The 71,568-nt window shown below is 45.0% G+C and overlaps 5 protein-coding genes across 6 annotated transcripts in view; all 5 read left to right on the forward strand.

The window, feature by feature from the left end:
• The first annotated feature begins 9,804 nt into the window (after positions 1-9,804).
• LOC127343141 (putative pentatricopeptide repeat-containing protein At5g52630) lies at positions 9,805-11,697 on the forward strand. Its single transcript, XM_051369253.2, has one exon. The coding sequence runs from the start codon at positions 9,830-9,832 to the stop codon at positions 11,618-11,620; it is 1,791 nt and encodes a 596-aa protein (XP_051225213.1). The 5' UTR covers positions 9,805-9,829; the 3' UTR covers positions 11,621-11,697.
• A 136-nt stretch (positions 11,698-11,833) lies between these two features.
• LOC127343143 (phospholipase A1-II 1) lies at positions 11,834-15,876 on the forward strand. Of its 2 annotated transcripts, XM_051369255.2 has the most exons (4): positions 11,834-12,549; positions 13,519-13,911; positions 14,023-14,335; positions 14,955-15,876. In XM_051369255.2, exons 2-4 carry the CDS (start codon positions 13,736-13,738, stop codon positions 15,534-15,536), a joined length of 1,071 nt encoding a protein of 356 aa, XP_051225215.1. In that variant the 5' UTR covers positions 11,834-12,549; positions 13,519-13,735; the 3' UTR covers positions 15,537-15,876. The 2 variants fall into 2 exon arrangements, with proteins under 2 accessions (XP_051225215.1, XP_051225214.1); XM_051369254.2 differs by having other exon boundaries at positions 13,519-14,335.
• Positions 15,877-17,072: 1,196 nt separating this feature from the next.
• Positions 17,073-23,690, forward strand: LOC127343144 (phospholipase A1-II 2). The gene is made up of 2 exons (XM_051369256.2): positions 17,073-17,730; positions 22,940-23,690. The coding sequence occupies exons 1-2, from the start codon at positions 17,137-17,139 to the stop codon at positions 23,567-23,569; spliced, it is 1,224 nt and encodes a 407-aa protein (XP_051225216.1). The 5' UTR covers positions 17,073-17,136; the 3' UTR covers positions 23,570-23,690.
• A 2,041-nt stretch (positions 23,691-25,731) lies between these two features.
• Positions 25,732-41,915, forward strand: LOC127343145 (GDSL esterase/lipase At1g28600). The gene is made up of 4 exons (XM_051369258.2): positions 25,732-26,200; positions 36,746-36,952; positions 37,037-37,462; positions 41,445-41,915. Exons 1-4 carry the CDS (start codon positions 25,822-25,824, stop codon positions 41,651-41,653), a joined length of 1,221 nt encoding a protein of 406 aa, XP_051225218.1. The 5' UTR covers positions 25,732-25,821; the 3' UTR covers positions 41,654-41,915.
• A 28,841-nt stretch (positions 41,916-70,756) lies between these two features.
• Positions 70,757-71,568, forward strand: part of LOC127338500 (probable long-chain-alcohol O-fatty-acyltransferase 5) — a 1,152-nt gene continuing 340 nt past the window's right edge. The window contains exon 1 of the mRNA XM_051364587.1: positions 70,757-71,568. This exon is cut by the window's right edge and continues 340 nt beyond it. Coding sequence (XP_051220547.1) covers positions 70,757-71,568 — 812 coding nt within the window.

The raw sequence follows: 71,568 nt of genomic DNA on the forward strand, positions 1-71,568 counted from the left end.
CGCCCGCCGTGTCCATCGTCATGAAAGAGTTTGATAGGTTTGATGTAATCTTCCTTGCATCTCCTTCCGAGAGGCGAGGGATACGCGAGCAATACCTCCCGGGTCCTTGGTTGCTTTTGGAGGCGCTTCCAAGGGAGGTGATGTCCACAACTGGCGCGTGGTTGATGAGGGAGGAAATCCCTGTGTAGAAGCTTTTCGTTCCCCGGCAACGGCGCCAGAAAATAGCTTGATGTCTACGCATGCTTCTTTTCCTGTAGACAGTGTTGGGCCTCCAAGAGAGAGGTTTGTAGAACAGCAACAAGTTTTCCCTTAAGTGGATCACCCAAGGTTTATCGAACTCAGGGAGGAAGAGGTCAAATATATCCCTCTCAAGCAACCCTGCAATCACAATACAAGAAGTCTCTTGTGTCCCCAACACACCTAATACACTTGTCAGATGTATAGGTGCACTAGTTCGGCGAAGAGATAGTGAAATACAGGTGGTATGAATGTATATGAGCAGTAGTAACGGCGCCAGAAAATACTTGACTGTCTACGGCGACAGAAAATAGCTTGCTGGCGTGCAGTAGTAATATTGTAGGAAGTGGAGATGCAGTAAAACAGTAAACAAGCGGTGGTTACAGTAGTTGGAAACAAGGCCTAGGGATCATACTTTCACTAGTGGACACTCTCAACATTGATCACATAATAAAACCACTCTACACTCTCTTGTTGGATGATGAACACCATTAATTGTGTAGGGCTACAAGAGCACCTCAATGCCGGAGTTAACAAGCTCCACAACATTCGATATTCATATTTAAATAACCTTAGAGTGCATGATAGATCAACACAACTATACCAAGTACTAACATAGCATGCACACTGTCAGCATCACACTATGAAAGGAGGAATAGATCACATCAATACCATCATAGTAATAATTAACTTCATAATCTACAAGAGATCACAATCATAAACTATGCCAAGTACTACATGATGCACACACTGTCACCATTACATCATGAAGGAGGAATAGAGTACTTTAATAACATCACTAGAGTAGCACATAGATGAATAGTGATAAAAAACTCATATGAATCTCAATCATGTAAGGCAACTCATGAGATCATTGTATTGAAGTACATGGGAGAGAGATTAACCACATAGCTACCGGTACAACCCTTAGCCTCGAGGGAGAACTACTCCCTCCTCATGGGAGACAGCAGCGGCGATGAAGATGGCGGTGATGTCGATGGAGATGCCTTCCGGGGGCACTTCCCCGTCCCGGCGGCGTGCCGGAACAGAGACTTCTGTCCCCCAGATCTTGGCCTCGCGATGGCGGCGGCTCTGGAACTTTTCTCGTACCGTGGCTTTTTCGTCTCGAAGTTTTAGGTCATCAGGGCTTAAATAGGCGAAGAGGCGGAGTCGGAGGGGTTACGGAGGCGCCACACAACAGGGCGGCGCGCCCCCCTCCTGGGCCGCGCCAGCCACATGTGTGGGCCCCCTGTGGCCCTCCTCTGGTCCCTCTCGGGTGTTCTGGAAGCTTCGTGGAATTATAAGATGCTGGGCGTTGATTTTGTCCAATTTCGAAAATATTTCCTTACTAGGATTTCTGAAACCAAAAACAGCAGAAAACAGGAACTGGCACTTCGGCATCTCGTCAATAGGTTAGTTCCGGAAAATGCATAAATATGACATAAAGTATGAACAAAACATGTAGGTATTGTCATAAAACAAGCATGGAACATAAGAAATTATCGATATGTTGGAGACGTATCAGCATCCCCAAGCTTAGTTCCTACTCGTCCCCGAGTAGGTAAACGATAACAAAGATAATTTCTGAAGTGACATGCTACCAACATAATCTTGATCCAACAATGATGTAAAGCATATGAACTGAGATCAAATCACTCAAAGCAAATGTCTATATTGATATAAGAAATGATAATGCAAGAGTTAAACAAGCTAGAAGTTTTCATGAACTATTGCTTCAAAGACATGAAATCGTACAAAGTTCATTAAAGATGTGTTAAGTATTCAGCGTAGAAGTTCTATCCTTCATTCCAAGCATCAAGTAAATTTTCACAACATAAGTAGGATTCAGTCAAGTAAACATAAACATGAACGTCATGAATCAACTGTTTCGAAGTCTACTCAACCGGTGAGCGCAATCATTTGGTATTAGCACCAGGATGTGATGGCATGAAGAACGTTAATGGGGGTTTGGAAGGCCAAATGGAAGAAAGTCTTACAAAGCTATAAGTGATCATTAGACAAGAGGAAGCCTTATGATCGAAGCTATGCAAGGAGTAGTGATTGCCATGCAACAGATGCACATAGAGCTATATGTGTATGAAAGCTCTCCAATGGAACTAGTGGGGCTGCATCCAACTTGGTTGCTCACGAAGACCTAGAGCACTTTTGAGGAGGCTCATCATTGGAATATACAACCCAAGTTCTATAGTGTAAATTCCCCACATAATTATACTAGTAAAACATGAAAACTCTCTCATATGGAGTGTAGGTGCTAAACATGAGCACAAATGATGACTATGAATAATGCAGGTGCTAAAACATGAGCACAAGTGTGGATAAAAGATAGTAATGCTGCCCCCCTTTTCTTTATTCTCTTTTTTTCTTTTTTTTCCTTTTTCTTTTTCTTTTCTATTTTTTCTTTCTTTTATTTTTCTCTTTTTGATGGCCTCCATGGCTCTTTTCACTTTTAGGGGCAACATCCTAATATGACAACACACTTTTTGGTACAAATAACTCATAATGAATGAAACATGATGTATGAAACTGTATGCCTTTGCCAGTGTAGCAGGATGTGCAATGATCTAGCGTAACATGGGTAAACCACACATCAGCTGTATAGAATCATGCAAAGCAATATATAAATGATAAATGACAGCATGTAATGTAAAATGGAAGTTGCATGGCAATATATCTCGGAACAGCTATGGAAATGTTGTGGTAGGTAGGTATGGTGGCTGTTTTGAGGAGATGTATGGACTTATGTGTAGGAGAACAAGAGAAAGTCCTACCACAGTTTTGGATGTACCGGCGAAGTATGCACAATTCTCAATGTGAGCAAAAGGCAATGCACAGTACCGAAGAGGCTAGCAAATTTGGATGGTGGAAGTGCCAAAAACCGTAGCTTAACATTAGTCAAAAAGAACTCACAAGCTTATTGCAAACAACTAGCAGGTTCATCATTAAGAGCATGATTAAAATTTACTCCAATTAGGGCCGTTCACGGTGGCACAAGTACCCCGCTAGCTCCCTCGACCTTCAGCACAACTTAGTTATTACGATGAACTCTTAGACATGGAAAGCTATCAAGTCCAACTACACCTTCAACTATTTAAATAGAGTTTGTAGTACGGGACAAGCTTAAAGACAACAATCCACTACCAATTTTAACTTATTTATCCAGCAAGCCTTACCATCTAAATACCTCAAAACATCTGCAAAGAATCAAGTTATCAAAGCTCAATGATCTACAAGATTATGCAAGTATTTTATTATACCACTACCACATGCAACATTTTCTGTTTCCAACCTTCGCCATGAACATTAAAAGCTAAGAACACATGTGTTCATATGAACCAGCGGAGCGTGTCTCTCTCCCACACAAGCATTTATTCGGAGAATGAAAATAACAAAAACGAAAATAAAAGCACACAGACGCTTCAAGTAAAGTACATAAGATGTGATGAAATAAAAATATAGTTTCAAGAGAAGAAACCTGATAAATTGTTGATGAAGAAGGGGATGCCTTGAGCATCCCCAAGCTTAGACGCTTGATTCTTCTTGAAATATGCAGGGATGAACCACGGGGGCATCCCCAAGCTTAGAGCTTTCACTCTCCTTAATCATATATCATCCTCTTCTCTTGACCCTTGAAAACTTCCTCCACACCAAACTCAAAACAAACTCATTGGAGGGTTAGTGCATAATCAAAAATTCACATGTTCAGAGGTGACATAATCATTCTTAACACTTCTGGACATTGAACAAAGCTACTGGAAGTTAATGGAATAAAGAAATCCATCAATCATAGCAAAAGAAGCAATGCGAAATAAAAGGCAGAATCTGTCAAAACATAACAGTCTGTAAAGACGAATTTTTTAGAGGCACCAGACTTGCTCAGATGAAAATGCTCAAATTGAATGAAAGTTGCATACATATCTGAGGATCACGCACGTAAATTGGCAGATTTTTCTAAGCAAACTACAGAGAACCCTGCCCAAATTCGTGACAGACAGAAATCTGTTTCTACGCAGTAATCCAAATCTAGTATCAACCTTGCTATAAAAGACTTTACTTGGCACAACAATGCAATAAAATAAAGATAAGGAGAGGTTGCTACAGTAGTAACAACTCCCAAGACTCAAATATAAAACAAAAGTACTGTAGAAAAATAAAAACATGGGTTATCTCCCAGGAAGTGCTTTCTTTATAGCCATTAAGATGGGCTCAGTGATTTTAATGATGCACTCCCTAGAAATAGTAGTTGAAGCAAAAGAGAGCATCAAGAAGAAAATTCAAAACAAATTTAAGTCTAACCCACTTTCTATGAAAAGGAATCTTGTAAATAAACAAGTTTATGAAGCATAATGCAACAAGCATAGAAAGATAAAACAAGTGTAACTTCAAGATTTTAAGCATATAGAGAGGTGTTTTAGTAACATGAAAATTTCTACAACCATATTTTCCTCTCTCATAAAGATTTTCAGTAGCATCATAAACAAACTCAACAATATAACTATCAAATGAAACATTCTTATCATGAGCCTCATGCATGAAATTATTACTACTCCCAACATAAGCATAGTCAATTTTATTAGTAATAGTGGGAGCGAATTCAACAATGTAGCTATCATTATTATTCTCATCAAGTGTAGGAGGCATAGTATAATCATAAAAAAATTTACTCTCCATAGTAGGCGGCACCAAAAGACCACTATCATTATAATCATCATAAATAGGAGGCAAAGTATCATCAAAGAAAATTTCCTCCTCAATTCCCGGGGGACTAAAAATATCATGCTCATCAAGACCAGCTTCCCCAAGCTTAGAATTTTCCATATCATTAGCAACAATGGTGTTCAAAGCGTTCATACTAATATCATTGCTACTAGCATGCAAATAAGATTCCATAGGTTTTTTAATTTTCGCAGCAAACAATCCATGTCTTAACTCAGGAAATAGATTAAAAAGCTCCATGCTGCTTTCCATTATGCCTAACTAGTGAAATAAAAACAAGAAACAAAAAGATGCAATTGCAGGATCTAAAGGCAATAGCTTCGAGCACTTACAACGGCAACAAAAAATAACTTAGTTACCTAGGACCGGAGTGTGAGTGCCTTTTACCTTTCTTCCCCGGCAACGGCGCCAGAAAATAGCTTGTTGTCCACAACTGGCGCGTGGTTGACGAGGGAGGAAATCCCTGTGTAGAAGCTTTTCGTTTCCCGGCAACGGCGCCAGAAAATAGCTTGATGTCTACGCACGCTTCTTTTCCAGTAGACAGTGTTGGGCCTCCAAGAGGAGAGGTTTGTAGAACAGCAACAAGTTTTCCCTTAAGTGGATCACCCAAGGTTTATCGAACTCAGGGAGGAAGAGGTCAAAAATATCCCTCTCAAGCAACCCTGCAATCACGATACAAGAAGTCTCTTGTGTCCCCAACACACCTAATACACTTGTCAGATGTATAGGTGCACTAGTTCGGCGAAGAGATAGTGAAATACAGGTGGTATGAATGTATATGAGCAGTAGTAACGGCGCCAGAAAATACTTGACTGTCTACGGCGACAGAAAATAGCTTGCTGGCGTGCAGTAGTAATATTGTAGGAAGTGGAGATGCAGTAAAACAGTAAACAAGCGGTGATTGCAGTATTTGGAAACAAGGCCTAGGGATCATACTATCACTAGTGGACACTCTCAACATTGATCACATAATAAAACCACTCTACACTCTCTTGTTGGATGATGAACATCATTAATTGTGTAGGGCTACAAGAGCACCTCAATGCCGGAGTTAACAAGCTCCACAACATTCGATATTCATATTTAAATAACCTTAGAGTGCATGATAGATCAACACAACTATACCAAGTACTAACATAGCATGCACACTGTCACCATCACACTATGAAAGGAGGAATAGATCACATCAATACCATCATAGTAATAATTAACTTCATAATCTACAAGAGATAACAATCATAAACTATGCCAAGTACTACATGATGCACACACTGTCACCATTACATCATGAAGGAGGAATAGAGTACTTTAATAATATCACTAGAGTAGCACATAGATGAATAGTGATACAAAACTCATATGAATCTTAATCATGTAAGGCAGCTCATGAGATCATTGTATTGAAGTACATGGGAGAGAGATTAACCACATAGCTATCGGTACAACCCTTAGCCTCGAGGGAGAACTACTCCCTCCTCATGGGAGACAGCAGCGGCGATAAAGATGGCGGTGATGTCGATGGAGATGCCTTCCGGGGGCACTTCCCCGTCCCGGCGGCGTGCCGAAACAGAGACTTCTGTCCCCCAGATCTTGGCCTCGCGATGGCGGCGGCTCTAGAACGTTTCTCGTACCGTGGCTTTTTCGTCTCGAAGTTTTAGGTCATCACGGCTTAAATAGGCGAAGAGGCGGAGTCGGAGGGGTTACGGAGGCGCCACACAACAGGGCGGCGCGCCCCCTCCTGGGCCGCGCCAGCCACATGTGTGGGCCCCCTATGGCCCTCCTCTGGTCCCTCTCGGGTGTTCTGGAAGCTTTGTGGAATTATAAGATGCTGGGCGTTGATTTCGTCCAATTCCGAGAATATTTCCTTACTAGGATTTCTGAAACCAAAAACAGCAAAAACGAGAACCGGCACTTCTGCAAGATCTCGTCAATAGGTTAGTTCCGGAAAATGCATAAATATGACATAAAGTGTGAACAAAACATGTAGGTATTGTCATAAAACAAGCATGGAACATAAGAAATTATCGATACGTTGGAGACGTATCAGGAGGACAACCCCCTTGTCGTTCGCTCGATAGATCAGCTGCATGTCGTCCCCGATCAAGGTCCGGTTGCTCCTTGGCCAACCAAGAACGATTTTCTCGAGGATGATGTGATAAGCGTCGAGGGTGCCGACATATACTCCGACAGGGAGGCTAGTGTTATTTACTATGGCGTGGCGAGCCGCAACCCACTTTTCTTGGCTGACATCGAAAGTGCTATTGGCGTTGCTGCTGCTAGCTTCGGCATCCCGTCGCCTATCACAGTTGACGCACAGAGTTTGCTCACCCTCGGAGATCTCGCCTTCTGCATGAGAGTTGATGATAGCATAGATTTGATGGTGAACCGCTCGTGTTGGAGCTATGGAGGTCTCGTTGTTGATACTTTCTTCATCGGAGGAGTATTTGGCGCTGCAGATGAACGGTGAATCCTTCTAGCCGAGTCCATGCCTGGTGTCGCAGTTGAGGCAGTAATACAATGTTAGATCCAATGATCCGAAATCGTCAGACCCGACGGGTATGGAGGACATGGTGCGGCGTGACGATGATGATGACGGAGATGCCGGAGTCGACACCGATGATGCAACCGATAGATCGACCATGATTGGTGATGAAGTAGTAGATGTAGCTGTCGATAAAGTCGAGATTTTTGTTGCTCCAGGAGCGATCGGGCCTGGTAACCCAAGGACGCCCCCAGATTCGACGCAGAAGTGGACGCTCCTGAACGTCATGTCCATCCCGTCGTGAAAGCCTGAAAAGGGTGAGCGCGTCGCGTCGGTGTGCGGCGTGAACTTGAAGGACCCGAAACGAATCGAGTTCCTCGAGTTTGGCGATGATAGAGCCGATGGTGTTGGTGATGCCGGCGAACATGTGGCCGACGTGAGCGGAATAACCGATGAGGTGCCTTATACCAACAGTCTTCCCACAGACGGTGCCAATTGTCGAGGGAGCTCCTCGGCAATGCCCACCATGAGGGGCTTAGGGATGACGGAAGCCTACGGGCTAGCACGAGACATCAGATACCAAACAAACGGGGAGAGAGATTTTCCCATGTTCGGGGCCCTTGATGAGGTAAAACCCTTACTTCCTGCTTGTATGATATTGATTTGTCGAATATATCGGGTTACAATGGGGTAGCCGATAGGCTTGTTATGAGAGGCAAGGATTCTAGGGTTTGTGCTCTAAGTTGCGGTGGTTCTACGTACTCTTGTTCTGATGTTCGGCAGGCTCTCTCCTGTCCTTTATATATAGTAGGCCAGGCCCCGAGAGTCCTGTCCGAACTCGACTAGGTTACAATGAAATCTAATCTAGTCTTTCCATTAGTGACGCCTTCTTGCCTTGTCCATCAAGAATCCTTGTTCTGGTAGGTCTTCTTCATTAGAGCGGACGCACAGACCCACCTTGGTCATTGGACAATCTTCATGGACCTCTAGTTGGGCTAAGGGAGGTTGACTAATGTCGGGTTCCCGAAGGGTAATGCCCACATCAGCAACCATGGACGCCAATGCAACTGGTAAAGCAACAATGATCGATGATGATGATTCAAGTGACGAAGGCAAGAAGAGAAGCTCCACTCCTCACTCGGTTAACAATGCAAGGAGGAATGTGCTTCGTAGGAAGACCACCAAAGATATGAAGGGAAAGAAAGCCGGAGATGATGACATTGTCATTGCTATGAAAAGGATTGCAAATACAAGGTTGCAAGCAAATGAAGATAGGAAAGTGGCAAGAAACTTGGAGAAAAAAGGCTATGGATGATATGGAGGCTCGGAGAGCCGCTTTGGAGGAGAGGCTAGCCGCCAACGAGGAGAGGAAGTTGGCTTTGGAGGAGAAGAAGCAAGCCAATGAGGAGCATCTACGCCTAGTGGAGGAGGAGAGGAAGCTCTTCTTGATGGATACTTCCAACTTGGATGAAAGGAAAAATGAGTACATCAACCTTGCTCGCGACGAAGTGTTGGCCAAGAAGAGATTGTTGGTGGCCAACATGAACACACCCACGATCGGCATGCTTGGAGGAGGCATATCCATGTTTGGAGGAGGCGTGGGAGGCATGCCCGGTGTGGGAGACATGCCAGGCATAGGAGGCTTTGGAGGCATGGCCGGCATGGGAGGACCAAGAAATGGAGGAGTCTTCGCAGGGACTAAGGGAGCATCGGTGAATGATGTGTATGGAGCCATGGGAGCACCAGCGGGAGGATTCGTCGCCTATATGGATCCTACTATTCCTCATTCAAGTCAAGGTGTCGATAAAGAAGAAGCAAAAGATGGCGATGACTTGAAAAATGTCGAAGTGTGAGATTCTATCTTGCATTTGTGATATGCAAATTGTGTGTTGCACTTTGTATCCATTTGAACCATATGTTGTGTATGGTTGTTGAGCTACGTCATGTTATGTGTGGTTCTTAAACTATGTGATGTGTGTGTGTTGCACTTTGTGTTCATTTGAACTATGATAGATTATTTGTTTCATGATTTATGTGAATATTTGATCTTCTTGAATGCATAGTAGTGTATCAAAATTATTTTCCGCCGGCGCGTGCTGTATTTTGGAGCGTCCAGTGGAGGATCATGTTTTGCACCAACACTCGCGCTGTATTTTAGCGCGTCCGGTGGAGAAAATCAACCACTTATACAACGCCGAAATATGGCGCGTCGGTTGGAGATGCTCTAAGAAATGGTGATGCAAATATAGGACACTTTTCTAAAAATTGTTGTGGTGTGCAGCCGGTAAGACCAAATATTGCAGCATGCATGCACTTTTCTAAGAGGCGGCGACGGTCAAGTCGATGGAAGTGGACCTGGAGACTGTGTAGTGTGCGATGGCCCCGGTGGGCGGCGCGGCTCCTTCGTGCGCGCGGTCGCTGGCGGAGCTCCTGGTCGCCCTCTCCGCCGCCCGCGCACTCCCCAAAGGGCAGCAGCTCCACGGCCACCTCCTCAAGGCCGGCCACCTCCCCGCCGCCGCCTCCTCCCACGCGCTGCTCGCCCACCACCTCCTCACCTTCTACGCCCGCTGCTCGCTCCCCGACTTCTCCCTCCGCGCCTTCCTCGACCTCCCCGCCCCGCCCTCCGCCGCCGCCTGGTCCTCCCTCATTTCCTCCTTTGCCCAGAACGGCCTCCCCGCCGCCGCCTTCCACGCCTTCCGCCGCATGCTCGCCGCCGGCGTCCCACCCACCGACCGCTCCATCCCCTCCGCCGCCAAGGCCGTCGCCGCCGCCGCCGACTCCTCGCGCCCCGCGCTCGCCCCGCACGCGCTCCACGGCCTCGCCTCCAAGACGCCCTTCGCCGCCGACGTCTTCGTCGGCTCCGCCCTCCTCGACATGTACGCCAAGTGCGGCAACCTCCCCGACGCCCGCAGGCTGTTCGACGAAATGCCGGAACGGAACGTCGTCTCCTGGTCCGCGCTCATCGGCGGCTACGCGGACGCCGGGATGCACCATGCGTCCCTGCTCACCTTCCGCTCCGCCCTCACACACGCCGTGCAGGTCAACGACTTCACCGTCTCCTGCATCGTCCGCGTCTGCGCCGCGGCGACCCTCTTCGAGCTCGGGGCGCAGGTGCACGCCCGGTCCACCAAAACAGCGCTCGACGCGTCGCCGTTCGTCGGCAGCTCCCTCGTCTCCCTCTACTCAAAGTGCGGCCTCGTCGACTGCGCTTACCGGGTGTTCAGCGCGGCGGCCGAGAGAAACCTCGGGATCTGGAACGCGGTGCTTATCGCGTCTGCGCAGCACGGGCACACCGCCATGGCGTTCCAGCGGTTCACGGAGATGCAGACCGCCGGGTTCCGCCCCAACTACATCACCTTCCTGTGCCTGCTCACCGCGTGCAGCCACGCTGGTCTCGTGGACCAGGGCAAGCGCTACTTCTCCCTCATGAAGAAAGAACACGGCATCGAGCCGCAGGCCGAGCATTACGCTGCGATGGTTGACCTGCTTGGCCGCGTAGGACGTATACCTGAAGCGCTGGAGCTTATCGAGTCGATGCCCATGGAACCGCCTGACTCTGTTTGGGGCGCGCTCCTCATGGCGTGCCGCATGTTCAAGGACGCCGACACCGCGGCCATCGCTGCGAAGCGGCTCTTTGAGACTGGCTCCCGCAGCTCTGGCGCGCACATGCTCCTCTCAAGCACGTATGCAGCTGCGGGAAGGCACGTCGACGCGGCGCTCGCAAGGAAGGCCATGCGTGATGCAGGCGTACGGAAGGAGACTGGACTTAGCTGGCTTGAGGCTGCAGGGGAGGTGCATACCTTTGTGTCCAACTGCAGGAGACACCCGAGAAGCACCGAAATCTATAGCTTGCTGGAGAAAGTAGGCGCGAAGATGGAGGCCGCCGGTTATGTGGCAGACACCGCTGCGGTGGTTAAGGATGTGGACAGGGATGAGAAGCGTGCCACGCTGGGGTATCACAGCGAAAGGCTAGCGATAGGGTTGGGGCTTTTGATTGTTCCGGAAGGGGTGCCGATCCGAGTTATGAAGAACTTACGAGTGTGTGATGATTGTCACAATGCAGTTAAGTATCTTAGTAAGTGTACTGGAAGAGTTGTGGTTCTCAGAGATAACCGTCGGTTCCACCGGTTTGAAGATGGCTTGTGCTCTTGTGGGGATTTCTGGTGATATATATATCCTGATCCACAACATTCTTTTTTCATACAATGTCCTTCTTGGACATTTGCTTCATATGGATTCATCAACACAGAGTCTTTCACTTGGAGTACATTGTTTTGATAAACGGATCTATACCAATTCGGAAGCTGGTATGATGAGTCATAAAGTTGATTTTGGCCCAATAGTAAGGTGCTGGATTCAGTTTTAATTCTGCCTGGAAACTTTGCAAGAAGCTGGATCACTTTGGATGAAACGATTCTTGAATATGGTATTTGACCACGTAATGCTGTTTTATATTTAGGCCAACATGACACTAGGCTCTCTGCTTTGCAGTTTTCATACAGTGTGCCATGGATCCATTGAAGCCTGAAGGGTAGCATTTTTGCAGAATAGTTGGATAGCAACTCATAAATTCATTTTTTTGGCTCCTGCCAGCATGCAATGGTGCATTTTCTTTCACGTGAGCTGATGAGCATAGGCCTGGCCTCACATGAGGGATGGAACATTAATCTGTGTTTGATGGTTTCATTTTATCCGAGAGAAGTTCAAAATGGGATGCCAATCACATTATGTATAATAGTTGTCTCAGCTGTTGTGGTGAACAATGATATCAAAGCTCAAAAGAAAAGTTATTTGGCAAAAGGGCCTGTGAGGCCGATCTCAAAAGAATACAATGGATTATTGCTCTCTCACAACTCCCTTGCATATTTCGGAACTTCCGTATCCTTTATCTATACAAGAATCTAGTGCTTAATGAAATCAGCATCTGACCATACCTTCCTTGTATCTTCATTATGATTGCCTACTTCAAGCTTTGGGGGATCCGGTGTATTTATCGTGCTTGTCTGGTAATCTACACTTAGCATTGACAATTTCAATCCAATGCACTCATGCATGCCTTGGTAATGAAATCAGCATTAAGGATGCATGTATGCCTGGTAATGCAATCAGCATCTGACCATGCCTTCCTTTGAAGATGCTCTACTTTTTTTAAAACAAGAACAGTAGGGGGGAGGGCTATTGTGTAGGATGTTTTAAAATGCTGTATGTTCTCTGCTAAATAATGTTCTTTGTGAACTCCAGTCATAAAAGAAAAATCTAGTTCAATCAAGTTGAGAAATTCTTAAATTTCTTATTTGCGTATTTCTGAACTGATTCAATGTGAACTTATGCCATTCTTGGACATCGGCACATTGCAATGCCTGCTGGACATTGGTAGTACCTTTTGGAAGTGACAGGCAGATGCTGAGCTGTATTTGTGGCTTTACTTATTATGCTCTTGTCAGGTTGTACAGTTAGCTTGTAAGATAAGAAAAACTTTTGTAATGCAAGATCCTTGAACCATCTAGACCTGTCTTAATCTAAAATGGAGGGAATCCTCAGTGGAATGGAGTGACTGCTAAGCTCACCTTTTTCTTACCTAATTCTTGTGGTCTGGCATCATTTTCACAAAACTTTCTGGGATGACTGCTCTCAATAACAGTAAAATGATTGTTGGATCATGCCTTTCTAAACATAAATTTTAATTGTTGTATGGTAATTGTTTATTAAGTATTGTTGTATATATATATTGATACATCATGGGGGTGCAGATTTTAATATCAAAACTTTGGTTAGTCAACATGATCTGATTGATCCTTCTTGTTTGGCAAATGTCTTGTGTAGTATGATTGCATATACAATCACTGGCACAATAGTCATCATAAAATCATGGGCTAAAAACACTGTCCATTGCTGGTCCAAAACGGTAAACTCCTCTCTTCTCAGCCACACAGAGATATGGTGTGTCACACGTTATTTTGTTCCTAACTTGTTCGGGCTAGTGCTAGTTGGCATTGAATATAATGATTGATTCTCTTTTGGTCCTTATTTGATCCTTGCAAGCTTCTCTATGCTTCGAAATCCAGGATGGATGGTTGCCAAGCCAGGCTAAAGATTTGGTAGGGTGAGAGAGAATGACAGGGGAGCTCTTCTACATACATATTGGACTGAAAGTTTAATGGAGAAGCCAGCAGCCTAGCATTATTCCTATATATATCAAGCGGAATAAGAAGTTGTGGGCTCTTGTGGCTTGCAAGAAACAAAGCAACACAAGCAGAAACACTTCATGCCAAATACTCAAATATGAGTTCTCTAAGAGGGTTTGGAAATATTGCCAGAAAATGGAGAGAACTCAACGGTGTGAATCACTGGAAGGGGCTACTTGATCCTCTTGACGTCGACCTCCGGAAGAATATCATCAACTACGGTGAGCTCTCACAGGCAGCCTACACTGGGCTCAACAGAGAGAGAAGATCAAGGTACGCTGGGTCTTGCCTCTTCAGACGCAAGGACTTCCTCAGCAGGGTAGATGTATCGAACCCTAATCTATATGAGATTACAAAGTTCATATATGCAATGTGTACGGTCAGCTTGCCTGATGGGTTCATGGTGAAGTCATTGTCAAAGGCTGCATGGAGCAAGCAGTCAAATTGGATAGGGTTTGTTGCTGTGGCCACCGATGAGGGTAAGGAAGTGCTTGGGAGGCGGGATGTTGTGGTGGCATGGCGAGGGACAATACGGATGCTAGAATGGATGGATGACCTTGATATTTCCTTGGCGCCTGCTTCAGAAATAGTATGTCCAGGCAGTGTTGACGACCCCCGTGTTCATGGAGGGTGGTTGTCTGTTTACACGAGTACTGACCCAGGGTCTCAGTACAACAAACAGAGTGCACGCTGTCAGGTAATTCTTGTTATTCTTTATTCAAGCATTAGTATATCATGAAAACCAATATTTAAGATTATCCCATCTTCTGAAGCAAACCACTAAATTAGGATGAATAGTTGATAATAATCTTTGTGCACGTGAAACCCCATTATCTAAATTAGTATATAGTTTATAATGATGCATGTGCTTGAAGTTAAGGTTTTCTTTCATTTGAAGTGAAGCAAAAGAACAAAAGGAAACATATGGTTGCCTTGCCTATACTTGCTAGTGAATATTAGCCTGTCGGTTGTGAAAAAGCAACTCTTGCGTCCTGTTTTCACCAGTGTTGTATTTCTGTGTTCCATCTTACTGCACTAAGGAAGCATCTTAATGTTTTCAGATGGGAGATAATTTGCACATGTTCCATCTAAAGTGTAGCCTGCATAAAGACAATCATGGCAGAACACAACGTGCATTTTAAAACAGTTTGGATTGCTGGAGAAAAAGCCATGATATTTGTTTAACAAAATATATGTTTAACTGTGTAGTCCATGCATGCATCCTCGCCTCATTAGTCATGCATATTTAACGCCACTTTTTAGTTATATTCATCACGAGGAATTAGTCCTTGATCAAACTAACAAACTTGTATCAGGTGTTGAACGAGATCAGAAGGTTACAGGAGGTGTACAAGCAAGAGGAGACCAGCATCACCATTACAGGCCACAGCCTTGGGGCTGCTCTTGCCACCATCAGTGCCACTGACATTGTCTCCAATGGCTATAACAACAGCTGCCCGGTCTCGGCCTTCGTGTTTGGTAGCCCCAGAGTGGGCAACTCCGACTTCCAGAAAGCATTTGACACTGCAGAAGACTTAAGGTTGCTCCGTGTTCGGAACTCCCCCGATGTGGTCCCAAACTGGCCAAAGCTAGGATACAGCGATTGCGGCACAGAGCTCATGATCGACACAGGGGAATCACCCTACATCAAGACCCCTGGGAACCCGTTAACATGGCATGACATGGAGTGCTACATGCATGGTGTTGCTGGGACACAGGGGAGCAATGGAGGGTTTGAGTTGGAGGTTGATCGAGACATCGCGTTGGTAAATAAACATGAAGATGCACTGAAGCACGAGTATTCAATTCCATCATCTTGGTGGGTGGTAGAGAACAAAGGTATGGTGAAAGGCAAGGATGGCCGGTGGCATCTGGCCGACCATGAGGATGATGACTGATTTAGCCAGCCAGTTGGTCTTTTTACCTGACGCAATCATCACTGTGACAACCGGGCAACTAGTTGCAACTAGCAAGCTTTGACTTAATACGCTAATAAAGCAAGCTTTGCTTGCTTAAAACAGGGGACATGTTCATCGTGTGCTGATTGTTTAAGCGAAGATATGTATCCTGTTGTGTTCGAATTCATACTTTTCAATGATTTTATTTTGAATCACACTTACCTGATGTAATCAAGACTCAAATTTGTTCAGCTGTGACGTTTTGACACCAATACAATGTTAAGAACACTTTATGCTTGTTGTTTTTCTCTGTTCCAAACTTGTTGAATTATCACCTCAATAGACAAACTTCTTGGTAGATCAAGTGGCCGTAGACATTGCTTGTCGGTCTTGCCTTGACATTATTTCTAATCAACATGCACACATTGCATTTACAAAGTCATTTTGCCCAATATAGAAGTTGCTTCACCTTGGTACAGTTCTGAATAGTATAACTTCTTAGATACAATGCTCAAGTTAGCTGCGTTGATAATGAAGGAAATTACAAGAAAAAACCCACTACATATTTGGCAAAATCCGTAGTCCTAGTGTGTTTGTTTGTATGCAATCCTGGGAAAAGATAGAAAAACCTGCACTGCATTCTATCTTATTGAAAGAAAAACAATGGCCATGCCAGCTCTGTTCCATAGTGCATCTATCGCCAAAGTGACCGCAAGTTAAGATCCACCAAACCTGTAAAAAAAAGTGCCACCAAACCCACTAAGACCAGTTTTTAAAAATAAAAATAATCACTAGGATATGCTGAGATTTGTTTCTTAATGACCCAATAAATTTCCCTCCGAGGTCAAGTTTCCTCTCCCTTCCCTAGTCCCGATCTCTGTCCTAGCATCTTTCTTTCCCTTTGCCGATCTCATACGATCACGCGGCACACACAATCAATGGATAGCCGGTGACCCACGCCTCCACCAGCCGAGATGCCGCCGCCGGTGTGGTCACTTTGACAGGCCACCCGTGTCCTCTCCTCCAATTGTAGGCGCCAAGGAGGGCTCCCTTTTCAAAGGTAATGATGTCTTTGATCCTTCGCTTCAAATTATAGCTCTTTGCTTCCCTTTCCTTCAAGCTTTCATGTTCTAGTAGATCCAGAATAGTTCTGGCTTTTGGAAAAGTCCCTTTTTTAGACAGCATTCGAAAAAGTTGTTATCTTGAAAAGGCAAGGGGGTGTTGTTACTTGTTAGAAGGTTGGAAGAAAAACTATCATAAGGAGTACCTGAAATACCACAAATAACATTTTCATGCCCTCGCTGGAAGTGTAAGCATTGTTTTCTCAGATGTTCACACGGTAAAATTTCACATGCCAATGTTTGAAATCGCAATTATAGTTTGCCAGAAAAAAAGCAGGCCAATACATCCATACCATTAACAAGGTGTATACCGAATCAGGTCCAATTGTCAGTCTCTGCAGAAGATAACAACTCCACTTGTGTGCGAGGTCAACCTAACTTTGTCAGAATGAAAACGAACAGGTTGGCACGACGGAGGCACAACCCAACTGCACAAGGCAAGAGACCGGAGCTTTCACAAAGGCCAGCACGCCCTGGCGATGTTCTCCGGCAACATGTCCGGCCGGTGGAGGGAGCTGCACGGCAGCGACCGCTGGGACGGCCTGCTCGACCCGCTCGATGTCGACCTCCGGCGTCTCCTCATCACCTACGGCGAGATGATCATGGCCACGTACGAGGCCTTCATCGCCGAGCGCCGGTCCCCGAACGCCGGCATGTGCCGCTACCGGCGAGCCGACCTCCTCCAGCGCGTGGAGGTGTCCCGCCCGGAATGGTACCATGTCACCCGGTACATCTACGCCACGGCCAGCGCCGACGTGCACGGCAAGGTGCTGCTCCGGCCCTTTTGCCGGGACGGGCGCGCGAGAGAATGCAACTGGATGGGCTACGTCGCCGTGGCCACGGACGAGGGCGTGGCCGCCCTCGGCCGTCGGGACATTGTCGTGGCTTGGCGAGGCACGCAGCGGGCCCTGGAGTGGGTGGCCGATATGAAGCTCGCGTTCGCCTCGGCGGCCGGGATCCTCGGCCCGGAAGGCGCCGACGGGTCTGACCCGTCGGTGCACCGCGGGTACCTATCGCTGTACACCTCGTCGGATCAATGCTCGGGGCTCAACAGGCAGAGCGCCAGGATGCAGGTACATGTGTTCCTGAAACTCGTCACTTCTGTGATCCAAACTACTGGAGTAGTTTATATTATCATTTTTATATAGCTTAAAACGTTGACCAACGGGAGAATGTCCTTGGCTTTACGTTGTTAGGTAGGATGAGACTCTCCCGATGGATGAACGCTAGGATGATAACCCGGTTTAAAGTTCGTCCCTCCTGCGAAATTACCGTGAGATGGGGATTCAAATCCAGATGGACTGGCTGCGCACTCGCTTGCCTTGCCACTGAGCTAGAACTCAGTTCTTAGACAACTCACGTAATCTCTAGACATAGCTGATAGCTGATTGATAAACAGCGTGCAGAGAGTGGGGAACCGAAGGTCTGAAGCTTCCGCTCGCTTCTACATCTTGTTCCCCTTCACATATTTATTTCCTATTAAATTTTACTCACAAATTTATTTCATATTTACAGCTAAGTCATATCTTCAACACTCCCCCACAAGATGGGGCAAATGCATCATACAATCCCATCTTGCTACACGGATTAGAAAACGTTTTCTTGGCTAAGCCTTTAGTCAATACATCAGCAAGTTGATTAGAAGAACTCAAATATGCCATGCATATGATCCCTTGGTCAAGTTTCTCCTTGATAAATGTCGGTCGATTTCAATATGCTTGGTTTGGCTATGCGGTACTGGGTTATGAGCGATGTCGAGTGCTGCCTTATTATCACAGGACAACATCATGGGTTTGAACTGAAATAGTCCAAGTTCATTTAGTAAGATTTCAGCCATAATAGTCACATACTCTATGTGCCATAGACCTGAATTCTGCTTCAGCTGTAGATCTAGCTACAACATTCAGCTTCTTGCTTCGCCATGCAACAAGATTGCCTCCAGCAAAAGTACACTAGCCTGAAGTCGATTTTCGATCATCTAATGATCCAACCCAGTCTGCATCAGTGTAGCATTCAACCTGTAAATTGTTATGTGAAACATACAACCCTTTATTCGTGTATCCTTTAAGGTAGCGAATTATCCTCACAACACCATCCAAATGATGACTTCTAGGATCATGCATAAATTTACGTAGAACAATAACAACAAGGTCTATATCAGGACGTGTGTGTGATAAGTAAATTAAACGCCCAACTAGCCGCTGGTAGTGCTCTCTATCTACGGGAGATCCTCCTTCTCTAGTAAGATGTTGATTCGCCTCAGTTGGAGTGTGGGCTAGACCACACCCCGTCGTTCCAGTTTCAGCTAACAAGTCTAGGACACACTTAGGGGTGGAATCGAGCCGAGCCGAGCCGGCTCGTGACTCGGCTCGGATAGGCTCGTCAAAACTCGAGCCGAGCCTGGCTCGGCTTGTTACCAAAAATAATCTGGGAAGCAGGCTCGTGGCTCGGCCCGACAGGCTCGAGGCTCGGCTCGGATGGCTCACGAGCCCAGCCCAAATTACACGCTAGCCAGTCTCCTTCTGTTCCTGTTAATATCGATCCCATTGAAGGTTACCGCCGGCCGCCGTCATAGACGCCAGCTGCCTCATCAACGCCGGCGTCCACCATAGAAGCACGCCGCCGCCAGCCTCCTACCTGCGGTCCCGCCGGTAGCCCGCCATCTGCAGTCTCGCCGCCAGCTGGTCACCTGCAGTCGCACCCCCGCTTGGCCACAGCCCCCGTCTGCTCTTCCCAGTCCTCTCAGATGCGAGCGGCGACGAGCAATTAAATCCGGGCTGCCAGGCCTCCGCAACATGCCGTCCATGTGCAGCACGGAGCAGGGTGCTTGCCTGCTTCTCTTCGTCTGAATATTTCTTTGTGTGCTCTATGCAGTAGCGCCTGAATTTGCTTTCCTTGCTTAGTAGATGAGGCGCATGCATAGCGACATGTGCAGAAAAGAAATAAGAGGGCGTCATCATGCTGCTGCTTGCCATTGCTAGCCTGTGAGAGGCGTAGTGCAACTGTTTGCTCCTTAACACTGAGACGAGTGTGAGAATTTGAGAGGAATGAGAAGTTCAAAGATGTAGTGCTAAATACTACAATTATTTTTCCGTTAGGTAAATTTACTACTAAGTATAATATAATAAATTTACTACTAAGTATAATATAATTAGTCATACTATATGAGAATTGTACTACTATATGAGATTTGTAGTTGGTCAGACTATAAATAATTGGTACTTCATGAGATCTTTGGGACTATACTATGGATGTATTCATGCTAAATGGTTGATTGTGATTGTGATTTGTTACATTATTATCAAAGGTCTCATCGATTTTATAATGACATCTAGCCTTCGAGCCGGCTTGCGAGCTTTATCGAGCGGGCTTGTCGAGCCTCGAGCCTTGATCGAAAGGTTTAGGCTTGGCTTGTCTGACCTTCGAGCCGAGTCGAGCCCGAGCCAAGCCTTGTCGAGCCCGAGCCGAGCCTCGAGCCTTGAGCTTTGTGTCCACACCTAGACACACTTTCTCCGTGAGAGATAAATACCTTTTGCACTTCTTGACACTTCTATTACTAAGAAATACCTCAGCAACCCCAGGTACCTGACTTCAAATTCCTTTGCTAGCTGCTGCTTTAGTTTCATAATCTCAGTGTAATCATTTCCTGTGATAGTAATATGGCATCGTCAACATAAACAATAATTATAGCCAGTTTATCACCTTTGCGATTATAAAACAAAGTATGATCAACATTACTCTGTTTATATCCCATTTGGATCGTAACTTTACGAAACCGATCAGACCAAGCTCGTGGAGATTGCTTTAAGCCATACAAGGGTCGGTGTAATCTCAACACTTTGCCTTCAGTTTGCGCTGAATTGAAGCCAGTGGGTACACACATATAAACTTCTTCACGAAGGTCTCCATGAAGAAAGGCATTTTTAATGTCTAAAGGATATCAAAGTTCTTATTGTATTCATCTTGGCCACTGGAGCAAATGTTTCTTCGTAATCTATTCTATATGTTTTTGAGTAATCTTTGGCCACTAATTGAGCCTTATATCGTTCCATTTTGCCCTACGGATTATGCTTAATTGTGTATAACCATTTGCACTCTACAACTTTCTTATCACGTGGAAATTCTACCAGTTCCCATGTTTTATTTTTCTCTATGGCACTCATCTCCTCTAGCATGACTGCTTTCCATTTTGGATCTTTCATAGCATTTTCCCAATTTCTAGGAATGGAGGTGGAGTCTAAGGAGTCTAGACACAGTAAGGAGGCTGTAACAGATGTGACATGGTGCTGCTAGACAATTCATCACACACTTGTAGAGTAGGAAGAAACAAACACACTTCTGGGCAGGAACAACGGCCAGGTAACACGAAGATAACTAGCAAGTAATCCACTGATCAAATCTTTTGCCAAAGACTAATAGAAGAAGAGATAAATAATCGATAGCACAAATCACATTAATTTCAGCCGGTTGTACTAACCAGAAACGAAGCAGTGGCTTGGATTGTTTCAGGCTGAGCAAGAGCCCATTCAGACCACCACTAGGTAGCGCCTCCTTACTGTGTCCAGATCGCGAAGGATCTGAGCAACAACTCGGCCACCATTTGAAATTTCCGGACACCTAACACATAATTTTTGTGTTCTTTAAGTCCTGTAGGATTAAATGTGACATCTCAATCCTCTGCTTTTCCTAGTTCTACTTTTCAAGATCCTATAATCCAAAGAAGCCCTGAACTGGTTACCGTGGCGCCAAACATTTGAGCTCTTTAATACTGCTAAGGTAGTCTCCATTTCTCTGTTGTAGCCTACGAGTGTGTTGTAACACCTTAAACTCTTCTCCACAATTAATCATTAATCAGATGAGGCGAAGTTCTTTGCCTCTGTTAAAACAAACAATACACTCAAGCGATACAGTCTCGGTCAAGCACCACACAGTTTATTGCTAGTTTTTTTTTTGATAATAGGCGCTTTATTGCTTAATCAAGCAATTACATCCGGCATCTGCATAACTAGAATGCACACGGCTGTTCGAGAGTCTGAAATGTCTCAAAGTAAAAACGACAAAGGTGGATTACATATCAATCATGAGCAATTGTAGAACGCCTAAGATGATAATGGTGGCCCAACCCGTAGATTATGCTGGCACCCATGTAGGGAAAAACTATCCCTCGCCGTATTCTCCAACCGTGTACAAACCTCCGTAAATAGGTATCGATTCTTCACTCTGTGCAGTGCAGACCACGAACGGAGAATAGTGGTGCATCTTTGTATAACCTGCAAAAGGGAACAATTCTTATCGTTAAATTTTTTATCATTTCTGCATAGCCAAAGCGACCATATAATGGCAAGCGCTCCCACCTAATAAGCGGTCTAAACCTGTGATCAATACCATGAAGTCAATTTCCAAAGATATTGGCTACACTAGTCGGAGGATACAGATCCGAAGCTACTTGGATGCATGACCATATAGATCTGGCAAAACGGCACTGGAAGAACAAATGTTTAATTGTCTCATTGTGATGACAGAATACACACTCAGTTCTCCCAAGCCAATTCCATTTGACAAGATTATCTTTGGTTAGGATTACCCCTACCATCCAATTTTTTTTATTTTTAGTGGTATTTTCATCTTCCAGATCTTCTTGTTTTTATCAACTCGTATGTCAGGTTTGTTGCTAGCTTGATCCGAAAGCTGGAATTGTGTAGATTGCATCATCAATGTTCGGTCAGAGCAACAATTGATGATTAGCCTCTTACGGTTGGAAGCACTGTAGTGAATCCGACAGTTCGGGGCGCCAACGGATTGAAGTTGAGGTGGTGTTAAGGTTAAAGGCAGGTATTGCGACTTGTGGCTGCTAATGTGATAGACCGATACAGTGTTAGGCAAAGGGCAGTACCACTACATCATGTAGATAGATAGGCCGAGGACAGACGCCTAAGGAAGATCGCAAAAGATTGACGTCCCTGACACGGTGACACCTGTGATAAGTGATTGAGACTGAAGGTGAGATGGTGTTGACTGTCGTGGAAGGGAACTCGTGGTAGTGCAACATCGGTACTGCAGTAGAGGTACCAATATCAATGCTTAAAGCAATAGATGACCGAGAGAGGCAACAACGAGATACAATATGTCTGGCAAAGCAGCTTGCAGGAATCAGCGTGGTTGACAAGTGATGGTCGTGTGGGAATTTTTGTTTCATTGGACAAATCTTACGAATTTATTGTATACATGTATAATTGGAAATGTAAACTGCACAAATTACTAAACAAGCTCTTGGCCAAACAGGTATTGACAGAGATCGCAAGGCTAATGGACAAATACAAGGATGAGGACACCAGCATCACTGTCGTTGGGCACAGCCTGGGCGCCACCCTGGCTACCCTCAACGCCGTCGACATCGCCGCCAACTCCTATAACAAACCCGCCCTGTGGTCGGCGGCCAGGAGCCCGACCCCGGTCACGGCCGTCGTCTTCGGCAGCCCGCGCACGGGCGACCGCGACTTCCGCGACATCTTCCACCGCCTCCCGGACCTCCGGATGCTCCGCATCCGGAACCGGCCTGACCGCATCCCGTTCTACCCGCCCGTGGGCTACGCCGACATCGGCGTGGAGATGCTGATTGACACGCGCCGCTCACCGTTCCTCAAGCCCCACGGCAACGAGTCGCAGTCGCACGACCTCGAGTGCCACCTGCACGGCATCGCCGGGTGGCGGGGGGACCACGGCGAGTTCAAGCTCGTGGTTGACCGGGACATCGCCCTCGTGAACAAGTTCAACGACTGCCTCACCGACGAGTACCCCGTGCCAGTGGGCTGGAAGGTGCACCACAACAAGAACATGGTGAAAGGACCCGAAGGGAGGTGGGTCTTGGAGGACCATGAGCCTGACTACGATGATGGCGACGATAGCTTGTAGGAGTCCGGGAATGACCATCTTCTAACACTCCATGCCATGGTGTTGTGTTGCTACCTTTCGGATCGTGACAACTTGATGTTTGTTTTTCCTGATTTTTTTTAAATAAAATGTCACTCTGCTAGCTTTATTGATCTCAAAACATAGTTACATCGTTTAGAGAGCATTCAAAATGAAACTAGACGCTCATTGACCCTAATACCTGAAGAAACTGAAATAAAAGCATTCCTTGCTAGCTCATGTGCTATTGCATTGGCTCGACGTTTTATTTAATAAATGGCTGTGTGCATCGATTGATGCAGAGACCGGGGCTATGCTCCCATATCTAAAAAAAGTACTGCCGCCGGAAAAACCCTCTTGCATCATCTTCTCCATCACACTCAGCTTGGACTATGAAGTTGTTACACCCAATCTGTTGTGCAAGTGTAAGGCCTTTTCTGAAAGCGTGAGCCCTCTACCATATGAGCATCAACCACGTAGTTCAAAAACATGTTTTTCTTTATTTTTCGTACTGCAGATTTCGTCTTTTGTATTTCCATGACAGGTGGTGCAGAAACTTTGTATGCAACGAAAAAAGCAATGTATTCTCGACATTAGTAACAGGGTGATGGTAGGCGTTGGCTAGGTGGAAGAAAATCAGATTAACTCTTGTGGGTCATCCGATGAAACTTATCATGAGTCGTCCGATGCTTGGAATATGAAACCCTTGCACAATATATTTTGTGTATGTTTGCAATGTCACAGTAGCACTTACGTCATCAAAATCATGAAAAACTAAGATGTAGCATTTTGAACGCGCCCACGCAACAGGCTCCCATTTGGTCGCAGCAAGTCACCGACCTGCACGTCGCAGCACCGTGGAGAACGCTTGGAGCATGAACACAGTATTTTTGCGCAGACATGAAGAGTGGTGTCGCACCATGTCACCTGTTGTGTTTGCAGCTGATCGGAGACGAGTTAGCAAAAATCACCAAGAAAATTTTCGTCCCTGACATTGCCGGCTTGGGTTCGCTGGCAGCAAGCTGAAACCCCGCCTTCACTGGGCCATCTTTCCCTGAGTTTTGAGCAAGCTGTATGCTGGACATTGAGCTCATCCTTGAGAACCATGCGAGGCCGTCCATTGCTGGCAGCTGGCTGGGTGACAGGAATCATTATGCTTAGTAATGTGGCAATATAGAGTAAGTACCTTTTTTTGTGGGGGGTATATATAGAGTAAGTACTTGATCGCATATATTGGCCAATGATGAAGATAAATGATTCGATTTTGGACAACGTTTTTTTGAGGATCCCAAGGTTAGAATCGTGAGACTAGACTGTTTTTCTGCGCATCATGCTGTGATATCTGTACTTGATCGCTGGCCAGTTTGCTCTGCTCTCACGCCAGAGAGGAGAGATGAGAGCATCGAGCCGCTGCATTTTCCCCGAGATGACCACCAACGGCCAGCAATGTCGCCGCGGCATCAATTCTCTGAGTCTGTCCTTTCTCTCCAACTGTAAAATTTCGTCATTTTCGCCTTGTTCCATGATCGATTTAGCCTGCCAGTCTGGTAGCATATTGTCCTTTAGAAACCTTCTTCGTGGCAGTATTGGGCTCACAGCTCGAGCTCCAGCTAAACTTCCATGAACTACACAAGCTTTTGCTTAACCGGAGGGAATCTAGCCTTGAGCTGAAAACGACTCCGCACATGCCGTTCCAGTGAGGGAAACGAACAACATGACAGTAAGCGAACGTCCTGCCAATTTCGTTAAGACCCACACATTCCTGGACCTGGGCTACCCGGCCCACCATTTTTGTGAACCTCTACATGCAAAGAAACAAGATAGAGAGACCGAGGGAGGAGCTATAGTCCACAGACAATCAACCTCAAATGGACAACCGATCTGCATCGCGCTATCTGGACGCTCATACTGTCAGCGGTACACCTTCTGTTTCGCTCACGACCAATGGCCAATGGCCATGCATGCTTGTCAACATGGTGAGGTAAAAGAAAAAAAGGTGTTTGGCATTGTACAAATTTGTTTGTTCTTGCTCACGAGAAGGCAGTAGGCAGTGTCAGTTAATCGTTTAGTTCGGCGTTTCACAAGAATATATGCCTGTATTTATGGTGGTACCCATAGGCATATAGTGCTGTCTACTTCTTCTTGATCCTGTCCTTGGCTCCTTGCAAAGTTGCAATCCCTCGACGGCAACCTGGCATCCATCCATTCCATCCCTGCGCGGATGCCTTCATAATGGCATCTCGAGCTCCCCAAAAATGCTCAACAAGAAACACCCGCTGCCTATTGGCCTTTTAGTTCGCTCCTCTTCTTCCCATCACCCTCTCTGCTTCTTCGGCCACGCTCACGACTGGCATATACTTCTCTCCCATCACATGTGGCTCGTAGGCGGCCATTTCTGGCTGGCGCTCGCCGTGTCGTACGCTCTCCTGGGCCTTGGGAGCGCCGCCAGCTCAGCGCTCGGCTGCTACTCGCGCATCTTCAGCTTCGGCGACTCCCTCACTGACACCGGCAACTATGTACGCCTCGCGGCGAAGAAGAACCCAAGCCCGTACGGCGAGCCGCCGTATGGGACGACGTTCTTTGGCCGCCCCACCGGACGGGCGAGTGACGGCCGCCTCGTCATCGACTTCATCGGTAAGCTTACTTACTTTTTGGTTGAGAAACACCGGTTACATCTAGTTGGACACTGCCATCGGTAAAGACTTAAGCAAGCTGCTCGCGTCTGCATTTTCTCTTCACCCTTCTGTTTAGCATCTCTGTTTCGTGGTTATTCGAAACTCTGAACTTAATTTTTTTGCTTCAGAAACACCGGTTACATCTAGTTGCACACTACGATCACAGAATATATGCCATCTAGTATTATATACTTGAGTCATGGAGATTCAGTCTTGGTAGAGTTATCACTTGCTTCTCGCTATAAAGAAAATGTTACCGCCCAATGAAAAACAAATACACTTAATGAGCATGAATCTGTAGTTTGATCCCTATCGGGCTACAAATTCAATCTCCCATGTAAATACACAATCATAAATTGGTTCTCCATTTACCTTAAACTTCAAATAATATAAATTTATTGCCAACTTTCAATATATCAGTTAGATTATCTAGCAAGCTAGTAGAAATATAGGAAAAAACTAAGTAATTAAATATTTGAATATTAACAACATGAGAAACAAATACAAGAACTAATTAAAACTGGAAGAAAACAAAATAGGAAATGCATAACAAAATGGAGTCCACAAAATAGGTATTCTATGGCATCACAAAATATCAAGGAATTTTTGAACTAGAAATTATTATCTATGAAAAAACACATCTAAAAGTATACTAGTAAAATAAGGGAGCTCATAATTTATTATTATGAACATTAATGAAGAAATAAATCATATTTGGTGTATTTTAATGATTATTCCTAAGAGATTGTGTGTTTCATGTTCCTATTTTTTACGAGAATGATTCTGTTTTTAATGTATATTATGGTTCATGTTCCTTTTTAGTATATTATTCTTGAGTGTTTCTTTTGCCTCTAATTGTTTCTTAATTTCACATGAAAAAAAAACATATTTTTACTTGCCTTGTTTTCTTGTCGAACCCCACTTTTAATTCTTCTTATTTTGAGTAGGCTCCAATTGACGGTGAACCATCACATCATTGTATTTGTGCTTTGACTATAGTTCATGGAAACCAGGCCATTTTGGTATTGAAAGCTAATCTCAAAATGGATAGCATTACATGTTATCCCATCGTCAATCATATATTTTGACCATAGTGCTAGCCATTTACCATTCTAATGTTCGTCTTTCATGTCCTTTTCCCTTTAGGTAATGAAAGATCTACTATCCTAAGAAATCGAAAACTTAACTCTAAGCCAGTACATCAAGCAAGGACCAACACAACTATAAGTTTATTGAAGAAGTTACAATAGCAAAAAAGTATTTCAAAAGACCAATCTAATATGCACAAAAGTCGAATAAGAAATATGTTGCTAATATCAACCTTAAAATACGTTGGCACCCTCGCCCTCAAAGATCGACAAGATGAGAACGAACAAGAATCACATAATGAAGAACTGATGAAAGGGAAGTCTCATACTCTCATAGCAATGTATCCATCAGGGATGCAACTCAGATCATCATCACCAACCCAACAAATTAGACTACATCAAGGGTTTCCACCCCAAAGAGCGAGAATGGGGATCCAAGATAAACTTAAAGATGTATGCCACTCATATCAAGATCATTGCATCGAACTAGTTAGACATCACCACAACACGATGCCATCTTTGAGGTTACACCAATAAGGACCTGATAATCAATCAAGTTGAAAATCACCCATTGCCACATTGTTGCCACTTCATGTTACCTCCACAAATCTGTACAAAACATCGATCTTCCAAAAGGCGTGTATTTCTTTTATTAGAACCACATGCACACATGACCAATGAGGAAAAATGACTTCCACATCCGTACAATGTCACAAAAACGCAAAGCCGTGATGGTGTCCATCATCAACATCCACCACCAGCACTCAAATAATCACCAGCATCCAAGCCAGCCTAAGTTGGCTTCAGTTGACCTCCCCAACTAGAAATAAAAATCGCTACCTCCATAGACACTTCGGATCGGCCAACATCTGCCATCAACCCATAGACAATGCCCTATTACGCCACAACGAAGAAGAGGGAAGATTTGTTGTTGGTCATGGCAGGGACTTGGGATGTTTAGGACCGGGCGCTTCCGTCGCGATTACGTACCGAGGAATCGACGGTTTTCGTCCTGCCCGCTCCCGCGAGCGGCAGGGCGGAACCCTAAACTCCACTTCGTCCCCACCCTCCCTCCGCCTCCTTCCTCCCTCGCCGCCGCCGGAGGGCGTCTCCGGGCAAAGCCCCGGGGCGCCGGCGGGGCCCCCCTCTCCCCCTCGTCTGGCGGTGGCGGCGCGGGCCGGCGCGGTCGGCAGGGGCGGCGTCTCTGCGCTGGAGGCGTCGGCGCCACCAGTGTGTGAGGTCTGCGTGGCTCCGGCGGGATGGCGGCACGGCTGGTCGCTGGCCGGCGCGTCCCGACGCCGGCGCGGCCGTGGCTGGGGTGGCGGCGGCAGCCCAGATCCGGGCCGGCAGTGCCCAGGTCCTAGGTCCGGGCGGCGTGGTCCAGCCTGGCTGGGGTTTCCCGAAGGGTCCCGTCCAGGGGCAGCCGGGTGTTGCCCTGTGCCCCCGACGACAGAGGAGGGTGCGGGTCGTGGCCGTCGCTAGGGTTTGGCCGGGCTGGCAGTGCTCATGCGTCCTCTGTTTTTCGATCTTGGTAGGGACCAAGATGCCATTTCTGGTTTGCTCCGGCCGGAGAATGGCAGGGTTTGGTGGTTGGGAGGGGGTGCTCCAATGGTGCGGTGGCGGTCGCCGTCACCGCCTTCCCGTTTCCCTCCGGCCACCCTTGACCACCGGGGGACGGTGTGTCTCGGTTTTGTTCCTGCAGGTCTGGTGTGGCACCACTGGACGCCTTGTCCTACATGGACGCTTGCGAGCTTGATGGGGTGTTTGCGAAAGCAATGCAAGGCGCTTGCCATTGCCGGCGACGACGACGTCCTTGGACGCCGTTAACCTTCTTGGAGGCGTGGCCATGACACTCATCTTGTCGCCGGTTGCCTGCCCCTGGGTTCTGTCTGCTACCCTAGTTACTAGCGATCCTCCAAGCTCCTCCTCGAAGCCCCTTTCGTTGAGGCCATGCGTCAGGCAGTATCCGGCTTCATATAGATGGTGTGTCTCCCCTTTGCGCGACCATTCCCGAGCCTAGGGTGGCTGTCTGTGGGTGCGTCGTGGCAGGAGGCACTCCGGTGTTCCTCAGCAGCTGGTGGTTTGTCGTGATGGCATGCGCTGAGACTTAGGAGTTTTTCTTGGGGTGGGTGCCGAAGCTCCCGCGAAAGCACTGCACAGCTGGTCTGTGCCGACAACGATGACGCTCGCGAGCGCCATTTCCCTTCCTGGAGGCGCTGTCATGAAGTTTCCCCCTTCGAGCTCTGGAGGTTCGCCGGCTTCACTAGCGTAGTTAGCCAGCTCTCGGGGTGCTGGTGGTCCTCTGTTCGACATGTTGCTCAGTGTGCTAGTCCTGCATGGTTTCAGATCCGCGGAGTGGCGTCTCGGGGAGCCGCCGGTGTTTTGCTGAAGTCTTGGGCGTTCTCGGCGAACCTGTAGTTTAGGGCCTGGCCCTGGTCTGCGTGTTCCTTTGTTGTAGGCTTTAGCTCATCACCACCTGAGCTTGTATCTCTAGCTGGTGTCCCCAGTTTTTTCTTTGTTCTTCTTTTTCTTTGCTGCGTGCTATCTTGTACTCCTGGCCGGTTGATGGCTTTGTTAATTCAAAGCTGGGCTCGTCGAGCCTTCTCTTTATTACTTGGGATGTTTAGGTCTACCAAATAACTCCGGATTTATGGAATTTCCATAAATAATGGAAAAACACTCATAAAACAAATTGGACAAGCAATAGGCAATTATCCATTAATTGGTAGTGGAATTCTATCAGCGAAATTTAGATCTAGTTATGTTAGTTAATAGAAACTAGTAGAGTACTCGCTTTGTGCTCTTGAGCCTTGTATTTTTCGAAAAGGGGAGTACACGTACACGGCTTATGTTTGAGCATCTTCCAATGATCTTGAAGCTGAACTGTATACGTTGGCCAATAATTAAGTTGTGTACATAGACAGTAGGTAGAAGTACCAGATCTTTGTTGTGTTAATCTGGATGTGCCTAGTTTACCTGTCACGTTAGTGTTTTATCTGAAACTCTGAAATAATGTAAGGCCAGAGACGTGCTTTGTTCACGTTGCGGCTGTGTCCTAGTCGTAAGGAGAAGTAGTCTCCAGTTCTCTTAGTTCGCTAGAGATGTGCGAGGTGATCGGCCACGATAACGTCCGGGGGATGGCGCGGAACAAACGGATCGTGGGCGAGCAACTCGGACACGTTGTAATCCTTATGAATAAAAGGAGAAAACGGAAAAGACGCAGTTGTTGAGCGCGTCGCAAAACTGTCATTCTCTCTGTGCGTTTTTTCGTCAGTTTCGTCAGTGAGATAGAGGTTCTGAGCGACATCGCATCATCACAAATTTGTTCTCCACCGTGATCGCGTTGAGTGTAGAGGCCCGTGATCTTTCACTTGGTATCAGAGCCTTAGGTCTGAGGCGGCGTTCGTGGTGGCGGAGTTGGATCGGTGGCGAGAGGAGACGGTGACCAGAGATGGGGGACAGGACACCACTTGGCGGCGGCACCGGTGGCAGCGGTGGTGGGAGGTACCAGACGCCCGCCAGGAGGCAGGATGCCGACGCCGGTGCGGTCGTCGTTCGAGCTGCGCCGCGAGGTGGAGTGCCTGTGCAGTACCCACAGCTCACCGGCACAAATTACGGCGTGTGGGCCGTGAAGATGAAGATCATCATGCGCACCCTCGGGTGCTGGTCGGCAATCGACGGCAAGGGCGCACATGACCAGAGCAAGGATGAGGACGCTTTCGCCGCGCTCTCGCAGTCACTCCCGGATGCGATGGTCATGGCCATCGCGGAGTTTGACACCGCAGCGGAAGCGTGGGAGGCGATCAGGCAGATGCGAGTCGGTGAGGACCGCGTCAAGAAGGCGCGAGTAAAGCAGCTCAAGCGTGATCTCGATCGGATGCAGATGAGCGACGGCGAGTCCGTCACAACATTCGGGGAGAGGCTGACCACACTTGCCGCCGAGATCCGAACCCTAGGTGAGAAAATTGATGATGAAAAGATTATAGATGTATTGTTCAATGCTGTGCCCGAAAGGTTCTCGGATGTTGTGAACACGATCGAGCAGTGGGGTGACCTCACCACCATGCCTGTCTCTGAAGCAATTGGGAGGTTGGCAGCGTTCGAGAGCGGGCAGCGGGGACGCCGTCGGAACAGTGGAGGGAAAGATGAGCAACTCATGCTCATGACCCGTGCATTGGAACAATTGATGCAGAACAAGAAAGGAGGTGCGAGCGGTTCTGGTGCCCCTGGCGGACAGAAGGCCGGTGGGAAAACTGATCGCACAAAACCACAGAAGAACTCTGAAGCTGACCGAGGCAAGCAGAAGAAGAAAGGAAAATTCGATATTGCCAAGGTCAGGTGCTATAACTGCAATGAGAAGGGCCACTTTCAATCTGACTGTCCGGAGCCAAGAAAGGAAAAGGCAAACTTGGCAGAACAGGAAGATGATGATCCAGCGCTGCTAATGCTGGAAGCCTGCGAAGTGACATATCAAAATAATTTTGTGACAGAGCAGGTGTTCTTGAATGAGGAGAAAGTGATACCCAAACTCACTGGCAGTCAGGAGAGCTCTTGGTATCTGGATTCAGGAGCTAGCAATCACATGACAGGCAATCCTGATAAATTTGCAGAATTGGATTGCACGGTTCATGGTAAGGTGAGATTCGGTGATGGGTCTGCAGTAGAGATCTGTGGCAGAGGTGCCATACTGATGCAATGTCTCACCGGCGAGCACCGAGTGCTGTCAGATGTGTACCTAATCCCAAGACTAAAGAGTAACATCATCAGCTTGGGGCAACTTGAAGAAAACGGCTGCAAGTACACGGGTGAGGATGGTGTCATGACCATTTGGGACAAGAGCAGGAAGGTGCTTGCTAGAGTGCCAAGAACACGCAATAGAATGTACATTCTGAAGATTCAGCCTGCTGAGCCAGTGTGCCTGTTGTCACATGCAGATGAGGATGCCTGGCTGTGGCACATGAGGTTTGGTCACATAAATTTCAGATCACTACGTGAGCTAGCTACAGATGAACTAGTGGATGGCATGCCAGTGATTGATCAAGTAGACCAAATCTGCGATGGGTGCATGATTGCAAAACAGAAGCGACTATCGTTTCCTGTTCAGGCAAAGTACAGAGCACAAACTCAGCTGGAGCTCTGGCATGGAGACCTTTGCGGACCAATTTCACCTATCACACCGGGAGGAAAACAGTATTTCCTGCTGCTGGTCGATGATTTCTCACGGTACATGTGGATTGTGCTGTTACATAGCAAAGATGAAGCTTTTGGTGCTATCAAGAAAGTGCAGTCAGCTGCAGAATTGGAGAAAGGCCTGAAACTAAAAGCAATTCGTACTGACAGAGGTGGGGAATTTAACTCAGATGAGTTTGTCGCCCATTGTGAAAGTCGAGGTATAAAGCACTTCCGTACCGCACCTTACACACCTCAGCACAATGGTGTGGTCGAGCGGAGGAATCAGACTGTAGTGGCGATGGCGAGAAGCCTCCTGAAGAGCATGGGGGTGCCATCAAGGTTTTGGGGAGAAGCAGTGTCCACTGCAGTGTACCTCCTCAACCGAGCTCCAACTAAAAGTGTGCAACACATGACACCTTATGAAGCGTGGCATGGGAAGAAACCATCAGTGGGTCACCTGCGCACATTTGGTTGTACAGCCCACGTCAAGATAGTTGGGCCTGGTCAGTCGAAACTGTCGGACAGAAGCAGACAGATGGTGTTCATAGGCTATGAGAGTGGATCAAAGGCCTACCGAATGTACAATCCTGAAGATAGAAAGCTGGTGGTAGCTCGGGATGTGGTGTTTGAGGAGGGAAGGCCTTGGGACTGGAGCTCAGCATGCTCGGTGAAAGATGTCAATCAGGAACCCCTGATTGTTCTGTATCCAAATCGGCAGGAACCTGAAGAAGTACCAGATACAGCAGAGAAGCTCGCTGAAACTCCTGTCATGGCAGGAAAGGCAGCGGATTCTGCTGCAGCGGGAGCCCCGCGAAAGGGATCGAACACCAGGCAAGCTGGAGATGGCACAGCCATTCCGTATCCACTCGATCTGGAAGCCACTCCTGCCACTTCTCCCCACATCCAGGTCGACCTCGATTCCCCGTACACTGAGCCCTCTCAAGGGCCTCAAGGAAAACGACTTCTGGAGGAACTTTATGAGGAGACCGAGCCAATAGAAACTGCATACAATGGCTTGTGCTTGTTTGGGCTGGAGGAACCAGCCAGTCATGTTGAAGCTCTGAGAGATTCATGCTGGAAAGCGGCAATGAAAGAAGAGCTTACATCAATTGAGGAGAATGGAACATGGAGGTTGTGTGAGCTTCCTAACGGACACCGACCAATTGGTTTAAAATGGGTGTTCAAGCTGAAAAGAAATCCAAGCGGAGAAATTGTCAAGCATAAGGCAAGACTCGTTGCAAAAGGTTATGTGCAACGGAAGGGCAAAGACTTCGAGGAAGCCTTCGCTCCTGTAGCTCGCCTCGAATCTGTGCGCCTGCTCATAGCAATGGCAGCGCAATATGCTTGGAAGATCCATCAGATGGATGTGAAATCAGCCTTCTTGAATGGTGATTTGACTGAAGAGGTGTACGTCAGCCAACCACCAGGGTATGAGGTCGATGGACAAGCGAGCAAGGTCTACAAATTGAAAAAGGCCTTGTATGGTCTTCGTCAAGCTCCCAGGGCTTGGAACTCAAAACTTGACAAAACCTTGTCAGATCTTGCCTTTGAAAGGTGCCCATCAGAGGCTGGCTTGTATCGGAAGAAGGTAAAAGACTCCATCCTCATTGTTGGTGTATATGTGGACGATCTTGTGATAACTGGTGCTGACAACAAAGAGATAGATGATTTCAAGAAACAGATGAAATCTAAATTTAGCATGACTGACCTTGGGCTCTTGAGCTACTACCTGGGAATTGAAGTGAAGCAGTCTGAAGACGGGATCACTCTCTGTCAGTCAGGCTATGCGACACGAATCTTGGAAAGGATGGGAATGAGGAACTGCAATTCTGTACATATTCCTATGGAACCAAGACTGAAACTCAGCAAGGACAGTCAATCAGATACAGTTGATCCTACTGAGTATAGAAGTGTGGTGGGGAGTCTGAGATATCTGCTACACACCAGGCCTGATCTAAATTATGCAGTTGGATATGTGAGTAGATTCATGGAAAAACCTACCAAGGAACACATGATGGCAATTAAACAAATTCTGAGGTATGTGAAAGGAACCATCAATCTGGGCTGCAATTACAGGAGGCTCTCAAGCAAGCCAAGCCTTCTGGGATACTCTGACAGTGACCATGCAGGTGATATAGATGATCGGAAGAGTACTACAGGGGTGCTGTACTACTTTGGCCACTGTCCAATATCATGGGTTTCTCAAAAGCAGAAAATTGTGGCACAGTCATCGTGTGAGGCTGAGTATGTTGCCGCTGCATGTGCAGCATCCCAGGGAGTATGGCTAGCTCGACTGGTGGAAGAGCTGCTTGGCAGTGGAAGTGTCAAGTTCACGATCAGAATTGACAACCAGTCTGCTATCTCACTGTGCAAAAACCCTGTGTTTCATGATAGGACCAAACACATTGACGTGAGATACCATTTTGCAAGAAGCTGTGTTGAACAAGGCAAACTGGAGGTGGAGCACGTCAGAACTAATGAACAGCATGCTGATATTCTCACGAAGGCACTAGCAAGATTTCGATTCCAAGAGCTCAAGGAGAAGATCGGCATGTGTGTGGTAAACACAGGACATCAAGATTAAAGGGGAGAAATGTTGTGTTAATCTGGATGTGCCTAGTTTACCTGTCACGTTAGTGTTTTATCTGAAACTCTGAAATAATGTAAGGCCAGAGACGTGCTTTGTTCACGTTGCGGCTGTGTCCTAGTCGTAAGGAGAAGTAGTCTCCAGTTCTCTTAGTTCGCTAGAGATGTGCGAGGTGATCGGCCACGATAACGTCCGGGGGATGGCGCGGAACAAACGGATCGTGGGCGAGCAACTCGGACACGTTGTAATCCTTATGAATAAAAGGAGAAAACGGAAAAGACGCAGTTGTTGAGCGCGTCGCAAAACTGTCATTCTCTCTGTGCGTTTTTTCGTCAGTTTCGTCAGTGAGATAGAGGTTCTGAGCGACATCGCATCATCACAAATTTGTTCTCCACCGTGATCGCGTTGAGTGTAGAGGCCCGTGATCTTTCAATCTTGCCCTTCACGACGTTTGGTGTCAAGATCATCCTACAGAATCGAAGATGCTGCCATTGACCGATCTCATGCATGTATGTGGCAACCTGCCAGAAATCTTCGCACTGCTGCATCTTGGCCCGCTCAAGAATATGTCTGAAGCTGCGCCACTGATATGGACCCGTCGCTTACCTAGACGTTCTTGATCAAAAGGGCACCCGCAAACCGAGTTAATGTTCTTCGAACAATTATGCACCTGTCTTAATTTTCCCAGTATATGGTTCACAATGCAGGAGGCCAGGAGCCCTGCTCCGGTGCTCCCCTAAACAAAGTTGAAGGGTCGTAGTTCGTTTGTTTTTTCATATGTTGGGTCCACCGAAATCCATATCCAACTCATGTATACCCGTCGACGTCTGTATTGATATGGTATGTGTACCTCACGTAAGAAGAAAAAAGAGGTCACGTGACCAGTTAACGATCTCATCCGTCTAAGTATCGTCCCGCGTCGTACAATAACGAGGTACAACACAACGCGGACCATACATGCTTGTATAGGGCTGTACGGACGGTGGAGCTACACCGAAATTACGATCGTGCATCCGCGCTTGTTGTGTTTGACGTGTCCATAATTTTTTCAGGGGAGGAGCAGAAGTGACAATGCAGATGTAAAAGTACTAACGATCGAGTCTTGCTTGGCGTTTATTTATCCGCTGCTGCAGTGCAGTAGTTTTTGGATAAAAACCATAGTATAAATTTTAAATAATTTTCGAATATGGATATCCGGGGATATTCGTCGTACCATATCATATACCATATACCGTAGCTAGCTAGTGCAATGTTGAGAGTAAGATATATCATTACATCATTGTCCGTCAGATTCCATGAAACCAAATATGAATATTAATCTTGAAAATTGTTTTAAAATATCTTTTCTGCCTAAACTGTGTACGTTGGGCGACTAATTAATATGTGTACAGTAACTAACAAGTACCAGATCGATCTTGCATGGCCTTCTGAACATTCTGTGTCAAGATCATTCGCCTGTATGAAGTACAGGATCGAAGACCGAATGTTCTTCGAACGATTATTACACACTTTCCTTAGCTTGTCTATGTATGGTCAGTACAATGTAGTAAGTGTCGGAGCGGTTTTAGTTGAAATTTAAATTAAAACTTAGACATTTAGTATGGATCGGATGAAGTAACAATCAAGTCTTGCTTGGTGTTTATTTGGGGTGTTGCAGCGCAAGAGTTTGGGCTGGCCAATGTGACGGCCATCCAGGAGGGCACCGCCCCGGCGGACTTCCAGCACGGCGCCAACTTCGCCATCATCTCGGCGACGGCGAACAACGGGTCCTTCTTCGCCGGCAAGGGGATGGACATCACCCCCTTCTCGCTCGACACGCAGATGATCTGGTTCAGGGCCCACATGCAGCAGCTCTCGCAGAACAGTAAGCACGCCTATTACATATCACCATTACCAAGTTTAAGCCCACCGCGCGCCTAGCTTGAAAGAGTGCTGCTGCATTTCCTAGCCGGCGTCAACGTGCTGAGCGACGCGCTGGTGGCGCTCGGGGAGATAGGGGGCAACGACTACAACTTCGCCTTCTCCAAGGGCATCCCGCGCGACAAGGTGCGCGCCTTCGTGCCGGCCGTCGTCGACAAGCTCGCCGCGACGGTGGAGGAGCTGATCGGGATGGGCGCGAGGGCGTTCATGGTGCCCGGGAACCTGCCCTTCGGCTGCGCGCCGCTCTACCTGCGCCGCTTCCGGAGCGCCGTCGGCAGGGACTACGACGCGAGCACGGGCTGCCTGAGCTGGTTCAACAGGTTCGCCGAGTACCACAACCGCGTGCTCAACGCGCGGCTCGACCAGCTCCGGCTCCTCCACCCGGAGGTCACCATCGTCTACGCCGACTGGTACGGCGCCATGATGAGCATATTCCAGGCCCCCGGAAGGCTAGGTACGTGTACACCCGTGGCTAGCTCTACTTCTTATTTTTCTTCTCCTTTTGCTTTCGCGTTCTAAGACGGCGACATCGTACCAACCATAGTTGTTTGTCTGGTATACACCACTGTTTCTTCGGGAACAGGCGATTTACACAAAATAACCCTTTATTGAAAAAAACGCACAAAATGACCTTCCGAGCAAACTATTTCACGCATCTAACCCTTTTGTGTGACGCCCTTCACAAGGGCGCCACACCTGTCTATGTGGCGCCCGTGGGAGCAGCGCCACACATTGTCGGTAGACAAGCTGGAGCCACCACGTATGACAGAATGTGTGGCGCCCTTGCGAAGGGAGCCACACAAAAGGGTGTGGCGCCCTTGTGAAGGGAGCCACATAGAAGGGTGTGGCGCCCTTACGAAGGAAGCCACACAAAAGGGTTAGAAACGTGAAATAGTTTGACTGGAAGGTCATTTTGTACTATTCTTAGGCAAAAGGGTTATTTCTGTGGAAATCGCCTTGGGAACACTAGCTGTGGCCTGTGGGGCGAATACAGGGTAACACGGGCACTGCAGACATATATGGTTAAGCAGTTGTGGCCAGACAAGCAGAAGCAACGTACAGCAGCATGCACGTCGTACGTGTCGTGGCCTGTTTGCTATAGCTAGTAATATACTTGGGCCACTGGTTCACGTGCACTTAGGGGCTGTTTGGTTCAGTGGCTATCCACTGGATGGCAAGGGATAACCACTTTTTTGGTGGTTGCCGCACGTTTGGTTTGGAGGGTGGAGATGGTTAGGGATAACCAGATTCTTGAAATATGCCTCAAAAAACTGGTTGAGCTGCTCCAGCAAAAAGAGCTGGATGAGGCCAACCACTCTCCGCTCGCTCACCGCGAAACGTTTTCGCTCGCTCATCTCCCTATACCGGTCGCCGGCCGCGCGAGCCACGGGCAGGGGCGAGGCTCGCCGTGCGCGCGGGCAAGGTCGCCGGCCGCTCGCCACGCCGTTGGAGCCGGCCGCCCCGCGCCGCGCCCTGCAGCTCGGCCCACGTCGCGCCCTCGCCGCTGCGCTCGCCACGCCGTTGGAGCCGGCTGCCCCGCGCTGCAGCTCCGCCCACACCCTCGCCCTCGCGCGGTACCTTGATGCCGTCCGTGCACGACTCGCCGCGCGTCGGGGTGGCCTCGCCTTGCAGCGCCTCCACCCAAGGCCTCGCCTCTCCTCTCGCCGGCGCCATGCTCCCTACTCCTCTTGCATTCTCTCTCTGCAGGGGCTATGGATTGGGACGTCGACGCGGGGCGCGCGGGCGTGCGGCTGATGGGCTGAGCAAAGTGATCCATGTGCGGCGGCCGGTTGCTGAACTAAAGTGAGACGATAGCTGAACCGGTAGCAAACTTGACTAGCTAATATGTAAGGGACTAGCTAGCTTTCTCCTCGATCTCTTGCCTTCAGCTAGCTTGTGTTGATTTCCTCTTCTTTTCTTTTTTACTGTTAAAGATTTGTATCCATCTACTGTATTTAGTAATAGAGAATTTGGTGAAATAGATTAGAGTTTTTATCCCCAATTAAGCTTATTCATAATTTAGAGGTATTCTCACCTTCCCAATTGAAAAGGTAACTACATCAGCTCGTCCAGTCTTCATCCTCTGAACCAAACACAAAATAGGCTATCCCTAACCACCTTGTAACCTTTGTAACCAAACAGAAAAAACGGCTACCACTAACCACGTGGTTGGGGATATCCCCATCCCCTGACTCATATCCCCTAAACCAAACAGCCCCTTAGCTACCTTCGGTAAAAAGGTATCCAGCTAACAATGAGTGCGCTTACAACCACGATTTTGGGTACGTTCTAGTAAGGCATATATTGGATTGCAATAAGAGCATGCATGCATGGCCTGCCCTTCTTATGCCAAGGATAATCACTATGTAAAATTCTAAGAATTCACTCACTGTGATGGAGATAACATGCTAGTTAAACTATATTCAATATAAAATCATATTGCTGCAATTTTCTCATCGGATAATAATCGTGGTAAACACTAGGAACACATTCCGTGAACGGGAATTGCTGAAATTTACTTGTATGTTTTTTTCATAATTTCTTGTATATATTTACTTCCAAAGATATATATTTACTTGTATGTTTTTTTCATAATTTCTGGACACATAAAAATGAAATTTTTGATTTTTTTTTAAAAAGCGATATCCCTGGAGATCAGCAGCTACAACTGATTTTTGCAATTCATAGCCCAGTTTACAATAACAAACCTTTGCTACAAGTTTTGACATTTTTTTGTTTCTAAAGTGATGGACTGAATTTAAACTGAAATTGTGAAATGCTATATGTTCTATCTTGGTGATAAATTATTTCTCAAATTTTTCATACTTTTAACGAGTGTGCTTTCAAGTTAGTTGCGACGATTGCCCACTAGCATTGGTGCACATTGCACTGGACACGTTTTAGGGTTTTCATGTGATTATGCTATATGTTCTATCTTGGTGCTAAATTATTTCTCAAATTTTTCATACTTTTAACGAGTGTGCTTTCAAGTTGGTTGCGACGATTGCCCACTAACATTGGTGCACATTGCACTGGACACGTTTTAGGGTTTTCATGTGATTATGCTAGGATATTTATGGAAGGAAATAAATTGGGAAAATCCTGTGCCGAGCGGACTTATAGTTACACACAAGGTCGATTGGGAAAACTGATCCCCGACTGGCTTTCTATCAGTGAAAGCGTTTTCCCAACCAATTTGTTCGGTTGGGAATATAGCGATGTGATATAATGATTGTGGTAACGCCAAGACGCAAGGCCAACCCAATATGGAATTTCTTTATTATCTCTATTATTTCCTATTTATTTTCATATTTTTTTCTTTCTTTCTCCTTTTTCATTTCCCTTTATTTTTTGTTTTGTTTTGTTTTTCTTTTATTTTATTTTTTTTGCATATTTCCTTACTTATTTTATTTATTTTTTTTGTTTTCGAATCATATGAAATACTTCGGTGTAATACATGAAGTTTTTTTATAACCTCGTGAACAATTATTTTTGAACTGTGTGAACATTTTTATCTACAAACATTTTTAGCCTCGAAAACCCTGTAACTTTTTCTGGTCTAAGAATTTTTTCTCAATTTATAAATAATAATGTATACTGTAGAAATTTTGAGACATAAAAAGTAAAGAAAATTTAAGATACATCTTCATGGGCTGTGCCAGATGCAGCCCATGCAAGATTTGCGTCTAGTGCCGGTCTGTTAACCAACACAGCATGCAACGTAATTGGGGAGGTGCTATATACCGACCGGGTCGGCACGGACGGGGTGCCGTACACCCCTCGACCCGGCGGCTGTTAATTGGGCCGCGGCCCATCAGGTAAATGCATTTTTTCTATTTACAGGTTTGTTTTTAAAAACTATCATTTTTTGTTTCTTTCTATGTTTTTAAAATTTGTTCAAAATTGGTTGTATATAGATTTTAGAAATGAAAGATTTTAATTTTTAAAAAAAGTGAAAATTGTTCAAAATTTAAAACCTATTTAAACTCCAAAAATCGTTCAAAATTCATAATCTGTTCGAAATTTCGGAAACCTTTCAAATATCAAAATTAATTCAAATTTCGAAATTTTTGTTCAAGACTAAAAATTTATTCAAATTTTAAAATTGTTCAGATTTTGAAATTCATTCAAATTTAAAATGAACATTTTTCATTTTGAATATTTTTTCCAACTTGAACTTTTTAAAATTTTCGAAAATTATTTGCGAACAGAAAAATAAAACGGGAAAAAGAAAAGAAAAAAGGAAAACAGGAAAACAGGAAAGAAAAAACGAAAAACCAACATAAAACTGAAAAAAAAAACGAAAAACCAACTGCCAACGGAAAAATCAATAGGCAGATATATGAGCCAGGCCCATGCCCCGCAGAAGGTGTGCGGCGATCGCGTCGGTGTGTAGGATTTGCCCCGTAACTGATCCTGTGCTGTCGTCCCTGCAGGAATCACGAACGCTCTGGTCGCCTGCTGCGGCAACCAGACCGTGGCGTGCGGCAAACCTGGTTGCAGCGTCTGCGACGATCCATCCACGTACGGCTCATGGGACGGGACGCACCCGACGGAGGCCGTGTACAAGGTGATCGCCGACGGCGTGCTACACGGGCCGCACTCGTCTCCGCTTCCTCTGGCCAAGACTTGCCCTCCCAGCTGAGGAAACCCTCTGCTTGGTTTGCCGATCCGTAGAAGAAAGACTAAACAGATTGTCTTGATTGTGTGATATCATGCTTGGAATACGGTAACAGCTTCAGTTCAGAATATAGGCGAGATTTGACAGGTTTCGTATAGTGAAGATGCAGTGTCTTAATACTAGTGGTAGTGGCAAGGGCATTGAAGCTTTTTTTTTTTTTTGGATTTGTCTCCTAGTCAAGTAGAGTCCTCTGTTAATTCAATAAAAAATCTTGATTTACAAAGAACTTTAATCATGCTAAAGAGAAATGAGGACAAGGTTTAAAAAAGGTGACGCTTCTTTAAATAGTGTGGTTCTACAAGAAGCAAAAGGGCTTAGCGTGGACTTGGAGGAGGAAAAGCAACAAGGCTCTGATGGTCAGAAGGACCTCATACTCAATAAACCTAGGCAGAAACGGGTTTATATAAAAAGAACGTCTAAAGTTTCTGTAGTTTGGAGAAGTGTAAAAATCAATAATAAAAATAAGGACTAATAAAATGATGTTAATTACTGGAATAGTGGTGATTGTAGAGACCCCGCTAAACATGCTGTATTACACGAGGTGACTAGGGAAAATAAGTTAGATTATTTTTGTCGTTTTGGAAACACCGCACGGACGCACAAAAATCTTGATTGAGTTCTTGCAAGTGTATCATGGGAACAAAAATAAAATTAGTCAGTGTTCGAGCTTTGGCTAGAGAAGTCCTCAATTGCACGCCTTCATTGACTGGCTGCAATGCCGGTGAACAATATCACAAGAGTAATAAAGAGACAATTTGAACCGACTAAGGTGAACAATATCACAAGAATAATAGTTTTGAATGATCCCTAGTTATGGATTATGGTGCAGTTCAAGATTCCAAGAAAGGTGAGTTTTTGGCAGAGCTTTTACTTATTTGTGACGAATGATTCATTGCCTATGTTAGCGGGCAGGGATTTTAATATCAAGAAGAATAAGATGCCAGTTTTAATGCTAGATGGCTCTTTGTTGTAATGCGGTTATCGAAAGTCCTGACCAGATTGTTCACCTGGGCTAATAGGAAAGAAACACCGTACCGACACACGAAAATCTTGATAGACCTCTTGCAAGTGTGTTATGGGAACAAACAAAATTAGTCAGTGTTCGAACTCTGGCAAGAGAAGTCCCCAATTACACGCCATTGTTGATTTACTGCGGTGAACAATATTACAAGAATAATAAGGAGACTTTTCCATTGAAACCCTCTTTGAGTGATATGGTGGTCAAGGAGTGGTTCGCGACATCTCATGGGGCCACTCCAATAGAGCTATGGCAGAATAAGATCCGTCACCTCTCGAAAAAAATTAGATGTTGGGAGAAAAATCAAAGCAACATTTATAAAAAAATATAAACATTGGATGCTTGACGTTATCGATAGTTTAGATACAAAAGCACACTCACGCCCGTTAGTGCCTCGGAACGAGATACATTGTGAGACGCTTCTGGGCAAGTTGATAAGTTGTGAAGAGATGGAGAATCAAAATGGGCGTAGCACGCGAAAGTAAAACATATGCAAGAGGGGGGAAATAATATGAAATATTTTCAAATAACTGCGAATGGAAAATCTATCAACTTGAACAAGATGAGGGTACTATTATGGGACAAGAGAATATTAATAATTAAATTACAAATTTCTACAAGAGATTGTTTGGGATGTCGAAGAACAATCATTTCTCTTTGATATAAACGAAAACCAAGGATATCCCGCAATTGTTGCAGTAGGTAAATAGTATTCTTACCACTAACTTTGCAGAAAGGGAGGTGTATGGAGCTATAGTACAAATGGAAAAGAATAAAGCGCCGGGGCTACACGGGTTCCCATCAGAATTCTATCAAACTTTCTGGCAAATTATTAAACATGACATGATAAAGATGTTAGCTAAGTTCCAACGAGGGAATTACCACTCCTTTTCATCTAAATTATGGCAATGTTATTTTACTACCTAAGAAAGAAAATATAGTTAGATTCCAGAATACATGCTCATTTGTTTGTTGAATGTGAGCTGCAAAATCTTTACTAAGGTCCGTACTAATCATGTAACTAAGGTCGCACATTTACTAATTAGACCAACTCAAATGGCTTTCATGCCTGGGAGACATATCTTATAAGGGGTTATGATTCTTCATGAGACGATCCATAAAATAGAAATAAAATGGATGGGTTATTACTTAAATCATTTTGAAAAGGCTTACGAACTACGTGGCTTTTTTGCAGCAGGTTATGCGTATGAAAGGTTTCAATTCTAAATGGTGTAATCGGATGTGGTGACCCTGCATACCACTGCATGTTGTAGTATGCCAGTCGTTGATATAACATTCACGAAGTACCATTCCGCAAATGTTACATCCCTCAGAGTAGTACAACAGAACATAGCAGGTCCATAACTCATTCACATAATATTACAATTAACATACACATGTCGTCTCGGAGCTCCTCTTGGGTCCTAAGAGGATAACTCCTGGGTTCGAGGCGAACCCAACTTAGTTTACAATATAAGAGTCTCATTAAGTGATACATTTATTTCCTCGAGCAGCTAAATATTAAGAGTTCGTGCTGCTCGGCTACAACTACTACTCGGTTCTTCTAGGCTTGATTTCCACCGGAAGCCTCCCCGGATCCGTAGACTATGAGATAGTCTACGCCTTCAACTCCTCCTGAGAGGTCAGGTTCATCATAGCCGATGATCTCGGCTTCTTCATTGTTGTTGCAGTCCTCCTCCAGACGATTCAGACAATCTAAGCATGGGATTTAAGAGTGGTATGAGTACGAGCGTACTCAACAAGTTCATTATAGATAAGAGGTGTTTAATGCACTAGCTACGATATTAGACCAGAAAGTCTAATACCAATGCAAGTTTTGATAAACATTTCTTCAAAAGATTGCTTTTATTTCAAAGAGCTATGTCCGTCAGCCTTCACCGGTTTACTAGAACTTCATGGAGCTCCTTTCCGGCCGCGTTCGCAGTTCCTCATCCCGGAACAGGGAGTGACAGGTCACAGTTCTTTACACTCTGCAGAGGTGTGTTGCTTTACCCATAAGAGATCTTAATCTTGGTGCCATCCGGGCAGCTTTCCCGTCCACACTTCCTTTGGTGTGAGGCCCGGTATAAGGTCTAGCCAATCATGTTCCTCCGCTACCTCGAACACCCACCCTTTTTTGCATGCCCCGACCCTGGGTCCACGCCGGTCCCATTATTCCCGTAATTTCAGGGTGGACCCCGACCACGACGACAGTCTGGGATCGAACCAAACTCCTTCGCCGGTAGCTGCAACCCATCATAGACCGCAATACCGTGGGGACTTAGAATGGGTTCCCCACCCACAAGTTGTTCCGCAAGCCGCAACCGCTACGGTATGCACAGCATAACCGTGGGGACTTAGAATGGGTTCCCCACCCACAAGTTGCTCCGCAAGATACAACTGCTACGGTAAGCGCATCCGTTGATGAACGAGAGGTGGAAACACTTTTGACTACTCCGTCCCACTCCGGATCTTATGGTTAACACGGGTATTACGGCACAAGAATCACTGGCGACATTTGTTGTTTAATCCTAGATGGATATAAACCCGTGCAATGGAACCTCCACCATATCAACACAATCCATGGTTCCATTGCCCACCACATAGTCATATTCATAGTTATGAAAGTAGTGGTTTTGATTTTTGTGCAATAGTGATAACCATAATACTTTGCAAGTAATTTGATAAAAATACTCAATTGACATGAGCAAGTGATGAACTTGCCTGAACACTGCAAAGTTTTGCAGTTGGAAGGTGTGGACTGACCCTTGTCCTCTGTCTCTGAAAAATAGCATCATTGTCCGATAAGGGCAATGGTTAAAGAAGCAGTTATGCATGATTCCAGTTTTAGGGTTTGTTCCCCCCTTCCGATGTCGTTATTATTTCATGTAAGAGGTTAATACTAAGAATAATTTGAGGATACTTGATTTAAAGTAAAATACAACCTTGAAATGTTGTCAAGGTGTTTTTAAAGTCCAAATACATTAATGGACTTATTTTCATTATAGAAAATTATATGTGTGATTTAAATGATTATTTAAATCATCAAATGAGGTCTTATTCTTAGTTGTCTTCAAAAATTCTTTTTGACATTTTATTCAAGTAGAGAATTTTATGTTGATCAATTTTCATATTTTTAATTATTTTTTTAGAGCTATTAAACATTTCTTATATAATTTCAAAGTTTCTGTATTTATTGGAATTATGAAATGACTGATTTGCCCCTGGGCCCACCTGTCAGTGCGGCCCAGCGGGTTAACCCTAACCCGAGCCGCTCGTCCGGCTCGGTCGGACGCACCCGTCCCCTTCCTCTCGCGCACGCGCTAACCCTAACCCCTCTGAGCTCTGGCGACCCCCTCGTCGCCGCCGCATTCGCCGATTTTCTCCGGCCAACTCCGGCCATCGCCGGCGGTGAGATGGGTATCAATCGAACCGCCGTTCGACGGTGCTTCGATTGATCCGCGTCGATCTGCTTTTCCTCGCCGCTGCTGTTCTTCCCCAACCCCTCTGTGACCTAGTCGGTTGATCCACGGCGACCTCGTCGCCGCCGTTGCTCCTGGGGACTTGGCGCGGCCGTGTGCCTCGTCGTGATGCTGCTGGGACCCGTGCGCCTGGCAACAAGCTGGCTTGGCGTGGCCATGGCCTGGCGCCGCCGTTCGACCGGCGTGTGCCGCCATGCCGCCAAGGCCGTGCCCTTCTCCGTCTAACTGGTAAGCTCGCACCGCCTCCCTACTGCTCTACTGCTTGTTCTTCCTCTCTTACTTTCCTTCTAAGCTAGCTCTGGCCACTGCTTGCTGTTCCTTGTGCCTATGCTGCTCTGTGGATGTGCTCACGGCTGCTGCCTACATGCACCATGGCTCCTAGCTGATGTGCTTGCCCTACTGTTGTGTGTATGCTACTTGTTGTGCTTCTACTGCCATGCTTCTGTGCTTCCTAGCTTCTTCTGTTCATGGTGATCTCCGGCTGTGGCCCTCCTGTGATTGCTCATGAGCATCCAGTGATGCTCATGGCCTACTGGCTTGCTCCTATTATTTTTACTGTCACTTGGACATATTGTGTGTGCTTAATCCTATCCCTGGCTTGATTATATTGTGCAATTTCTTGCAAATTTGCAAGAACCAGTGCACATGGGTGCTCTTCAGTGTGCTATCATTCATAGTCTTGCTCACTTGAGCATGCCTGTGGGCTAAACAATACCATCCCTTGATGATGTGCTTCTGTATACATTTATATAACATGTATTTGATTGTCTGCTAGGCCATTATTCCTGTTCTGTGACCAATTAATTTATAGTGTGCATGTGTTGATGCTAGGCTTGGCTCTAGCATGCTCTGCCAAGCTCTGATGATCTTATAATCATCAGATGCTTGGTGACTGGCTGATGTTTCATGCTTATGTTAAGCTTGTGCTCTCCTAGTGTCTGTGTGATGCATACACTTGTGCTAGTGAATGGTAATGCTTGCTCAAGCATCATATGATGCTTGCAGTGAGCTATTGGTTCACTGGCAAGGAGTTGGTGCTTGGTTACTGGTCTGTTTCATTTATCTGTAATTCTTTGCTTGGCTAAATAGATAAATGATGTGAGCTGTTTATCAGTAATGATCATCTTAATATTAATAAGATTGAGCTAGAGGGATGCCAACATTTGTTGGGAACCCAAGCTCCTTTTTGAACCCATCTGGGTGATGATATTTGTGCATGGCTTCTCTGTGGGATTTGGTGAAGTGTTTGAGGTGGCCCTGACAGCAAAGCTTTGCTGTTAGAGTAGCTCCCACCTTTATTGGCTGGCTGTGATTTGGTAAATATCTCACTGGAAGAAACCATGTTGGTTTTCCAGTATCTTTGCTGTTGACAACAAAAATAGACATGATCTGTCTAATATCTGATGGCTTGCTTGGCTTTAGGTGCTAGATGATTTTGAATGGCTAGTTAGGGATTAATCCAGGTTGGATTTCTCTGGTATGTCATCTTGTTGACATGCCAATGTTCCCCTTGGAAATCTCCCACTGTCTGTTCTCTAGTTTGCTTGCACCAAAAGGCTTAGTAGCCAGATGATGATACAAACTAGTTCTCACACCCTTTTGCTTGTGTGTGATTGATGCATATGCTTATTTATGAACAAAACCATCTGGTTTGTTCATGATGATTTGTATACCTCACTCCAGCTCCTAGAAATATTGTTGGTGTAGAGGGTTTGCTTCTGTGATGATCTTTTGCTTGCCCTGCTCCTCCTAGCAAGCTTGTGGTCTTGGTTTAATTTCTGGTGATTGTGGAGTGGATAAAACAGCTTTAGCTGTTCATCTGTTCTTGGTGTTCTTGAGCTATTCTTGCTGTTCTTGGTGGCTTACCACTGCTGCCTGTCGATGGATGAAGCAATTGACTAGGGTTTTGGCTGGGAAAAGCTTATATGTGGCCAGCCATTGCATCCCTGGTCGACAGCTCCACCCGCCTTTGGGTGACTCACCGTGTGTGTGTGGTGCATGCACACACTCGTGAGCAGGCTGTGTGTGTGTGTAGACAGGTGCTGTGCACCTGGACCTGGAACTTGACTGTGGCATGGATCAGCTCGGCCACTTTGGTCCTATCTGCTTATTTCATATTTTCATTTGATTTCTAACCTGCCAAGTGGCTTTGCCACTTGGCATAACTTGTTTTTCTTCTTTGTGTGTGTGCAGTGAACTTGGAGATGATCAAGATGAAACTCAAGATCATCTTAATCAAAGAATTCATGAAGATCACATTGTAGTTTAGGTCATTTAGATATCTTGTAATTTTCCTTTTTCTTTTTCTTTTTAAACAATTCTTGTAATGTGTTGTAATTCATTTATTTACTCTTTTGAATATTGTAATGACAATGTAAATTGTGTGATGATCAATAAAGCTCAAAGTTTTCCCTAATGAGCTTTACTTTATTATAATTGTTCATATTGTTTATTATTGATTATATACTTAATGAATTTCCTCACAATTGAATTATTTAGGGTAATTATTTAATGTTTGAATTTGAAATTCAAATTCAACATTGGTTTGAATTCAACCATGTCACTTTATAAATAATTCAATCATGCAAACTCTCCCCTCTCTTCTCCAAACCCTAAACTAGTTGAGTGAGATGCAAGTTTGTCGCACTCTCGAAACCCTAACCCTGTAAGGTGTCGAGAGAGAAACTTGTCCCCCTTCGATGCAGTTTTTGTTTGAAAGCGCGAAATTTCCCCAGAATTTACCATGCAATGCACATCCCTTTCTAAAATCTACCCCTCGATCGTCTCTAAACCTGGGACATTACAACCTTTCCACCTTAAAGAAAACTTCGTTCCGAAGTTGTGGTTGTAATACCTGAAGAGTTTGGGGTATGTTTTCCTCAGGTCTTCTTCTTTTTCCCAGGTGGCTTCCCTCTCGGGGTGATGCTTCCATTGTATTTTGCAATACTTGATAGCTTTATTTCTGAGTTGTTTCCAGCTCTCCTCGAGAATCTTGGCTGGCTTCTCGATGTACGTCAAGTCTGGTTGTAACTCGAGCTCATCATGTGATATTGGTTCATCTGGGGTCTTTAAGCATTTCCGGAGTTGTGACACATGGAATACATTGTGAACTTGAGCTAACCTTCCCGGTAGATCCAATTCAAAGGCTAAACCTCGGTTCTGACTCAGTATCTTGAAAGGTCCTATGTATCTAGGGCTGAGTTTTCCTTTTACTCCAAACCTCTGGAGTCCTTTCATCGGGCTTACCTTAAGATAAACCATGTCTCCAACTCGTGGCTCCCATGTTCTCCTCTTCTGATCGGCATAACTCTTTTGCCGACTTTGGGCTATCTTGAGCCTGTCTCTGATAATGTCAATGATTTGTTGTTTTTCCTTGACATAATCAGGGTTGAACTCTTTGCTTACTCCGGCTTCGTACCAACATATCGGTGATCTACACTTCCTTCCATACAGAGCTTCAAATGGTGCCATCTTGATGCTGCTTTGATAGCTATTATTGTATGAAAACTCTGCTAGTGGTAAGTGCTCCTCCCATGATCCTCCGAAGTCTAGGGCACAAGCCCTAAGCATATCCTCTAGGATTTGATTGGTTCTCTCCGTTTGTCCACCTGTCTGGGGATGATACGCGGTACTATAGTCCAACTTGGATCCTAAAGCTTCGTGAAGTTGCTTCCAGAATGCTGATGTGAACACGGATCCTCGACCCGACACTATCTTCTTAGGCACTCCATGCTTACTCACGATCTCTTTGATGTAAAGATCGATAAGTTTCTCTCCTTTATCCTGCTGGTTTACCGCTAAAAAGTGTGCACTTTTCGTCAACCGGTCCACGATTACCCATATCATGTCCTTCTTTTTATTAGTCATGGGTAGTCCGGTGATGAAATCTATCCCTATTTCCTCCCATTTCCACTCTGGAATAGGTAAAGGTTGTAACTTCCCTGCCGGACTCTGGTGTTCAGCCTTCACTCTCTGGCAGGTATGGCATTCCGCCACATATTGTGCTATCTCTCTCTTCATATTATTCCACCAGAATAGTTCCTTTAAATCCATGTACATCTTTGTACTTCCCGGATGTATGGAATATGGTGTTTGATGAGCTTCCCGGAGTATTACTTCCTTAATTTCAGCAATATCCAGAACGCAAATTCTCTTCTGGAACCATAATGATCCCGATTCTCCGCGGTGAAATTCTGATGGTCTTCCCTCATCTATTCTTCTCATTTCTTCCATGATGAATGGATCATCCAGCTGACCCATCATTATCTCATTCTTCAGGTTGACATTTAGCTCATCTGCTACTTGTAAAGCTGATAGTCCTTCATGAGCTTCCTTCTCCCAAAGTTGTATTTGGGCTTGACTTATTTCCTTCCTCAACTCCGGTGATATTTCTTGTTCCACTCCTCCGGTGCTCTTCCTACTCAGGGCATCTGCTACAACATTAGCCTTCCCTGGTGTGTAATTGATTGTCAGGTCATAATCCTTGATCAATTCTAGCCATCTTTTCTGCCTCATGTTGAGTTCCTTCTGAGTGAAGAAATATTTGAGGCTTTTATGATCTGTATAGAGCTCACACTTAGCTCCATAGAGAAAATGTGTCCAAGTTTTGAGTGCAAAAACGACCGCTGCTAACTCCAAGTCATGTGTTGGATAGTTTACTTCATGAGGTCTGAGTTGTCTCGATCCATAAGATATCACTTTTCGATCTTGCATGAGTACGCAACCCAATCCGTGTTTGGATGCGTCACAGTACACGGTGTAATCCTTGCCATCTTCCAGAACCGCTAACACCGGTGCCGTGGTGAGTTTCTCCTTCAGAGTTTGAAAACTCTTCTCACACTCCTCTGACAACACGAATGGTGTGTTCTTCCTTAACAGCTTTGTCATTGGTCCTGCTATCTTAGAGAATCCTTCAATGAATCTCCGATAATATCCTGCCATTCCTAGGAATCCTCGGATTTCCTTGACAGTTTTGGGTGCTTCCCATTCTAGAACTGCTGCTACCTTACTCGGGTTAACAGCTATTCCATCTTTACTAATAACATGACCCAGAAATTCCACTTGATCTAGCCAAAATTCACACTTACTAAGTTTGGCATAGAGTTGATGTTCCCTTAGTGTTTGCAACACTAACCTCAAATGTTCAGCATGTTCGGCCTTGTTCTTGGAATATATCAGAATATCATCGATAAATACGATGACAAACTTGTCTAGATATGGCATGAAGATCTTATTCATGAGATTCATGAATATTGCTGGGGCATTGGTCAATCCAAAAGGTACTACAAGGTATTCATGGTGTCCATACCTTGAGACAAAGGCAGTTTTCGGAACGTCTTCCTTCTTGATCTTTATCTGGTGATAACCGGATCTTAGATCAATCTTGGAAAAGACTCCCGCGCCTCTCACTTGATCAAATAGATCTTGTATTCTTGGAAGTGGATACTTGTTCTTGATGGTCACATTGTTCAAGTTCCGGTAGTCTCCGCACATCCTTCTTCCTCCATCTCTTTTATCCACGAAGATCACAGGTGATCCCCATGGTGAAACACTCTCCTGAATGAATCCCTTTTGTTCCAAGTCATCCAATTGCTCCTTAAGTTCTTTCAACTCCTTGGGCCCCATCTTGTATGGTGCTTTGGCAATCGGAGCTGTTCCTAGGATTAGGTCGATAGTGAATTCTATCTCCCTATCTGGTGGCATACCAGGTAATTCCGCAGGAAACACATCCTGGAATTCATTTACTACAGGTATATCTTCTAACTTCACCTCCTTCATGCTGTTCAGCTGTAGCTCAACTTCAATCTGTGTATGTTTGTCGCCTTGGTAGATAATTCTACTTCCATCGGGGCTTTTCAAAGACACCGTCTTGTTTACACAGTCGATCAATGCTCCATTAGCTTCTAACCAGTTCATACCAAGAATGACATCAATGTCCTTCATCGGTAAAATGAACAGGTCCGCGTCAAACGCGCACTTGTTGATCATAATGACTTGTTTTTGTTTGGCATGGGTTACTACTATCGTTCCCCCCGCAGAAAGTATGGTTATGGGTGTATCTAACTTAGTGCAACTAATCCCATGTTTGGTGATGAATTGTTGAGAAATGAATGATGTAGTTGCACCAGTATCAAAAAGTACTTTGCCAGGATGAGTGAGTATCTGGAGCGTACCTATCACCGCCTGGTCAGAGTTGACCACCTCCTCCAGACTGGTACAGTTCAGCTTGCCGAAGGGCTTCTTATTCTTCCAGTTGCCTCCGGTATTTCCTCCTCGACCTCCTCCTCCTCCCCGATCGACCTCCTCCACTATTTTTCTTGGGGCAGTCCTTCAGCATGTGCCCCTCCTGACGACACCCAAAACATATGATCTTGGGTTTCCGGCAATCTTGTGAAAGATGCCCTTTAAACCCACAAATGCGGCAAACAATCTGGTTTGCGGCTTGGTTTCCTTGGTTCCTCCTGTTATTGTAGCTGTTGTTGTTGTTGTTGTTGTTGTACCTTGGTTTGAAACTCAAACCAGTATTAGGCTTGTTACTGACAAATCTCTTAGGCTCAAACTTGGCCTTTTTCCGCTTCTCCTCCTGCAATTGCTTGAAATCATCTTCCAGAGTGATGGCTGCATCCACCAACTCTTGAAACTCCGTCGCTCTCATCATACGGAGCTGAACCTTGAACTGGGGACTTAACCCCCTCAGAAATCTCTTTTTCTTCTTGTCCTCGGTGTTGACTTCTTCAACAGCGTGCGAACAGCTTTAGAGAACTCCACGACATAGGTCAGGATTGCCTTGTCCTTACGCTTTCGAGACTTTCAAATTCTCGACGCTTTAGCTCCACAATACTTTCAGGGACATTGGATTCCCTGAACTTCCTTGCAAATTCCTCCCAGGTAAATACCTTTCCAGCCGGATAAACGGCTACAATATTGTCCCACCATGATGCGGCAGGTCCACACAGCAGATGGGTAGCATAACGAACCTTCTCTTGGTCGTTACATCCAACGGTGTTGAGCTTTCGCTCAGTATCCATCAGCCAATCTTCCGCGTCCATTGACTCGGGCGCGTATGCGAAAGATATAGGCTTAGTGTTTTGGAAGTCTGCTAATGTGACTCCCGGGTTCTCAGGTCTCTCCACCTGTTTCTTGCAACAAATCTGAAAGAATTTGTTCTGCTGCTCCAGTTGTTACACGCTGTCGCTCCTCTACCAGCTGCATGTCCGGATAAAATTTTGCTGCGTCATGGGTGGTGGTGGTGGAAACTGATCTCCTGCTGCACCCTCAGCCTCTTCCTTTTGTTTTGCTTTGCGCTCCATGCGCTGTGCTTGATCTCGTCTCCTAGCGTTCCCGACATAACCCCTAGTTCTGCAACACAAGATGATACTCATAATTACTCCATGCGCAAGTTTTACGAGCTCAACTTTGTGCACAGAACTAGTCACGCAATGGAAATCAAGAAGCAAATCCAAATCATACAAAACATATACCCTGTATATACATACTTAAGTGGTCTTATTACAATACTCAAGTCGATGTGAGTATGCAAACTCACTTATTAAAGTATATGTACAAATTTATACAAATATTACAAACTATAATACACGTGGTACTTGTGTATTATAGCCTCGCCTCCCTTGGTGGACTCTAGTCGATCTTCACTCCCGGTACATCCCAGGCTTCCATCCGGTCGAACGTGTCGTCCTCCTGATAGACCCTGGAACATAAGGTCTCCCCGTTGGCTGGTAATCCGAATCCGATGATGATCCTAGGGAGAAATCAGTGTTCACAAACTGATCGTTGAGTGCATCATAGTCCACCCATCGGGTGTACTCCCCTGTAGCTCCACCATAGGTGTTACCAAAACTCATACCCGACTCAACCTGTGTCGGATACCCTCCATCAACTCCTTCATTACTAGGATAACTCTGGTTCTGGGTTGTTGCATCATCATTCATATCCCCATCATAATACACAGAAGTACTATGGGTTCCAGTATCAGATCCCCAACGCCAACCCGTGGAATTCTCGATAGGAGTCTCGGAACGATGGTTGTTTCCGGATTCCTCTCCGCCCTCGTATCCCCCATGGGAACTACCCAGATAGTTCCCTGTGTGCAGTGTAGGTTCACGCTCAAGTGGATCAATACTGATGTAGTCACCAGCTGAATAAACTGGTGTGTGCACCACATTCTCCATAGGTTCTTTCCCCCTACTCTCCTCCTTGGGTTCAGTAAATTCCTCAAGCATCGTATCAATTGCTCCTATCAGATGATGGTTCAACTGAAAGAGTAATGATATGAAGTTGCGGCTATTATCCATATATTTTGCCGCTGCTATGGGTTTGCGTTTGGCATATTTGTAGTGGTTGAGCATGGGATCTTCTTCCTCCTGATTATGAGGAATATGGGAGAACTCGGAATCCATAAGCTCTTTCGTCTTATGTTCCCGTATGTCGGTTATGGCTCTCATAACAGCTATATGGTAGGCTGTGTTGGTTGTCCTAGCTTCCCCTGCTGGCATGACTACGCTCATTCCCAAAGATTCGGGAAGTCGCAGTCCTACCCTGCACTTGGCCAATACAGTTCCATCATAGAACATGTATTTCTTTACTGGAATCTGGGGATCGCACCCAAATTCAAGTAACATGGCTCGTAAGATGTCTGCAAGTCCTCCTTGGTATTCGTTCAGTGTGGAATCCATAACTTTCACGTTTCTTCCCGGTCGTGAACTTGCCATGTTGGCTGTAGAAATAGAAAGATTATAAGATTAGTAATAATGCATCATAATAGAGATAATAAAGAATTATCGCACTAAAATATATGATTGTTGTATTCTCAATTGAATATACACCATATTTTTAGAGAATTCTTTACTAGTCCTATTTGACTCCTAACGTTTGGTCCCATTTACTAGGTTCCAACCTAAGGTCAAAGCTTTTGCTCTGATACCAACTGTGGTGACCCTGCATACCACTGCATGTTGTAGTATGCCAGTCGTTGATATAACATTCACGAAGTACCATTCCGCAAATGTTACATCCCTCAGAGTAGTACAACAGAACATAGCAGGTCCATAACTCATTCACATAATATTACAATTAACATACACATGTCGTCTCGGAGCTCCTCTTGGGTCCTAAGAGGATAACTCCTGGGTTCGAGGCGAACCCAACTTAGTTTACAATATAAGAGTCTCATTAAGTGATACATTTATTTCCTCGAGCAGCTAAATATTAAGAGTTCGTGCTGCTCGGCTACAACTACTACTCGGTTCTTCTAGGCTTGATTTCCACCGGAAGCCTCCCCGGATCCGTAGACTATGAGATAGTCTACGCCTTCAACTCCTTCTGAGAGGTCAGGTTCATCATAGCCGATGATCTCGGCTTCTTCATTGTTGTTGCAGTCCTCCTCCAGACGATTCAGACAATCTAAGCATGGGATTTAAGAGTGGTATGAGTACGAGCGTACTCAACAAGTTCATTATAGATAAGAGGTGTTTAATGCACTAGCTACGATATTAGACCAGAAAGTCTAATACCAATGCAAGTTTTGATAAACATTTCTTCAAAAGATTGCTTTTATTTCAAAGAGCTATGTCCGTCAGCCTTCACCGGTTTACTAGAACTTCATGGAGCTCCTTTCCGGCCGCGTTCGCAGTTCCTCATCCCGGAACAGGGAGTGACAGGTCACAGTTCTTTACACTCTGCAGAGGTGTGTTGCTTTACCCATAAGAGATCTTAACCTTGGTGCCATCCGGGCAGCTTTCCCGTCCACACTTCCTTTGGTGTGAGGCCCGGTATAAGGTCTAGCCAATCATGTTCCTTCGCTACCTCGACCACCCACCCTTTTTTGCATGCCCCGACTCTGGGTCCACGCCGGTCCCATTATTCCCGTAATTTCAGGGTGGACCCCGACCACGACGACAGTCTGGGATCGAACCAAACTCCTTCACCGGTAGCTGCAACCCATCATAGACCACAATACCGTGGGGACTTAGAATGGGTTCCCCACCCACAAGTTGTTCCGCAAGCCGCAACCGCTACGGTATGCACAGCATAACCGTGGGGACTTAGAATGGGTTCCCCACCCACAAGTTGCTCCGCAAGATACAACTGCTACGGTAAGCGCATCCGTTGATGAACGAGAGGTGGAAACACTTTTGACTACTCCGTCCCACTCCGGATCTTATGGTTAACACGGGTATTACGGCACAAGAATCACTGGCGACATTTGTTGTTTAATCCTAGATGGATATAAACCCGTGCAATGGAACCTCCACCATATCAACACAATCCATGGTTCCATTGCCCACCACATAGTCATATTCATAGTTATGAAAGTAGTGGTTTTGATTTTTGTGCAATAGTGATAACCATAATACTTTGCAAGTAATTTGATAAAAATACTCAATTGACATGAGCAAGTGATGAACTTGTTCGAACACCGCAAAGTTTTGCAGTTGGAAGGTGTGGACTGACCCTTGTCCTCTGTCTCTGAAAAATAGCATCATTGTCCGATAAGGGCAATGGTTAAAGAAGCAGTTATGCATGATTCCAGTTTTAGGGTTTGTTCCCCCCTTCCGATGTCGTTATTATTTCATGTAAGAGGTTAATACTAAGAATAATTTGAGGATACTTGATTTAAAGTAAAATACAACCTTGAAATGTTGTCAAGGTGTTTTTAAAATTCAAATACATTAATGGACTTATTTTCATTATAGAAAATTATATGTGTGATTTAAATGATTATTTAAATCATCAAATGAGGTCTTATTCTTAGTTGTCTTCAAAAATTCTTTTTGACATTTTATTCAGGTAGAGAATTTTATGTTGATCAATTTTCATATTTTTAATTATTTTTTTAGAGCTATTAAACATTTCTTATATAATTTCAAAGTTTCTGTATTTATTGGAATTATGAAATGACTGATTTGCCCCTGGGCCCACCTGTCAGTGCGGCCCAGCGGGTTAACCCTAACCCGAGCCGCTCGTCCGGCTCGGTCGGACGCACCCGTCCCCTTCCTCTCGCGCACGCGCTAACCCTAACCCCTCTGAGCTCTGGCGACCCCCTCATCGCCGCCGCCTTCGCCGATTTTCTCCGGCCAACTCCGGCCATCGCCGGCGGTGAGATGGGTATCAATCGAACCACCGTTCGACGGCGCTTCGATTCATCCGCGTCGATCTGCTTTTCCTCGCCGCTGCTGTTCTTCCCCAACCCCTCTGTGACCTAGTCGGTTGATCCACGGCGACCTCGTCGCCGCCGTTGCTCCTGGGGACTTGGCGCGGCCGTGTGCCTCGTCGTGATGCTGCTGGGACCCGTGCGCCTGGCAACGAGCTGGCTTGGCGTGGCCATGGCCTGGCGCCGCCGTTCGACCGGCGTGTGCCGCCATGCCGCCAAGGCCGTGCCCTTCTCCGTCTAACTGGTAAGCTCGCACCGCCTCCCTACTGCTCTACTGCTTGTTCTTCCTCTCTTCCTTTCCTTCTAAGCTAGCTCTGGCCATTGCTTGCTGTTCCTTGTGCCTATGCTGCTCTGTGGATGTGCTCACGGCTGCTGCCTACATGCACCATGGCTCCTAGCTGATGTGCTTGCCCTACTGCTGTGTGTATGCTACTTGTTGTGCTTCTACTGCCATGCTTCTGTGCTTCCTAGCTTCTTCTGTTCATGGTGATCTCCGGCTGTGGCCCTCCTGTGATTTCTCATGAGCATCCAGTGATGCTCATGGCCTACTGGCTTGCTCCTATTATTTTTACTGTTACTTGGACATATTGTGTGTGCTTAATCCTGTCCCTGGCTTGATTATATTGTGCAATTTCTTGCAAATTTGCAAGAACCAGTGCACATGGGTGCTCTTCAGTGTGCTATCATTCATAGTCTTGCTCACTTGAGCATGCCTGTGGGCTAAACAATACCATCCCTTGATGATGTGCTTCTGTATACATTTATATAACATGTATTTGATTGTCTGCTAGGCCATTATTCCTGTTCTGTGACCAATTAATTTATAGTGTGCATGTGTTGATGCTAGGCTTGGCTCTAGCATGCTCTGCCAAGCTCTGATGATCTTATAATCATCAGATGCTTGGTGACTGGCTGATGTTTCATGCTTATGTTAAGCTTGTGCTCTCCTAGTGTCTGTGTGATGCATACACTTGTGCTAGTGAATGGTAATGCTTGCTCAAGCATCATATGATGCTTGCAGTGAGCTATTGGTTCACTGGCAAGGAGTTGGTGCTTGGTTACTGGTCTGTTTCATTTATCTGTAATTCTTTGCTTGGCTAAATAGATAAATGATGTGAGCTGTTTATCAGTAATAATCATCTTAATATTAATAAGATTGAGCTAGAGGGATGCCAACATCTGTTAGGAACCCAAGCTCCTTTTTGAACCCATCTGGGTGATGATATTTGTGCATGGCTTCTCTGTGGGATTTGGTGAAGTGGTTGAGGTGGCCCTGACAGCAAAGCTTTGCTGTTAGAGTAGCTCCCACCTTTATTGGCTGGCTGTGATTTGGTAAATATCTCACTGGAAGAAACCATGTTGGTTTTCCAGTATCTTTGCTGTTGACAACAAAAATAGACATGATCTGTCTAATATCTGATGGCTTGCTTGGCTTTAGGTGCTAGATGATTTTGAATGGCTAGTTAGGGATTAATCCAGGTTGGATTTCTCTGGTATGTCATCTTGTTGACATGCCAATGTTCCCCTTGGAAATCTCCCACTGTCTGTTCTCTAGTTTGCTTGCACCAAAAGGCTTAGTAGCCAGATGATGATACAAACTAGTTCTCACACCCTTTTGCTTGTGTGTGATTGATGCATATGCTTATTTATGAACAAAACCATCTGGTTTGTTCATGATGATTTGTATACCTCACTCCAGCTCCTAGAAATATTGTTGGTGTAGAGGGTTTGCTTCTGTGATGATCTTTTGCTTGCCCTGCTCCTCCTAGCAAGCTTGTGGTCTTGGTTTAATTTCTGGTGATTGTGGAGTGGATAAAACAGCTTTAGCTGTTCATCTGTTCTTGGTGTTCTTGAGCTATTCTTGCTGTTCTTGGTGGCTTACCACTGCTGCCTGTCGATGGATGAAGCAATTGACTAGGGTTTTGGCTGGGAAAAGCTTATATGTGGCCAGCCATTGCATCCCTGGTCGACAGCTCCACCCTGCCCTTTGGGTGACTCACTGTGTGTGTGTGCTGCATGCACACAGCCCTGTGAGCAGGCTGTGTGTGTGTGTAGACAGGTGCTGTGCACCTGGACCTGGAACTTGACTGTGGCATGGATCAGCTCGGCCACTTTGGTCCTATCTGCTTATTTCATATTTTCATTTGATTTCTAACCTGCCAAGTGGCTTTGCCACTTGGCATAACTTGTTTTTCTTCTTTGTGTGTGTGCAGTGAACTTGGAGATGATCAAGATGAAACTCAAGATCATCTTAATCAAAGAATTCATGAAGATCACATTGTAGTTTAGGTCATTTAGATATCTTGTAATTTTCCTTTTTCTTTTTCTTTTTAAACAATTCTTGTAATGTGTTGTAATTCATTTATTTACTCTTTTGAATATTGTAATGACAATGTAAATTGTGTGATGATCAATAAAGCTCAAAGTTTTCCCTAATGAGCTTTACTTTATTATAATTGTTCATATTGTTTATTATTGATTATATACTTAATGAATTTCCTCACAATTGAATTATTTAGGGTAATTATTTAATGTTTGAATTTGAAATTCAAATTCAACATTGGTTTGAATTCAACCATGTCACTTTATAAATAATTCAATCATGCAAACTCTCCCCTCTCTTCTCCAAACCCTAAACTAGTTGAGTGAGATGCAAGTTTGTCGCACTCTCGAAACCCTAACCCTGTAAGGTGTCGAGAGAGAAACTTGTCCCCCTTCGATGCAGTTTTTGTTTGAAAGCGCGAAATTTCCCCAGAATTTACCATGCAATGCACATCCCTTTCTAAAATCTACCCCTCGATCGTCTCTAAACCTGGGACATTACATCGGATTAACATTTTTTTAATCAAGGGAGTGTGGGCACTAGAGTAAATGATGACACATATCACTACTTCAAAACTAAAAAAAACTGTTTACGACAAGGTGATCCGCTATCACCTATACTTTTTAATATTATGGCAGATATATGTTTGTTATTTTAATAGCAGTAGCAAAGGAGGACGGTTAGGTAGATGGTCTCATATCTCATATAGTTGAGGGAGGGATATCGAACCTTCAATATGCGGATCATACCATAATATTTATCGAGAGAAATCACTTAACATGAAGCTTGTTTTATGCATCTTTGAACAACTTCCATGCTTGAAAGTTAACTTCCCTAAAAGCGAAGCTTTTTTGTTTCGGCAAGGCGCAAGAGGTAGAGGATAAATACATAAATTTATTAGGTTGTGAGTATGAATATTTCCCTTTTTGATATTTGGTTATCGCTATTCACTATATATCGAAGGCTAAAGATTACGTAATGGAAACTGATAGAATACCATTTTGAGAGAAAATTTGTGAGTTGGGTGGGCAAGTTACTCTCTTATGGGGATCGGCTGGTACTAATAAACTCAATTTTAACTAGCATTCTGATGTTTATGCTATCCTTCGTTGAAATACCTACGAAAAGATTGATTGTTTTAGATCAAGATTTTTCTAAAAAGTGATGGTCATAAGAGAAAGTATTAACTAACACTAGGGCCATAAGTGTCGAGGGGGGGGGGCTAGGCGTGGAGGTGCTAGAAACTAGAAATACGTGTTCAGTAAGTAAGTGGTTTTTAAAATCTTAGAAAGAGCTCGTGCAAACCAAATACCTCCACTCCAAACCTTTGTCTCAAGTAAAGGAAAAACCTATTGACTCCCTTTTTTGTTTGGGAAAGATGATTTTTCTGAAACATGCTCTTTCAACATGGGGAATGGTGAGGAAACCTGTTTCTGGGAAGATACATGGTTGGGTACTGATGTCTACGCACGCTTCTATTCCTGTAGACAGTGTTGGGCCTCGAAGAGCAGAGGTTTGTAGAATAACAACAAGTTTCCCTTAAGTGAATCACCCAAGGTTTATCGAACTCAGGGAGGTAGAGGTCAGAGATATTCCTCTCAAGCAATCCTGCAATTAAGATACAAGAAGTCTCTTGTGTCCCCAACACACCTAATACACTTGTCAGATGTATAGGTGCACTAGTTCGGCGAAGAGATAGTAAAACACAGGTGGTATAGATGGTGATAATATTGGAGGAAGTAAAGATGCAGCAAAGCAGTAAACAAGTGATGTTTGCAGTATTTGGAAACAAGGCCTAGGGATCATACTTTCACTAGTGGACATTCTCAACATTGATCACATAACTGAATAAATAAATGCTACACTCTCTTGTTGGATAACAAACACCATTCATTGTGTTGGGCTACAAAAGCACACCTCAAGCCGGAGTTAACAAGCTCCACAACTTCATAAAGGAAACACACACGATGCGCACACCGTCACCATCACACCGTGGAGAGTGAATCCGGAGTTCATATTAAAGTAACCTCTAGAGTGTATAATAGTGCTACTCTGGATAACTCTCCTAATGGAATCACTAATCGTTTAGTGGCTACAAAAGCTCCGCTCAGAGCTCATCAAGTACTTGACAAACACCACTCATAGGGATATCCACGTCAAATCATAAATCCAATATAATATATTTATCATAGTGATAGTTAACTTCACAATCTACAAGAGATCACAATCATAACCTACGCCACGTACTACATGATGCACACACTGTCCACTTTACATCATGAAGGAGGAATAGACTACTTTAATAACATCACTAGAGTAGCACATAGATGATATTCAACTAGATCACAAAGCTCATGTTCACATAAAGATCACATGGGAGAGAGAGATGAACCACATAGCTACCGGTACAGCCCTTAGCCTCGAGGGAGAACTACTCCCTCCTCATCATGGGAGACAGCAGCGGCGATGAAGATGGCGGTGGTGTCGATGGAGATGCCTTCCGGGGGCAATTCCCCGTCCCGGCGGCGTGCCGGAACAGAGACTTCTGTCCCCGAACTTGGCTTCGCGATGGCGGCGGCTGCGTAACTTTTCTCGTCCCGTGGCTTATCTCTTTAGGGTTTTCGAGGCGGAGAGAATATATAGGCGGAAGGGCAGCCTCGGAGGGGTCCCAGGGGACCCACACCATAGGGGGGGCACCCCCCCCTTGGCTGCGCCGCCATGTGGGGTGGGGCCCCCAGGGCTCCCCTCTGGTCCCTCTCTGGCTCTCTGGAAGCTTCCGTGAAATATAAGATCGTGGGCGTTGATTTCGTCCAATTCCGAGAATATTTCCTTTGTAGGATTTCTGAAACCAAAAACAGCAGAAAACAGGAACTGGCACTTCGGCATCTTGTTAATAGGTTAGTTTCGGAAAATGCATCAAAACGATATAAAGTATGAATAAAACATGTAGGTATTGTCATAAAACTAGCATGGAACATAAGAAATTATAGATACGTTGGAGACGTATCAAGCATCCCCAAGCTTAGTTCCTACTCGCCCTCGAGTAGGTAAACGATAACAACGATAATTTCTGAAGTGACATGCTACCAACATAATCTTAATCATACTATTGTAAAGCATATGAGATGAATGAAGTGACTCAAGGCAATGATCTATAGTTTGCTAACAAATAGATAACATATAGCAAAAATTTTCATGAATAGTACTTTCAAGACAAGCATCAATAAGTCTTGCATAAAAGTTAACTCATAAAGCAATAGATTCAAAGTAAAAGGCATTGAAGCAACACAAAGGATGATTAAGTTTCAGCAATTGCTTTCAACTTGTAACATGTATATCTCATGGATAGTTGTCAACATAAAGCAATATAACAAGTGCAATAAGTAACATGTAAGAATCAATGCACACAGTTGACACAAGTGTTTGCTTCTAAGATGGAAAGAAGTAGGTAAACTGACTCAACATAAAGTAGAAGAATGGCCCTTCGCAGAGGGAAGCATGGATTACTATTTTTGTGCTAGATCTTTTATTTTGAAAACATAGAAACAATTTTGTCAACGGTAGTAATAATTCATATGCGTTATGCATAAAACATCCTATAAGTTGCAAGCCTCATGCATAGAATACCAATAGTGCTCGCACCTTGTCCTAATTAGCTTGGATTTACATGGATTATCATTGCATAACATATGTTTCAACCAAGTGTCACAAAGGGGTACCTCTATGCCGCCTGTACAAAGGTCCAAGGAGATAAATCGCATTTGATTTCTCGTTTTTGATAGATCTCAACTAAGGACATCCATACCGGGACAACATAGAAAACAGATAATGGACTCCTCTTTAATGCATAAGCATTCAACAACAGATAATATTCTCATAAGAGATTGAGGATTAATGTCCAAACTGAAACTTCCACCATGATACATGGCTTCGGTTAGCGGCCCAATGTTCTTCTCTAACAATATGCATACTCAAACCATTTGATCATGATAAATCACCCTTACTTCAGACAAGACGAACATGCATAGCAACTCACATGATATTCAACAAAAGTGTAATAGTTGATGGCGTCCCCAGAAACATGGTTACCGCTCAACAAGCAACTTATAAGAAATAAGATACATAGCAACATATTCAATGCCACAATAGTTTTTAAGCTATTTTCCCATGAGCTATATATTGCAAAGACAAAGAATGAAATTTTAAAGGTAGCACTCAAGTAATTTACTTTGGAATGGCAGAGAAATACCATGTAGTAGGTAGGTATAGTGGACACAAATGGCATAGTTTTTGGCTCAAGGATTTGGATGCACGAGAAGTATTCCTCTCAGTACAAGGCTTTGGCTAGCAAGGTTGTTTGAAGCAAACACAAGTATGAACCGGTACAGCAAAACTTACATAAGAACATATTGCAAGCATTATAAGACTCTACATTGTCTTCCTTGTTGTTCAAACACTTCACCAGAAAATATCTAGACTCTAGAGAGACCAATCATGCAAACCAAATTTCAACAAGCTCTATGGTAGTTCTTCATTAATAGGTGCAAAGTACATGATGCAAGAGCTTAAACATGATCTATTTGAGCACAACAATTGCCAAGTATCAAATTATTCAAGACAATATACCAATTATCACATGAAGCATTTTCTGTTTCCAACCAAATAGCAATAAATGAAGCGATCAACTTTCGCCATTGAACATTAAAAGTAAAAGCGAAGAACACTAGTGTTCTTATGAAAAAGTGGAGTGTGTCTCTCTCCCACACATGGATTGCTAGGATCCGAATTTATTCAAACAAAAACAAAAATAAAAACAAACAGACGCTCCAAGTAAAGCACATAAGATGTGACGGAATAAAAATATAGTTTCACTAGAGGTGACCTGATAAGTTGTCGATGAAGAAGGGGATGCCTTGGGAATCCCCAAGCTTAGATGCTTGAGTCTTCTTGAAATATGCAGGGATGAACCACGGGGGCATCCCCAAGCTTAGACTTTTCACTCTTCTTGATCATATTGTATCATCCTCCTCTCTTGATCCTTGAAAACTTCCTCCACACCAAACTCAAAACAAACTCATTAGAGGGTTAGTGCATAATCAAAAATTCACATATTCAGAGGTGACATAATCATTCTTAACACTTTTGGACACTGCATAAAGCTACTGAAAGTTAATGGAACAAAGAAATCCATCAAACATAGCAAACAGGCAATGCGAAATAAAAGGCAGAATCTGTCAAAACAAAACAGTCCGTAAAGACGAATTTTTTAGAGGCACTTAACTTGCTCAGATGAAAAATCTCAAATTGAATGAAAGTTTAGTACATATCTGAGGATTACGCACGTAAATTGGCAGATTTTTCTGAGTTACCTACAGACGGGGCTGCTCAATTTCGTGATAGTAAAAAATCTGTTTCTGCGCAGTAATCCAAATCTAGTATCAACCTTACTATCAAAGACTTTACTTGGCACAACAATGCAATAAATTAAAGATAAGGAGAGGTTGCTACAGTAGTAACAACTTCCAAGACACAACAAAACAGTAGCAAAATAAAAACATGGGTTATCTCCCAAGAAGTGCTTTCTTTATAGCCATTAAGATGGGCTCAGTAATTTTAATGATGCTCGCGCAAGAAGTAAGAGTTGAAGCAAAAGAGAGCATCAAGAAGCAAATTCAAAACACATTTAAGCCTAACCCACTTCCTATGCATAAGAATCTTGTACACAAATAAATTCATGAAGAACAAAGTGACAAGCATAGAAAGGCAACACAAGCGCAACTTCAATATTCTCAACATAAAGAGGGGAAACTTAATATTATTAAGATGCATATAACCATGGTTCCCTCTCTCATAATAACTTTCAGTGGCATCATGAACAAACTCAACAATATAAATATCACATAAAGCATTCTTATTCACATGCATAAAAGTATCATTACTCTCCACATGAGCATAATCAATTTTATTAGTAATAGTGGGAGTAAAACTACCATAACCATCATTGTAATCATCATAAATTGCAGGCATGGTATAATCGTAATAACCTTTATCCTCCATAGTAGGTGGCACCAAAATACCACTATCATTATAATTATCATAAATAGGAGGTAAAGTATCATCAAACAAAATTTTCTCCTCAAAACTTGGGGGACTAAAAATATCATGCTCATCAAAACCAGCTTCCCCAAGCTTAGAATTTTCCATAGCATTAGCAACAAGGGTGTTCAAAGCATTCATACTAATAACATTCCCATTAGCATGCATATAAAGTTCCATGAGTTTTTTAATTCTCTCTTCAAACACATCATGTCCTCATTCAACATAAAGTTCATAAAGATCTCTCATTTTGTTGTTGTTTTCCATTAAGCCTAACTAGTGAAATCAAGAAACAAAAAGATATAATTGCAGGATCTAAAGGAAATATCTTCGAGCACTCACACACCGGCAACAGTGCTAGGAAATAGCTTAGTAGTCGGAGGATGTCAATACCTTTTACCTTACCTCCCCGGCAACGGCGCCAGAAAATAGCTTGATGTCTACGCACGCTTCTATTCCTGTAGACAGTGTTGGGCCTCCAAGAGCAGAGGTTTGTAGAACAGTAGCAAGTTTCCCTTAAGTGAATCACCCAAGGTTTATCGAACTCAGGGAGGTAGAGGTCAGAGATATTCCTCTCAAGCAACCCTGCAATTAAGATACAAGAAGTCTCTTGTGTCCCCAACACACCTAATACACTTGTCAGATGTATAGGTGCACTAGTTCGGCGAAGAGATAGTAAAACACAGGTGGTATAGATGGTGGTAATATTGCAGGAAGTAAAGATGCAGTAAAGCAGTAAATAAGCGATGTTTGCAGTATTTGGAAACAAGGCCTAGGGATCATACTTTCACTAGTGGACATTCTCAACATTGATCACATAACTGAATAAATAAATGCTAAACTCTCTTGTTGGATAACAAACACCATTCATTGTGTAGGGCTACAAAAGCACACCTCAAGCCGGAGTTAACAAGCTCCACAACTTCATAAAGGAAACACACACGATGCGCACACCGTCACCGTCACACCGTGGAGAGTGAATCCGGAGTTCATATTAAAGTAACCTCTAGAGTGTATAATAGTGCTACTCTGGATAACTCTCCTAATGGAATCACTAATTGTGTAGTGGCTACAAAAGCTCCGCTCAGAGTTCATCAAGTACTTGACAAACACCACTCATAGGGATATCCACGTCAAATCATAAATCCAAGATAATATATTTATCATAGTGATAGTTAACTTCACAATCTACAAGAGATCACAATCATAACCTACGCCAAGTACTACATGATGCACACACTGTCCACTTTACATCATGAAGGAGGAATAGACTACTTTAATAACATCACTAGAGTAGCACATAGATGATATTCAACTAGATCACAAAGCTCATGTTCACATAAAGATCACATGGGAGAGAGAGATGAACCACATAGCTACCGGTACAACCCTTAGCCTCGAGGGAGAACTACTCCCTCCTCATCATGGGAGATAGCAGCGGCGATGAAGATGGCGGTGGTGTCGATGGAGATGCCTTCCGGGGGCAATTCCCCGTCCCGGCGGCGTGCCGGAATAGAGACTTCTGTCCCCCGAACATGGCTTCGCGATGGCGGCGGCTGCGTAACTTTTCTCGTCCCGTGGCTTATCTCTTTAGGGTTTTCGAGACGGAGAGAATATATAGGCGGAAGGGCAGCCTCGGAGGGGTCCCAGGGGACCCACACCATAGGGGGGCGCCCCCCCCCCCTTGGCCGCGCTGCCATGTGGGGTGGGGCCCCCAGGGCTCCCCTCTGGTCCCTCTCTGGCTCTCTGGAAGCTTCCGTGAAATATAAGATTGTGGGCGTTGATTTCGTCCAATTCCGAGAATATTTCCTTTGTAGGATTTCTGAAACCAAAAACAGCAGAAAACAGGAACTGGCACTTCGACATCTTGTTAATAGGTTAGTTCCGGAAAATGCATCAAAACGATATAAAGTATGAATAAAACATGTAGGTATTGTCATAAAACTAGCATGGAACATAAGAAATTATAGATACGTTGAAGACGTATCAGGTACCATCCCATTGACACAACAATACCCGTTCCTATATAACATATAGTATAGGAAAAACAAGTATCGGTTGCTAATGTTATGTCACATGTGCCACTAAACATATGTTTTAGATACACTCTTGTAGGGAATAAAGAACAAAGATGGTTTCATCGAGTTCGTCGTTTGATGGATGTTCACCTAACCACACAACCACATGGTTTTGTTTGGAACTAACAACATCTAGTTACTTTACGGTCCAATCATTGTATCTAGATTCCATGAACGATCATACCAGATTTCTTAGAAAATATATTTGAAAATTGAAAATACCTGCTAAAAATCAGGATTTTTATGTGGTTCTTGCACCGCAAAGTGATTCTCACAAAAGATAACTTAGCAAAATGGAATAGGCGAGGAAGTCAAAAATGTTGTTTTTGTGATCAAGACGAGTCAATACACCATTTGTTCATTTCATGTTTTTTTTGCTAAAGTGGTGTTGTACATTGTTCACATGACTCTTAATATTATTCCACCCACTAACAGAGTAGTATATGTGTTTGGGAATTGGTTAGGTGGTTTGGAAAGAAAGATAAAGCTTAAATCCGAGTGGGTGTACGTACTTTATTTTAGGCCATATGGATTACTCAGAATGTTTATATATTTAACAATGCAAAAAAAGAATTCTTTTATGCAGGTTATTTCTTTAGCCACACACTGAATAGGCACGTGATCTTACCTCAGGTCAATAGAGAAGCGAGACGATTTGGTTAATGGGTGCAGCTGATTGAAAATGCTTGCTCGGAATTTATACAGCTAGTTCAGTTGAAGTTTTGATCATAGGATAATTTGTTGATGCAGTGTCATTTCATATTTTGGTCCGTTTTTAGGAGGTTGATCCATGTATCGACCATGCACAACTTATGATGTAATCTTTTATAAAACTTAGATATTAGTAAGGCAGTAAAAATTGCTTGCATCAATCAATGCAGTGCCCGGAGCTAAGTCTCCATTTCTAAAAGAAAATTGTCCTCCTCCCTCCTCGATGTATATGTTCCAAGCTTGGTTTTCCATGTGTATATATTCTAAACAAACCTAAAATAATGAAAAAGTACATTGGTGGAACCTCGCGCGGAGAAATCTAGGGGGTAGACCCGCCGGGGCACACATACCGTTGTTTTGGGAGGAGGGGGAGAATGACCGCCAGAGCACCGGACTCCCACTAAATCTTATATGTGGACCTATGGTATGTGTGAGAGTGTGGTGGAAGGTGTAATGGTGAAAAAATAGCTCCCCGGTGTGACCTTCCTCACATTCGGGCGATAACACTTAGCAGATTCTTCGAAGCCGAATTGCTCTGGAACCCTGATAAATGTGTGGGGATGAAGATGGAGAGTACTTGTTGTATTGTAAATAGTATAGGTATATACACATTGTCTTAAGTAACACTAATAAATAGTCAACAAAAAGTAAAACTAATAAAAAATAAATATAAGTATGAAATGAAATAAAATAGAAAGGAAAACAAAGAAAAATGCCATATGGCGCACGACAAAGGGCAGAACGTACGGCAAAGGCGGAGTTGCCGTGCGTCCTAGCCGCGCGCACGGCAAATGGTAAGGCTCGTGGCCATGCTGCGAATCTTTGCCATTTCGGCCATTGCCGTGCGCTGGTGTCTGCCTTTGCCGTGCTTCTTTTCTTTGCCGTGCATTTTCCTGGACGTATTTCTTTACTGGGCGGGGACGCACGGCAAAGAATAGCTGCACGGCAGTGCATGTTTTTTTCGGTAGTGGTACAAATTAGAGATTAACCAACAACTGTTGGAAGTGCGTAATTTACTGGGAATTTCACCACCGCGTACATTGCGTTCTTCTTTTGCGGTCACAGTGTTTTTGTGAGCAACTGCAAGCTCCGTAATTCACGTGCTGCTGCATCGTGTCGTGCCACAATCCACATGACCCGCGCCGCACGCCGCACGTACATCTTCTTCCTTCCTTAGCCGAGCGTATATAGAGGTTCTTAACCGGGGATGTATCAGGTGAAAACGAGATAGATTCTGGAAATCTGAAAATTTCCGTTCAGCACCGTAGGATCATGTACCAACGCTCTGATTGTTGCACCTTAGTCCCACCTCCAAAACTTTTGCACAGAGCCCCCTAGAGGCCTAGAAGAACAACGGAAGAGCCATCTCCTCTCTCTCATGTCGTGTTCTTCCCCATCTTTCTACTGCCCACTGAAACTGCTCCCGTCGACGTGCGACGACTATTTAGCGAAGAAAGATGGGACGTAGCTCTGTACTCCAGTCTGGTTTCTGAAGTTGCAGCCCAAATTGGTCTTCATATGGTCCAGGTTCTGTGACAGCCGCCTCCCCAAATAACCTCCGGAGATTCCTCCTACACAAATACCACGCCGCCATTATTGTTCGTTTCTGTGTGCATTGGGTGCATACTGCATAGATCCATTGATGGAGAGACCAGATCTTGGCCAATATTTTCGAAACCAATTATTTTGGGTTCGTGATTTTGACCGGTAGTAATCCTCCAATATTTATTTTGAAACGGCCAGCAGTTTATTTGTCTCTTAGTTTTGAATATTGAGGGATTTTTCTGGTTTTCTTCCTTTTGGGGGTTATGGTTTCCAAGTAGGTAAAAGAATCTCAAGGTTTTCATGCAAATCTGGAGGGGGGGATCATTTTCTTCATCAGCGAGAGCAGCCAGGAACGTCTGAGAATTACTAATATGCTAGGTTGTAGGGGGTTTGTAGAAAACGTGCAGCATGTGGTTGGTGGAGGAGGAAGACTCAAATCTGACCGTTGGCACATGATCCGTCGGTGCTGAGCAGAAATTTTCAGATTTCCAGAATCTGTCTTGTTTTCACCTGATACATCCCCGTTCTTAACCTGATCTGATTGACACACCATTTGGTAAGGACTACTTGGTACATGGTACACTATTGACTCTCCGTGGTGCCGGCCCGATCATTGCCGCCGGCCGTGTTTACGCTCGCACGTCATGCAAGGACTCCAGCAGCCGACGTCGGCGTCGGAGCTAAGGGCTCTGGCGTGGACGGCGTTCCTGGTTCCGGTGTGCACGGTGTACGCCCGTTCCGCCTGCCGCCGCCTCCGTCCGGGCCGCCACCGTCTCGCCGCGCTCTTCCCGACGTTCCTCGTCTTCATCTACCTGCCGTGCCTGTTCAACTCCCTCCACCTCCGTCTCTTGTCCACCTTCTTCCACACCTGGCTCGCCACCAACAAGCTCGTCCTCCTCGCGCTCGACCTCGGCCCGCTCCACCCCTCCCTCCCGCTCCTCCCGTTCCTCCTCTGCGCCGGCCTTCCCATCAAGCTCCGCGTCGACGCCCAACCCACAAAGCAGCAGACTTCTTCGCCCGTCGCCGACTTCCTCGTCCCCTGCACCCGCAGCTTCCTCTTCCTCACCTGCCTCGCCGTGCTCCATCCGCACACCGCCCCCCTCCCGCTCTACGTCGTCCACTACCTCTACTGCGCGCAGATCTTCCTCACGCTCGACCTCGTCTTCTCCTCGGTGGGCCTCGTCGCCGCGGCCGCGCTGGGCACGGCCATGGAGAGACAGTTCAGGGCGCCTCTCGTGGTCGCGTCCGTCAACGACTTCTGGGGCAGGCAGTGGAATCTGATGGCGGTGGACCTCCTTCGCGCGTCGGCGTACGCTCCGGTGCGCGCCAGGTGGGGCCGGGACGCCGGCGTTCTCGCCGCCTTCCTCATGTCGGGCGTCCTCCACGAGCTCCTCTACTGGTACATGACGCTGGAGCACCCCACGGGCGAGATGCTGCTCTTCTTCACGCTCCATGC

Source organism: Lolium perenne, chromosome 3 (assembly GCF_019359855.2).
Source record: "Lolium perenne isolate Kyuss_39 chromosome 3, Kyuss_2.0, whole genome shotgun sequence".
NCBI classification, from domain to species: domain Eukaryota; kingdom Viridiplantae; phylum Streptophyta; class Magnoliopsida; order Poales; family Poaceae; genus Lolium; species Lolium perenne.

Bases quoted from the DNA above. Each gene is read 5' to 3' on its own strand.
- LOC127343141 (XM_051369253.2), top strand. From the start codon at position 9,830: ATGGCCCCGGTGGGCGGCGCGGCTCCTTCGTGCGCGCGGTCGCTGGCG.
- LOC127343143 (XM_051369254.2), top strand. From the start codon at position 13,736: ATGAGTTCTCTAAGAGGGTTTGGAAATATTGCCAGAAAATGGAGAGAA. The intron at 14,336-14,954 runs GTAATTCTTGTT...AACTTGTATCAG, and splicing joins AACAGAGTGCACGCTGTCAG to GTGTTGAACGAGATCAGAAG.
- LOC127343144 (XM_051369256.2), top strand. From the start codon at position 17,137: ATGTTCTCCGGCAACATGTCCGGCCGGTGGAGGGAGCTGCACGGCAGC. The intron at 17,731-22,939 runs GTACATGTGTTC...TTGGCCAAACAG, and splicing joins GGCAGAGCGCCAGGATGCAG to GTATTGACAGAGATCGCAAG.
- LOC127343145 (XM_051369258.2), top strand. From the start codon at position 25,822: ATGCTCAACAAGAAACACCCGCTGCCTATTGGCCTTTTAGTTCGCTCC. The intron at 36,953-37,036 runs GTAAGCACGCCT...TGCATTTCCTAG, and splicing joins GCAGCAGCTCTCGCAGAACA to CCGGCGTCAACGTGCTGAGC. The intron at 37,463-41,444 runs GTACGTGTACAC...TCGTCCCTGCAG, and splicing joins CCAGGCCCCCGGAAGGCTAG to GAATCACGAACGCTCTGGTC.